The sequence below is a fragment of the Amia ocellicauda genome, chromosome 2, assembly GCF_036373705.1.
Source record: "Amia ocellicauda isolate fAmiCal2 chromosome 2, fAmiCal2.hap1, whole genome shotgun sequence".
NCBI lineage: Eukaryota > Metazoa > Chordata > Actinopteri > Amiiformes > Amiidae > Amia > Amia ocellicauda.
In genome coordinates this window covers 54415489-54487577 of record NC_089851.1, presented here as the reverse complement: position 1 = coordinate 54487577, position 72089 = coordinate 54415489, and the positions used below count along the sequence as shown (strand labels likewise).

Genomic DNA, 72089 nt, shown 5'->3' with positions numbered 1-72089 from the left:
TACAAATGAGTAAATTTTACTTGATTAATTTGTGAGAAAACATACAATAAAAAAGATTAAATTAAATTCATTGTGTGCCATAGACTAAATAATTTAGGAAATTTTACTTAATTTATTCGGGTAGATTTCGCAAAAAAACTAAACCTTAAAAAATATGTGTAATAATGTTACCATAATTTTTTAAAGTAGATTGCATGTAACATTTTTTACAGTGTACAATTCCAGCTTGTAAAAGCAATGTTTTTCATAAAGCGGGAAATATGTCCAATTACTAATATCAAGCGCCTCAATGAGCAGGTCCGTTTATTCGATTGTAGCTCGCACAGTAAACGTCTTATGTTCGCCCTTTCAATTATATTGAATAGAGCCAGCGATTCTGCACAGTTCAGTATACAACATGTCACCATAAGTTACGATTTCACTGAGAGAGAAGAGCACAAAATCGCCCCCGTGTTGCATCGTTAACTATTTAACCAGGAACTGATGCATGGATCCAGCCAATCTCAGTTTGAAATGATGTTCAGTTGAAAGCAATAATCCACCACTACAGATTCAGCAACATCACCGCTCTTGTACCACTGTTGATTTTCATGTATTTATTTTACATAATGTGTATTTATGTTTCATGTGAATCACATTTAATCCAATTTTTTAGTTTCACATTTGTTTTCTCTTGCTTCTCTTCAAGGTTTCTCTACATCTGAAATAATCCCTAATTTAAACACATCTCAATTTACACTATTTGTATTTGCAGACAGAAGTGTCTGTGTGTTTAAAATAATAGTTTCCACTCTAATACTGTTGCAAGTGACTGATAGTGTTTTGTTGTTACGATGTACATGCCCAAGATGGCCGCTTCATTTTTTTTTATCTCAGTGCTGTTTGTGGTATATGCTGCTACCAGTGGTGACAGTGTGTTATTGCAGGCTTAAAATTGAACAAAATGTACAGTAAGTCAAAATATTTTGTTCATTACTGCTATGTTTCTTCATGTAGGAATTGTCTTTTAGGATATGTGTAGAACACAGTCCAAAGATACTGTATACCAAAGCACACATCAGCCAGTATAAGGGTTTATGAGAAATCGAGGCATAATCCAAGATTGTTGCCACACTGTGTGACTTATCAATGCTTGGTAATACACATTTCAAGTACTAACATCAGAGTAGTAATGATGGTACTTTATGTCAAAGTGACAGGTGGCCCCGCCCCTACCCAGAAGCCCCATCGGCTGGGAAACCCGCCTTACCCAGAAGCCTCACGGGCCATGAAGCCCCTCCTTACCCAGAAGCCCAATGGGCCAGGAAGCTCCTCCTTACCCTGTACCCTTTGATCCTCTCCAGTCAGCCATCTTGTAAGAATACAGGTTTTACCCTTTGACCCTCTCCTGTCAGCCATCTTGTTTGGATGACCGTGATCTTGTTAGGATGGCAGCCATCTTGTTTGGATGACCTCCATCTTGTTAGGATGACAGGCATTTTGGAAAGGGCACAGGTCATCTTGACAAGTGTTCGCCGCCATCTCACCCTGATGGTGTATGTGTGTGTGTGTGTGTGTGTGTGTGTGTGTAATGTTTAAGAGTTTAAACTTATTATTATTTGTGTTAGGTTATGTTTTATGATTAGGTTTGGTACGATAAGTTGTTACCAAAATAAAATACATTAAAATAAGAAGAGAACAACAACATAAAGTTTTAATAAAAAAGTATTTTAAACTGTGTTTAGTGATGTGCATGTGATGATTTTAGGTTATATATTTTATGATTGTTTTTGGGGTGGTATAAAATAAAATAAATTAAATTAGAAAAAGAGAACAAAATAAAGTTTTGATCAAAAAAGTACTTACCCAGAGTGGAATTCCAACCCACACAGACATACATCTATTAGATCTTAAGTCCAATGCCTTAAGCACTCAGCCACCTGGGTGTTACTATTTGGTATAAGTTACTAAGTTGAAGGGTGTATTCATTAATCACGAGAAAATGAACCATGAAGAGAGATTAAAAGAGATCTATTATACGCCTAAAGAAGCCGGTCGTTTTGGAGGACTCGATACACTGCTGAGAAGTGCCAGAGCAAAGGGTGACCGTATAAAAAGAGAACATGTTTCACAATGGTTATCGGATCAATATACATACACAGTGCACAGACCAGCGCGGGTGAGGTTTAAGAGGAACTTGACACTGGTACAAGACATTGACTGGCAATGGCAGGCAGACCTGGTGGAAATGGGTCAGTTCTCAAAGTTCAACAACGGTATGAAATACATTCTAACCTGTATAGATGTGTTGTCCAAATACGCCTGGGCAGTACCATTAAAAAACAAAACGGGTCAGCAAGTGTGTGCCGCCTTTAAAAGAATATTCACCCAAGGGCGCGTTCCAAAGAAACTGCAGACAGATCAGGGGAAAGAATTCCTCAACCATGGTTTTCAAAGTCTTCTCAAGCAATACCAAATTGTACATTTTGTGACAAATAGTAAAGTGAAAGCCAGTGTGGTAGAGAGATTCAATAGGACTATAAAATCGAAAATGTGGAAGTACTTTAGAGCTGTTTCACAGTTACAATCACACATTCCATAGAACTGTCAAGGAACGACCAGTAGATGTCACCCATGACAATGCCCTGAGGGTGTGGAGGACTGTGTATGGGTCATTTGTAAAAAGCAAACCTTCAAAATTTAAGTTTAAAGAAGGTGATCATGTGAGGGTGTCGAGAATAAAAGGGAAATTTGAAAAGGGGTATGAGCAAACATTCACAGATGAAATATTCATAGTTAAAAAATGTGTGCCTGGATTAAGGCCTATTTACAAACTAAAAGATTATGCTGGTGACGACATAAAAGGTCAGTTTTACACCGAAGAGTTACAAAAGATAAACCCAAATGGTGACAGAGTCTATCGAATACAGAAAATTTTAGACTCCAGAGGCCGTGGCCGTGGTAAACAAGTTTTAGTCAAATGGCTGAGTTGGGGAGTTAAATTTAATAGTTGGATCAAAGCTTCAGAGGTGAAAGACATAGCCCCGGGGGTTGTGAGAGGATAAAAAATGAGTGAAAATGGATTTTACCTGACTTTTACCAGTAATGCCTCGGAGACACTATTTCCTAACAACAAGAGCTCCAACTTCACTGACCATCTAGCCAAATCCATCGATCTACCAGGTAAATGGGAGGTAGGGATGGTGGAGATGCACTACCCCATGACCATCAATACGTTTGACAGGAAACAGAGCTTTGAATTGCATTCTGAGACAACCGATACAAACTGGTATTATGAAATATCACAAGGCTACTATAAAAACATTGATGTATTGTTAACAGCCATGAATAATGCTGTCAAGGCCGTCCCCACATTGCCCAAGGTATACTTTCAATACAACTATATTAGAAGCGTGAGGCTTTTCAGGGATTCGACTTTATTGTTTTTTACCACGGGCCAGCTAGCACATGTCTTGGGGTTCATTCCCGAGAAGGGGGGGGGGGGGGGAATCGCCCCAGCCTGCGGATATTACAGCGGGTTTTAACCACATGTATGTTTATACCGATATAATTGAACACCAACTAGTGGGTGACATGTATGCCCCGCTTCTGCGCTGTATACCTAAAAAAGGGGAAGAAGGCAAGTTTGTTACGCTGTTATATGATAAGCCCCACTATGTCCCCCTGAGCATGGATGAATTCGACACCATCAGCACTGAAATAAAGACTGACCAGAACGGACATGTGACATTCGCATACGGCAAGGTGATAGTGAAGTTGCATTTCCAACCTGTTAGATACAACCACTTTTAAATCATGGTGATTATTAAAAACTATGGAGACCCGCACATGTATAGGAACTACTACAAGTATCAGGCGGGTAACGGCCTCCCCGGTTTCGCCGGGATGCCAGTACAATACGGTGCGGGGGTAGCTGGTAGCTATGCCTTTTCTGAGACGCGGATTAGAAATTGTCAAACCACACGTCAAATTGGCTGCCAGAAACATAGCTAAAGATGTGGTCGGGCAGGTTACAAGTGCGGTGGCCAGTAGAATTCATGCTCCGAAAGGTCAGGAGAGGCATTAAAAGGAAAAGAACGACACCACTGGGGCTCACAGGACCGCCGGCCCCTGTTAAAAGGACTATACAGAAGAAACACAATCATAAGAGAAACGGGGCTGGTAAGAAGAGGAGCTCCAGGCAACAACATCGCGGGGATATATTTTAAACATGGCTTTCGTTCACTGCAGTTCTGAGGAGTGCACCAAATCTGAACTGGACCTTTTTCAGCTGGTGCCCACACAGACCAGCATTGAGAAGAGTTTCTATGTGTAGGTGCCCCCCCTCACAGCGCTCTCTGACAATGCCCCACTGGAATTCTACATCACTGGAAACGGAGAGGACTATCTAGATCTGAACAACACGATCATCTACCTGACTTGTAAAATTACTAAGCATGATGGCACTGATCTGGCCCAGGATGATCGGGTGGGCCTGGTAAATTACCCCGTGGCCTCCCTTTTCAGCCAGGTCGACATCACAATCGGTGACAGACTTATTAGCCAGAGCAACAACTGTTATCCATACAGGGCTATAATAGAATCCATTCTCAACTACAGTGAAAGCACTTTGAACACATAGTACTCAGCAGGCCTTTTTGTCAAGGACACAGCCGGCCAGCATGAAGTAACCGCACTGAACGGGACAAACCTGGGGTTCAGAAATAGAGCGGCCTATACAGCAGGAAGCCGAAAACTAGAATTGTTGGGTTGTATTCATGCAGACATGTTTTTTCAAGACAAATTAGTGCTGAACGGCGTTGATATAAAAATTCAACTCACCCGTAACAGAGAAGCGTTCTGTCTCATGAGCAACGCTGAGGATTTCAAACTGTCGGTTCTCTCAGCAGCTGTGTTTGTGAAGAGGGTCCGGGTGGCCCCCGCTGTCAGGCTGGGTCATGCCGATGTGCTGCAGGTGGCTAATGCAAAATACCCTGTAGATCGGGTTCATATGAAAGTGTTCAGTCTGGCCAGAGGAAGCAGGGTCTGCAACCAGGAAAATGTGTTTCTGGGACAATTGGCTAAAATAATAGCAATTGGTTTTGTGGATAAACCCCTTCTACTTTAAACATTGTGATATTAATTTCCTGGCCCTGTAAGTAGATGGGGAGCAGATCCCTACTAAACCGCTACAACCGGATTTCGCAAATGATAACTTTAACCTGGTGGAAACAGCCGGAAAGCACCTCAAAGACAAGCCTCTGGTAGTGGACTGTAAGGAGTTTGCCAGAGGTTACACACTGTTTGCATTTAACCTCAGCCCGGATCAAGAGTGCACTGGGCACTATTCGCTCATAAAAACAGGGAACCTGAGAGCAGAAATTAGTTTTGCCCAGCCATTACCAACCACCGTGAACATGATAGTGTATGCTGTTTTTGACAACATTGTTGAAATTAACATTAATCATTATTAAGATAAGTCCTTTACGACTACAGTTGAAAAACGATTGCCTTGTGGCTTTCAATACTCTGGTCATGAATACGCAACAGATTGGGGCCATCATGACTAAGGACAGTTACACAACAGACTATTTTCTGGGTGTGTTTCCATCTGACAAGCTCCCCAAACGGTCAGGAGTCCACAGGCCGGCCTGTTTCGTCATCAACACACATCCGCATGACCGACCCGGGGAGCACTGGCTTGCTATCTATCTAGGAGGAGATGGGAAGGCCGAATTCTTTGATTCTTACGGATTCCCCCCCAATGCTCCTTTTTTCCCTAAATCAATCATGTGTTTTTTAAACACAAACTCAGTGTTAACAGTGTTAACTCCAGACAGTTGCAGGATGCTTTATCCACAACATGTGGAAACCACTGTGTGTATTTTTTACAACAGCGTTGTAAGGAGCTAGCTTAAAATCAGATATTGGATTTGTATTCTGAAGATTTAATTAGTAATGCAGTTTGTGAAAATTTATAACAGGAGAACGAGACCTATGTATCTGTTTAAGCTTCATGTAAATGAGAATTGTCAGATGTGTAACCGAATGCATGATTTTAGGATCTGTCATAATTGCTAAATCAGTCATGAACAGAAATAAACAATGTTAGAACAGTGTATGAATAACACTATAGACACTATAGAATGATAGAATAATGCTTGTGTGTATGTTTGTGTGTGTGCGTTTAAGCTTAATGACGTGGCATTCTCATATATGTAACGCCTGCTAACCTGATAATAAAATATTATATACACATGAATTATGTTTATATGTAGTTAATAAATCCATACATACAAACACCATAGTTTATCACGCGTTACATTTTTTATTCAGCACACACAAAAACCAAATAAACTAAAACAGTGAAACACCACTGATAATGTTCTTTGACATACAAACACAATAATAATAATAATAATAATAATAATAATACATTTTTTATTATCAGAATCACACAAGGATTTAACATTTTACAGATAACATCAATGTATGTATTTCTATAGCCTATATATAAACAAACAACAACCAAAATAATAATACAAAAAATAAAACCATGAGGACCCGCTTTACAGAGACAGCCATGGTAATTTCCCAAACAGCCGATGCTTTTTAGCTGGCTGGTCTCTTTGTGGTGTTTCGGGTGGGGCAGCCGCCCCCTCCATCGAAATATCAAAGTCTGGTTCAGGAGAAATAGGATTTCTCTGTATAGACATAGAACTGTTTCTAGTAGGTGTTGTTTTCAGTTTCTCCAACACCTCCCTGTTTATTCTGTTAGACAGTACCGAACCGGGGATGTTAATCTCCGCCATCGCCATCATAAAACTGCCCCAGCCTTTGGGGGCTCTTCCTGTGGCCAGCGTGTGCGGCTGTGTGACAGCCCTAACCAGATCAATCACATGAGACCCACGAACAGGGCCCCCCTTGTACACAAATTCCCCATTCTCATTCCAGCTAGCTATAGAATTGTTGGACACCATTTCGGCATTTTTATTTTGCCTTTGTGGGAAAGTGAAAAGTCAAAGTGGCTTTTTCAGATTCTGCCTGCCACGTCAGGGCCAAGTACCTCTGCAGCGCTTTGTCATATTCACCCAATTGAGAGCTTTGCAGAATATCTTTCATTTCACCATCCAATTTATATGTGGCTATTTTTCTGATGTCGTGTTCAACTGGAAAGTCCTCTTTAATTTGGCCCATCTGTTTCTGAGGTACTAGATACATTTTCTCAGTGAATTGCATTTTCATCTGGTCAGTAAGCCGGTAATGAGGGGAATGGCAATACTTAGCAAATTACTGATAACCCCCCCAGACTGATTCAATAGATTTCTCTTTCTCTTAACAGACACTGTCTTTTTACTAAGTGTTTTTATAATGTGGCCACTTTTCTTGAGTTTCTGAAATTGTTTAGCGCTCAAGCGGATGTTTCCTTTCAGTGTATTTAGAGCGATTTCTGACACGGCCTGTACCAGGTCGCTTCCAGCGGCGCACAGAATGGCCTTGTTGCGGCTTGGCTTTAACCAGCAGCTGCAGGAGAGCCAGTTTTCTCTTCATACGCAGTGACATACTGACAGCCAGAGTCACAGACAGCAAATGTGCTCAACGCTGGAAAACCAGCGGCTTTTACTTTCTTTGTTTTTTAAACACATAAACCACCGGGATGTCAGGGGGGAAAAGACCCGTCCTTAAACGGTATTCATCAGGGGTCTTTGACATGACATCGACAAATAAGTATCCAAAATACTTCTTGGTGGCATCTTCAAAAGCTTCCAAAAAATATTGAGATTTGCCTGGATACATCTGTCGAGCTAACGTTGTAATCTGTAATTTATCTCTCGGTCTTTTGCAGTGTTCTCATCTCAAAGTGCCAGTCACGTTTAACACGTACTATCCCCGGTTGCCGCAGTGCAATGTCTTTTATTTCACCATTTGCACCAGCCTACTTATCCGCATAGTCAAGTATCAAATCTTTTAGGCTATCGAAATTAATTTTCTCACTATTAGCCACGTTTAATGTGATACCCTTTACCTTGATACAGGCTTTCCCTCCTGAGAGCTTATATCCATAGGATTTAGGTGCTGTTGCAACAAACTCTGTAATGTGCTGATCCGGAGGCAGCTCACTTGTCAATTGACCCAGATAATCTCCTAACTTGGGGTCCCACTGTCCTGGCCTGCTTACATAAATGATTGAATCAGTGTCATAATACAAACAACGACCTTGTAATGAATCCAGAAGAGAGTACAGTTCTAACCTAGCATAGGCGGTGGTGAAACTGGCAATACAAATATTTACATTTGAAAGCTGTGTGTAGTGCTCTTTTCCCCGTTTCCAGGTGACACAGGCACATAAAATCATCGTCATCATCAATAAAATCACAAGACGGGACCTCGTGGTATGGGGCAAACACGTATTTAAATAATTCGTTGGGGTCTCTCACAATACTGGTGTTTTGTAAATCTGGTCGTTGTCCAAATTTTCCCCATAAAGAATTCAAAAACAGTTTTGAAATCTGTCTTTTGGCCGGATTCTTAGTAATGTTGTAATGGTCCAAGTGTACCCCCTCTCTGTCATGATACTCTCTGATGTAGTGTTCACGGTCTGTGTCATTTTTGCACCACTGGGGGTAGCCTGAAGCTTCTTGTTTGCCTTTTAAATGCGTTTTAATATATTCACTAAACAACGTGTTGGTCGAGTGCTTAAAGTGCCAGATCTCGTATATTTCTGCTATTCTGTAACCCTTATCTACAGCAGACAGCAGCTCTGGCATGCACCAGACACCGGTAAGCGCTCGCTGCTCGTCGCTGTGTGTGCAGGGGGGCCCTGCTGGGTGTCAGCGCACGTCCGACAGAGTGTAAAGAACAGTTTTTTACCAACTCTGGTCGGTAGCACAGGGAAAAACAACCTTCTAGGAGGGTAAACTTTGACTTTTGCGAGCCCAAAGTAATTTTGTAAATCTTCAAAGCCCTCGCATATTATATCCGGGTGACCAACGGGGTACAATTTGGTTTTATTTACAAACGGGTACAGACTGGTGAAATCATAGTAACGGAGTTCCTAGCCAGGTTTTGGTTGATAATACAGGGTCACTGCATTCGTCCACCCACCGAATAGAGACTCCCTGGGGTCTAAAGGCGCTGGTAACTGTGATTCGGAAATAAATGCCCTAACATCCTGGTCTTCATTCAGCATTGTCTTCCATTTGTGTTCCCACATCACTTTAACATCAAACCCTTGTAATTTTAAGAATTCGGTTTTATACATTGTCTTTTGATATAGCCAGCCGAATGTTGTTTTTGTCACACTGTTAACGTCATTTTCACTATAACAGGTATCGCAACCATGAAAAAAACATCCATGGTACTCAAAAGCAGTGTACACACCGTTTATTACTGCAAAACCATCTAGATAGTACGGGCCAAATTTATGCTCACCACCCAGCTTTAGTGCGTGTTGTATACTGATGTTGTCTGTGTGTTCAGTATACATGAGCCACTGAATAGCGGGGGTCGAGAACCGCTTTTTCTGGTTGTGATAATTGTCATGGACTAATGCTATGGTCTGCGGTCTGAGAAACATGTACCGGTACATGGTCATACACACAGAGGCTAATGTGATGTACTGAAACGGGTCAAGACTGACTTTAATCAGGTCTGAATCAGGGTCAGATGGACACTTCAGACGTATCTGCTCTGTCATACATAATATCTCGTTTCTAAATGTAGTACAAGCTTGTCTCAGTATGTCCACGTCCTGTCTACAATACCGCTTCAATTCATCGAGTTTGTGCTCATCGTACCATTCCTGAAACTGTGTTTTATCTGCACCCATCATGTAGTCTACCCCGTAAAATTGTTCAGCGGGTAAGGGTCCTACATAATTTTGGTTTGCGACCGTGTTAAAGAAGTGTGGGAAATGGCCTTTCTCACCCTCAAACCCCATTGCTTTTGGCATATTGCTCAGTTTCAGAGGCAAGAAATGTAATGAATCAATGAACCTGATGTTCAGAGCGGTCACTGTCATGCACATAATTTTACCTCCTTGTGTGATGAAGTGTGTAGCAACCTTTTCACGTATGAGCTCTCTAATGACCAAGTAGTTATCATAGCCTTTACCATTGTGTGAAATAAAAGTGTAGTTTTTAAAACACGTGTCAATGAAACATTTCACAAAGTCAGATAAGCAAGAATCCCCATAAAACTCCCATGTGCATTTGTTGTTTATGTGTGAGGCATAAACATAATTTGGGATGTGTGTCCTGTTTCTTGCATGCATTCAAAATCAAAGAAAATGTATTTTTCCGATTGTTTCGGGATGTTTATTACGCTCATGTAGCATACATGATTGTCAGGTGTCTGGATAACACTTTTACAGCACGGAAAGAGCTTTTCTTCGCAAGTGTGCATTATTGGGAGAAAAGTCCAGCACTCTGTACAGTAAAAGTGTTGAACACACTGAATCTCTTTGGTGGCAGCTTTAGCCTTGTGTCTCCTGAGACAGACACCACCTCTACAGAATATTTTACATACATCGCATCTGGTGATGGTCTCTTTAACCTCAAAACAGTGGGGGTCTAAACACGCTCTGCACAAATTCCGACACGTGTGACAATTTTTATGCCCATATACTGCGTGGCAATAATCACAGAAATAGTTAACACCTATAAATGTTCTGATGTTTAAAACCCCGTAGTAATGCTGTTTGTGAAGTAAAACAAACATCTGTGCATTCTTTCCCTTTCCACAGGCGGTACACACTGGTGGCAAAACATAAATTGTTACCTTGGTTTTTGAAATCAGTGAGGCATGCCCTTTTCTTGTCTATTATCTTGCAAAACAAAATACCTTTTATACGTCTCCGTACCCCACCTTGCATATTAGGATTTCGGTGTGACTTTGCAGTAAATTAGCTATGCTCTCTAGGAAATCTGTTTCATCCAGCTCCCCCAAATGTTGCCTCCTCTAACAGAAAGCATTATTTAATGACCCCGAGCTCAGTCTAAGCTGTACAAAATCATTAGGACCCACATTGTGTGATATTTCATTTAACAGCCCTTGCGCAGCACCAGTACGATTCTACCAGATCCAGATTCACAAACCTGAATTCTTCATAAAACTCCATTCCCCGGAACCTGTTAAGTTCCCGGTCATAGTGACGAATACGCTCCAAAAACACCCGAGGCGGGTCCCCGCCATCACCACCCTCAACCATTTGTTCAGCATTTTCATTATTCACCTCTAACATTGCTACATCACCACCCCCAATCTGATTATCATTATCATTCGCTTCTAATGCTTACCCATCAGACACGTGCAAATCTATATATTCCTGAATTTCCAAGTCTGGTTGGTTATTATTATCAGCTTCTAATGCTAATTCATCAGACACAATCAAATCAATATATTCCTGAATTTCCAAGTTTGCTGGGTGGTCATCAACCGCCACTGTGCTGTAATGGTGTCTGTGATCCTGCTAATTGTGACACATCCATTCTAGATTTAAGCCTACGCAGCATTCTTTTGGCTACATTAATATTCTTTATCAGTACTGCCGTGATACGTGCAGACCGAGTGTCTTTGTGTCTTACTTGTTTCATTATTTGTTAATTGCGGTTTTCACTCACAGTGTGACGATTCAGCAAACTCGATGTTATACCCTTTTTGTTTTACCACATTTGTCAAAACATGTATTTTTCTATGAGCTGTGTGTAAATCTTCTACCAGTTGCCAACAAATGTGACATATTTTACTAAACAACAGGGCCCTAGAATCATCAGAGGTCTGAATGCCTGTACAGGGTATTTGTTCACCTGACCTGTCTATCTCTTTATGCACACTCGGAGTGGGGTTAACTGTGCTATTTGTCTGCTTACCTCTTTTTACAGTAGCGGGCTGTCTTACTGCGTGCTTTTCTCTGAAACATGCACTCTACCTTCAAGATGGTTTAGTGACTTGTTAGAAAGTGTGGATGAGAAAGTAATGCAAATAGTTGAGAAGGTTATAAAAAACAAGGCTTATCAAGTGTTTTACAAACATAAATAAAATACTGTTTGTGTCTGCTCTGCTTTTCTGTGCAATAAGACATTATATTAATTCATATATTTTTTCAGAGAAAGAAACCCCCGGGGCCCCTGGAATTACGTTTACGTATGTTTGAGGAATCTATGTTTGAAGATGTCATCCTCACTCTAATAGCTCACAATTTTGGTGATTTGTATGATACTGGTAATTCTGATGTGAAATCGCTAGTTGCTGATGTTGAAAAAACAGTGGCGTCCCTCCCCAATGTGCTCAAGAGAATGCTGTATAAAGAGACACATCCTGGTGAATCTGCTTTTACATCTGTCCAAAAAGTTCTGCACAGTTCTTTTGGAAATACTATCCCTATCATGACCAAACCCAATTTCTACACTGTGCTAGACAGAATAGTGTCACTGCCCTGGCCAAAAAACAAGTAGAGGGAGTAGCTAGTGCAGTACAGTTCAGTTGTTTCTTCCTGGCTGCTGTAGGTGTTGGGGAAGCGGGATCATTGGTCACCCGAGTCAGTATCTAATCTCACTGTCTACATCTGACTTGATGCCTTGTTGTCATTTTTAGAGCTGTCACAATAAAATATTGACATTGAAATATATTTTACTGAGTCTCATATTTTGAATGTCTATACCTTTTCTTTCTCTTTTATTTTTCCAAAACTGTACCACCCCAAAAATAATCATAAAATATATAACCTAAAATCATCACACGCACATCACTAAACACAGTTTAAAATACTTTTTTATTAAAACTTTATGTTGTTGTTCTCTTTTTATTTTAATGTATTTTATTTTGCTAACAACTTATCATAACAAACCTAATCATAAAACATAACCTAACACAAATAATAATAAGTTTAAACTCTTAAACATTACACACACACACACATACACCATCAGGGTGAGATGGCAGTAAACACTTGTCAAGATGACCTGTGCCCTTTCCAAAATGCCTGTCATCCTAACAAGATGGAGGTCATCCAAACAAGATGGCTGTCATCCTAACAAGATTACGGTCATCCAAACAAGATGGCTGACAGGAGAGGGTCAAAGGGTAAAACCTGTATCCTAACAAGTTGGCTGACTGGAGAGGATCAAAGGGTACAGGGTAAGGAGGGGCTTCCTGGCCCGTGGGGCTTCTGGGTAAGGAGGGGCTTCCTGGCCCGTGGGGCTTCTGGGTAAGGCGGGGCTTCCCAGCCCATGGGGCTTCTGGGTAGGGGTGGGGCCACCTGACACTTTGACATAAAGTGCCATCATTACTACTCATAAGCGCAATATGTACAATATCTTTCCCGTTCCTGAGAAAACTATGTTTGAAAACTGTAATTTTTTGCCTGGACTACAATCAAGATGGCTACCAAACCATGTGACATTATGCCGCCATTTTGCGATCTAGTGACCATGCCATAGACCCCTACATCCATTCAAAGTCTGGTGACTTTTTAGACTGCGGTTCAAAAGTTATAGGCATTTGAACATATTCTGGTGGAAGAGAAGAAAAAATAAGTATAATAATAATAATAATGACCAGTGACCACCACATTGCTTATGGGATCAATTCTGTCAAGTAACAATCAGTCCAATACATTCTAACATAGTTCCATACTGCACCATATGCATTTATTTGCAACTTGACCATCTCTGAAATTTGATTGGCTCATGGCGGCCATTTTGTTTTCTCAATCAACTTGCCTTGAACAAATCTGATAGAGGAGCTAGCCAAGGTCACGTGTACAAAATTTCATATCAATCAGACCAACCATTTCGGAGATGAAGATCTTTGAAGATTCTTGGCCAATCCAATATGGCTGCCAAACAATATGACTTATTGACTTGTTTTGAACAAATCTGAATTTAGGCCATAACATAACATCACACACCAAGTTTCACATCTGTCCCGTCTGCGGTTTCGGAGAAGAAGATTTTTGTATATTTTCCAAAATGTGTCACTTAAGCCACTATGGCCACCAGACCATGTGACATATGGCCTCCATATTGAATATGGCATAGTACTACATAGCCATCTATCACTGTATGAAGTTTCATGAGTTTTCATCAAGCGTTGGTTTTTATAGGCTTTTGAAAAGATACTGCGGAAAAATAATAATCCTAACAATAACAATAGGGTTCCAGCAACTTCGTTGCTTGGCCCCCAACTTTTGAGGCTTCCAGGTGCTTGGAGTCGAGAAATGTATGGCTTCAGACTCATAAAAATATGAATCAGATGAAGACACATGTTGACAACAATTGTTGCTTAAAGGTTTTGGTAAGTAGAGTATTCAAGGTCAAGTTCCCCCTCTTGTGGTCTAATATTTTAAGGAACAAGCCATTTCAATCTCAATAAACCAACTACACTTATTTGATTGAAATGTATCAATTTAATTACATTAGTAGTACCATCAATACTTCTAATATCATAATATAGTAGTAAACAGTTTATTCTCTAAGTTTCATTTTGTGTACTTTAAAACACAATCTAACCATTTAAGTAGCTTTAGATTGCTGCTGCTCTCCATTTTTCCATTTACCTTCTCAAGCTTATTTAGTTGCATACCTGGTGTTTCATATAGTTATCACGTTGATTTCTGATGTATGCGTTATATATATTTACAGCTGGAAAAGCAAAGTATATCACTAAGGAGCAAATAGCTCCAATTAGTTTTTACTATTGCGCCTGACCGAGTATGTCCGTATGTCCGTATGTTGTCTTATGTTCAACTCTATAGAGCCAGCGATTAAATTATCCATTACAGAAATTATCCATTAGGACAAGGCACATCAGGAGGTCTGTGCAATAGGAACAGTCTGGACACCATTTTAAGTTCCGAACGGAATTAACGTCTTTACTATCTACATATTTATTTATTTATTTATACATTGTTGGTTTTTTTTTTTACATTTTGGCACAAATTATCCTCCATACTATCCATGACAAAATTAAAAATAAATACATGGAGAAAATAATAAATACATGAATTAATGTGGAAATAAATAGATGGATAAATAAACAGATTTTGAATTAAATACAATAATAAATAAATCTCCATGTATTTATTAGAACATGTATTTATTTATTTCAACATTTATTTATTATTTTCACTGCGAATTTGTTTTAAAGTTTAATTACAGTGAAAATAATCAATACATTAATACATAAATACATGTTCAAATGGACATTTTTTTATGTCAACACTACTACATTTATTCATTTATTTATGTAATGTGAAGCGATTCAAGTAATGAATAAACAATGTATTTGCTAAAATAAATTTTGCTTAAACTTTAAGGGGAACTGCACCACAATTTTATCTTAATTCTGTTATTTGTATAAATTGTTTTAAATATAGCAATGTCACAAATGTCTGAAGTGAAGATATATTTATTAATATGATTTTCTTAAGGAATAGGTGGCCATTTTCTCTCCACCAGACCCTCGGTAACAGTCTGTACTAGTATGTGTAAGACCTGTAGGCAATACAAAGTAAAAGCATAATAATAATGATGATATTATTTATAACTAGAATGCTAAAGTTCCATGAGAAACATTGTGGAAGTACAGTAAGCAGTATGTTTCAGTGTACATGTAATATATTAAGTACTATAGTACATCACAAGGTACTACAGTAAACTATAGTATACAACAGGGTAGTTCAATATTTGTCTAAGTACCGTAGGAGGCACTATAGTACATTACAAGATACTATAGTATATCACGTAACAAGAGTATACTATAGTATAACAGTGTACTATCGTATGTCACACATTATTCAGTATACCATAGTATAAAAGTTTAGTGTGGTATACAACAGTGTCCTACAGTATTTGTTGTACTACTGTAGTAAGTACTATAGTATAATTGTATTGTTTTATTGTCTATCTTAATTGTAGTTTTAATATTTAATTAACTATATTTTCTTGTAAAGAGCTTTGTGATACACTATGAAATTTCTATGGAATCCGAATGTGTTCAATTTCGTTGGATTTCATGAAATCCGAATGCATGAAATTGCATGATTTAATCAGGTGAATACAGATTAAATCGTGATGCAATTGCATGCTATATAAAGGGTGTTTAGGAGCGAGACTACATGGTGAAGTTTTGAGTTTTGAAAGAGAAAAGCAAGATCAAGAGTGTAAATATGTATAGGAATATTTAGTTATGGCAGCTTCTGCCATGCTGTACATTGGCAAAAAGAAGATGGCTTCACTCACATCTATGCAAGTGTACACTCAGCATTTGTTGCAGAAATTAATGAAAGCAATACTAGTTTCAGTACTGTACTTCGCAAAAACATATTTGCATATTTGTTCAAAACTTGTACTTTAATATTTTTGCGATATCTAACACTGATAGTCCTACATTGTTTCATGTGTGCATGTATTTAAACAAAACAAAAACAAACAAAAAACATCATTGTTCTCTTTTCTTTGCTAAAACTATTTTTGTTACATTGAATCAGGGGTATGCATACATCTGGAAGGCACACTATATGTAATGGTAAGTTACAACAACATAAATGACACAGTATATTATATATATATATATATATATATATATATATATATATATATATATATATATATATATATATATATATATAATCATCACAGTATAGTTCTTAAAAGATCATATATCAAGCAGATTTAAACAAATTAAAAATGTCTATTATAATGACTGGCTATTATACAGTACACACTAGAAGCACCGACATTTCAAACTACCTACAAGAGCCAAAACTATAGTATAATAATGATCAAATAAAAAACTTTATTTGCGTTTATGCAGCTAAAATGCTGTAGGCATATTTAATACATATATTTAGGAAAAGTCAGGAATTGGTATCCATAGTGTATTCAGGAACACATAGTAATTCAAATTAAATCAGTCAAACTGACCAGCCGTGCACTTCTAGAGTTAAATTATAAAGGCATATCATGCAAAAGATCACATCACGTGTACAGTATCAGCACACAATCTACAGGGTCACAAGCCGCTAATGGGAAACTAAACTTTGGATTCAAACTCGATTTGTAAGAAAATATTGAAGACAAGGAAAGGTTTTCTGTTTCATTTGCATGCAATGCTTTTCTTACAAGAGCAGTGTAGTTTACAGTATAATTTGTGAGCACCCATTTGCTGTAGCAATTATAATTTAGTTTGCTTATTATAATGATTTGGTGTTTTTTAAATATATATTCCTATATATATATATTTTACCATTAATGTTACAGCGTTGTTTTTATTTTAATAAGTGCCCGATTAATCAGCAATTGCCCATTGATTAACCGATCAAATATTTGAATGGACTGACAGCCTTAATATATATGTGTGTGTGTTATTGTAATGAAATGTATGGTTTGTATTATTATTAGCAACTGTACGCTATCCAAAACAGAGGTATGGAATATTTTGCTTTTGACAGCTTAAAAAGAAAAATATGTGAACAAAGACCAATCAAGGCTAACTTACCAGTATACAAAATAACATTTATAAATATAAATGTAAAACTTTTTGAAGAGCCGGTATTAATGTTTTGTATAAACTGTATAATGTTTTATATTAATGATTGAAAAACATGTCAACAGAGCCAATTGTATTAATTGTCAAGCAAGCAAATTTTAGCAAGGCTGTTCTGACACTCCCAGCATCTCCTTCAAGATTTCTGTGGCTAATCTGTGGCTGGAGAGGTCACCTCATCATTATTGATCAACAGTTGCTTTGAGAACTATGAGACCAGACCTCTGCCAGTAGATCAAAGGAAGCCATCTTGATATGTTTATTCATTTATTTACAGTAGTTTACAATTAAGATTAAACATAAATTAGTACATTTTGTGCACCCCCAATTCCTAATATGAGGGGCAAAGCTAACGAACTGAGCTTCCGTCCCTCAGTCCCAACAGCTTTCATATGATATTATTTTAATATAGTGATACAACATTTTGTGACATTCCTGTTTTGGATGCCCTATTTTTCAAGTTTGATTGTAATACATGAGTGTTATTAAAGTTTTAACTTAGAGTTACAGACTACATTTGCTGGGCACATCTAAAGACTAGCAAAAATTTATATTTGGATTTCGTTTTGTGAAAATTACTTCACGCTGGGGAATGATTTATTGCAGGATTTACATATGGTAAGAACAGTATAATTATTAATACTATGTATGTGTAACAACGGAGATAAAGTGCTCAGTTTAATTTATTTAAAAATGTGTTATGCTAATTTAGGTAAGGTAGCTGGGGTTTATTAGGGTGTGTGCAGGGGTTTTAGAGTTGGTGACCACGTGTGCGGAGCAACACCTGGAACTGTGTGAACTTCTTCTGGGCAAGAGGCGCTTAGTTTTTTCTTAGTTTTTTTAGTTTTTTTCTTCAATAAATCTAGCAGCAAGTAAGCAAACGATTTGTGGGCTACTTGTTTTCCCCCGCTGAAAATACTACATTGGCATCAGAAATGAGGATGGACACTTACGGCTCCTGGCCAGCAGACAGGGGAGGAGGGGGCGCAGGCCAGAGACTCCAGCTCTTCAGGCAGCCAAGCGTGAGCGGCAGAAAAACCGGCAGTGTGTACAGTGTCGGTCTGCTGTGTATCGCTGTTTCAATAATTAAATTATTATTATTATTTATCTCTTGGCAGACACCCTTATCCTTACAAAACAAAATAATAAATAATAATTCATAATAACCAATAAAATGCCCCCCCAATGCTACAGTATGTAAGTTACTATAAGTACATGTAAGTTATTGTTAACAGTAGTAAGCTACTAGTAGTAGTTTTTGAAAATAATCGAAACGTTAAACGATTTGAAAAAGGTGTTTAAGGAAAATAAGCTAAGGCTATTAGATAAGGATAATATAGGGAATTAATTGGCTGGTATGTATACTATGTTTCTACCAAAGTTGTAACAGGAGTTGGAATTTTGGGGGTAGAAGAAAAGCTGTAAAAATCCTCAGATTAAACTTAATGGATAATTATTTACTGAATATTGGCATATATCATTTGTTTGTACATTTTCTTATCTTGAAAATTATCAAAAAGAAATATAACAAACATTAGAATTAGAGTTACCCTGTGTTAGACTTGTGTCCTTAATTAGAGATAATTAGAGTTGCCTTGTGATAGACTGGTGTTGCTGCAGGGTTGGGCTTCGGAACACTTTAATTTTGTTAAAAAGTAAACAAAATTGGAAACATATATATACACACACATTTAATTGCATGTAATTAACTTAATTAAAAAAAAGTAAATTAAAAACTAAAACAGTAAAATACGTGTATACAAAAAAACAAATCAGTCTGTTACTATTTTTATATTATACATACTTATTTAAAATAACACATCATCCAATAGGCTTCTGGTTTGGAGCCAAACAATAGCACTAAATGCTACTCCTCATTGCTAATTGCAATAGATTGATTGCATTTTTTTTTTACTTTGGATAGTTATGTCTGCTACTACAGGGAGAAGCTGTTCGATCTCCTCCACAGTCTTCAATCCCATCTGCCGTAGAAGGTCCTCCACTGGGGCAAGCAATTGCTCCCCTTTCTCTGTGAACAGTAGGAAACCTTCTTCGGTGTCACAGAACCTCAGGATGGTTTTCTGTTTCTTTTCTGTTTTTTATGTTGACTCCTGAATGAGAATTAATTAGATGCTTTTCTGGTTTTACCCAATTTATCCTGATTTCTAAAGGAATTAACGGAATGTAAAAAAGATTTGGAGAGGTTGAGCTTGAGGTGGTGTGAGTGCATCCAGGCAGAGATAGCAGACAAGCAGGAAGAGATGCAAGAGGGGATGAGAATGTCGGAGGAGGGAAAAGACAGGAAGATCTGGGCATCATCTGTGTAAAAATGGTAAGAGAAACCATGGGATGCAATGAGGGGGCCCAGGGAGTGAGTGTAGAGAGAGGACAAGAGGGGACCCAGAATGGAGCCTTGGGTTACACCTGTGAGGAGAGGTTGGGGCGTGGATGAGGAACCTCGCCATGTCACTTGGTAGGTCCCGTCGCTGAGGTAGGAGTAGAACCAGGTGAGAGCAGTTCAGAGATTCCAAGGTCAGCGAGGCAGGAGAGGAGGATGGAGTGATCGACAGTGTCAAATTCTGCAGAGAGATTGAGGAGGATGAGGACTGAGGAGAAGAAGGCCACCCAAGCACAGCTGAGGGAGTCAGTGACTGTAATTACATAAAATCCATTACCAGTAAAAACATGGAATATGCATACCTTACAAAGGTTACAGATTTTATTTTTATCATTCTTGCCTCACAGAATTACAGACCAGTTGCAGCAGTGAAGTTGAAACTCAAGAACCTTCTTGTTTGTTTAGATTTGCACTCTTCTCACAGAACTGGTAACTGAAGTGCCCATAGGAAACCCACACAGAGGTAGATCATGTGAACTCCACACAGACAAGCCCCCAAGCCAGGACTCAAACCCCAGACCCCTGTACCGGTGAGGCAGCAGTGCTAACCACCATGCCACCACACTGCCAGGTCAATCAAGGTGTGGATGGAGGACCACCAGATCAAGACCCTGTTATGGCCAGCCCAATCTCCAGACCTGAACCCCATTGAAAACCTCTGGAATGTGATGGATGGAAGATGGATGGTCACAAGCCATCAATCAAAGCCGAGTTGCTTGAATTTGTGCGCCAGGAGTGGCATAAAGTCACCCAACAGCGATGTGAAAGACTGGTGGAGAGCATGCCAAGACGCATGAATGCTTTGATTGAAAATCACCAAATATTAATTTCTGAACACTTTGTAAGTTAAAACATTAGTATTATGTTGTTTAAAAATTAATATGAACTTATTTTCTTTGCATTATTTGAGGTCTGACAACACTGCATCTTTTTTGTAATTTTGTCCAGTTGTAAATTTCTGCAAATAAATGCTCTAAATGACAATATTTTTATTTGGAATTTGGGAAAAATGTTTTCAGCAGTTTATAGAATAAAACAAAAATGTTCATTTTACCAAAACATATACCTATAAATAGTAAAACCAGAGAAACTGATAATTGTGCACTGGTCTCTTAATTTTTTCCAGAGCTGTATACACCTTTATATGTGCTGCCATATCAAACATTTAACACTAAAGCATGTTGTGAATAAATGTTATGCTTTGGAATTTTAATATTGACATGAATAGACAATCCATGCAAGTAAACTCAAACACACAATAACAAGTGGTATTGTCACTGTTGTATCCCACACATCCCGCAATTCACAAGCTCCCCTGCAGAGGTCAGCATCACCGGAATTCTAAACCCTCACATTCCCCAGCAATCAGCCACTTAACATTCCTCGGCACCATGTGCACTTGTTCTATCATCCTCGAACTCCCATTGGACCAGCACCCTCCTTCACCGTCCTCTGCTCCTCTCTGCTACACATATAAACCCCTCTGTGACTTTAATTCACTGCTAAGTCTTGTATCCTTTTGTTATTGATTGTTTACAACCTCCACGTGTTCCTCCACCAATTCCCGTATTCTCCCTACCAGCCTGTTTGCCTGATCATTGACCCCCTGCTTGTCTTATCGACCAGGACTTGTGGATTTCCCTGGACATTACGGTTTGCCGGCATTGACCACAGCCTGTTTCTGACCACCTCTCACTCCGCACCTGGGTTCCCCGCCATGGCAGTCCTTCATTACAGGTATACAGTCCGGTCCATAAATATTTGGACAGACCCAATTGTCAATTTGGCTCTGTACACCATCACAATGGATTGGAAAGGAAACAATCAAGATGTGCTTTAAGTGTAGACTTTCATCTTTAATTGGAGGGTAGTTACATCCAAATCGGGTGAATGGTGTAGGAATTAAACCAATTTTTATGTGGTCCCCCCAATTTTAGGGGCTCAAAAGTATTTGGACAAACTAACATAATCATTAATTAAATTGTGAGTTTCAATACTTGGTTGTGATGCGGGACAGTGGCCTGTCCGAATGCCAAATATATTTGCACCATTGTTGCAGTAAGATTGTGTAACCCATGTATGAATTTAAGCTTTGTGTATTGCTCCGCAGAGGACAGGTGCAGTAGTTCTGTGTAGCTGATTTTTAGAAAAACCTTTTCATCCAAGGCTATAGAGAAAACAGAAGACAAAGGAGAAGTCTGTGATCAAGTTTGGTGTACATCATTGACGTCATCCAGTTGCCCAGCAACCAAAGGGAGTCATCTTGTATATGATAGCATGTTCTTTAGAAAAACCTTAGATGTGTCTTGCTGACTGACCATCTCCAGAGCACTTAGTTGTAGCTGAATAAACTATTTTGGTATTATTTCAGTTAAATCGGGTCCTGAGTATTCCTTGTCCGCCTGTTTATTGAGGGAGTAAAATTTCTCCCTATCAGTTGCAAATCCTTTGCAGTCAATGACTGCCTGAAGTCTGGAACCCATAGACATCACCAGATGCTGGGTTTCTTCCCTGGTGATGCTATGCCAGGCCTGCACTACAGCTGTCTTTAGATCCTGCTTGTTCTTGGGGTGTTTTGCCTTAGATATCAAAACAAACCAATCAGAGAGCAAAAACATTAGGTGTGGCCAAATCCACTAATAAGAACGTACTGGTGAGCGCAGGAACACCAAAAGGCCAGGAACACCACGGAAAACAACTGTGGTGGATGACAGAATTTTTTCCCTGGTGAGGAAAACCCCTTCACAACAGTTGGCTAGATCAAGAATACCCTCCAGGAGGTAGGCGTATCTGTGTCAATGTCAACAATCAAGAGAACACTTCACCAGAGTACATCTTGTGGTAAACCCTCTGTATTTAAACAGGAAATGGGAAGACCATATTAGAGTTTGGCAAAAAACATCTAAAGAACCCTGTACAGTTCTGGAACAACATCTTATGTACAGATGAGACAAAGATCAACTTGTACCAGAATGATGGGAAGAGAAGAGTATGGAGAAGGGAAGGAACTGCTCATGATCTGAAGCATACCACCTCATCTGTGAAACATGGTGAAGGTAGTGTTATGGTAAGGGCATGTATGGCTGTCAAGAGAACTGGTTGACTTTTGACAAAAGCAGCAGGATGAATTCTGAAATGTTTAGGGCTATGTTATCTGCTCAGATTCAGCCAAATGATTCAAAACTCATTTAACAGCACTTCACAGTGCAGATCAACAATAATGCGAAAGCAGGTAGAGGAAAGCAACCCCAAGAAGACTACCGTCACCAGCCACGAAACCAGACGGCTTCATGCCCTAGGGCTCGTTCAGGAGTTGAACACAGGACCTCTCGCACACTAAGTGAGAATCATACTCCTAGACCAACGGGCCAACTGAACAAGTGGCTTCACAAAGTTCTCCTCCTCAACAACACACTACATGTCGTCCTCCTCCTCCTCCTCCTCCTCCTCAACAACCACAACAAACTTGCATAATACACATTTGTTTTATAGAAAAACACACAGATGACAGTCTGATTTCCCTTCAGCTGCACAGGCAACAGCATCTGAGGTCAAAAGCCCTCTTGTGCAGAGGAGCCCAAAAGCTGGCTTTTGACAGAGAGCACACTGTTCAGTGACCACTTAATAAGTAGGACTAATCATTTCTTATTTTTTACAGAATAGGACACAGAAATAACTTATGATTACTTATTTGTTATCTACATTTTACTTTTCATAGTATTTCCAAACGTTTTTTATCGATGTATGAACAAACACAACCATTGAGACACACACTATTAGAGATTTTTCGTTTTATTTTCTTTATGAATGTAATGCAAAACAATATAGAGTAACAGTGACAAAAAGTGCCAGGGGTTTATGACAATACAGAAAGCACATTATAGAAAAGACCTGAAAAACACACAAGCACTACATCAGAGATACCACGCATTAAGTCCCTTCCCTGCGCTGTAGGCTCCATAGCGCTGCATCACTGCTGCCTCTCGCTAATCTCAAGATGGAGCTGGGGGTAGGTGTTCCATGGCCAGGCTGTCGTTCCCTCTGCCAAGTGTGTACAGGCCAAGATACCTCCATTACTTCAATCACTACATCTTCCGCTGACTTCTATAGGGGGCTGCGTGAACTACTGAAGTAATGCTGTAGAGATAAGTGTCCTTAAACTGGGAAATGGAAATAAAGATTAAGTAAGCATCACTCATTGAAGAAATGCATCACAGTGTCTCTGTCAGCCTGTACAGCAGCGCATGTTTGCTGTAGCCAACATTTATTCAGTGCCAAATTTCCTTGCACAAAGCCATAGCAGATTCTCAAGCCCTCCCATGTTGTTGATTATCTTGTATCCATGTATTAAGAATAATGGTAATGCTTTATTTTAAGTGTCCATTATAAACAATCTATTAACATGTTATGTTATTATTATATGATTAATTTTACAAATTATAAATATATTAGACATTTTTAAACTTTTTTGCTATAATATGTTTTAAGGTATTTAATAACATATTTAATAAAGGGTATAATAACATGACATTTGCACATCGATATCAATCTATTATCATTAACTGCCATGCCAGTTAATTGCTGCTATTATCCATCCATTTTTGAAACCAGTTATCCTGGCGAAGGTCGCCGAGCACTGATCCCGGCAGGCAAAGGGCACAAGGCAGGAATACACCCAGGACGGGACCCCAGTCCATCGCTGGGCAACACACACACACACACACACACACACGCAGACACACCCACATACAGGGCAATTTAGAGAAGCCAATTAACCTAACCCACATGTCTTTGGACGGTGGGAGGAAACCCACGTGGACACGGGGAGAACATGCAAACTACATAGTATAGCAAAAATGTTTAAATAAAAATGTCTAATATATTTATAATTTGTAATAATCATATAACAATAACATAATCAATAATTTGTTAATAGATTGTTTATAATGGACACTTGTTACCATAATAACTAATGTATGTTATCTATCTGTATGTAATGCTGTTGTCCTATAAGTCCTTACATTTGTAAACAGGGATTTTTGAAATAACCATTACTTATTTTGTGAAAAAACAGGGAAACAGAAATAAGGAATGAGTAACTATTACTTATTTCTTCATACTACTAGAATCAGAATTCACAGAAAAAGTAATAAACAAGAAAGATAAAAATAAATAACCATTACTTATTTAAAAAAAAAAAAAACAGGAACCAGAAATAAATAAGTAAACTTTACTTATTTTGCAGAAAAAAATAAAACAGTTTATTATTAATATATTGAGGAAACAATGAAAAAAATAACCATTACTTATTTTTTGAAAAATAAGGAATCTACTTCATAGAGGTTCTGAAATCAGCATACTTCTCATGGCAGGAAAGGAAACTGGAAGCCTTTTGACACATTTCTTGACTTTGATTGAAGATTTTCCAGTATTTTAATCAGACCTCCTGCCAGAATATATTCTGCAGTGGGTTTCAGAATGGGCTGCCAAAACTGCGTAATCTCCTCCACCAACCTTTCCTGGTTTTCCTTTGTTTGGTAAAACTGCATTTATGGAAGATACCCTTACAAAAATAAAATATTTAAAAATATATATTATTCTGAAATATGAAATGTATTTTAATGTATTAATATGTTTTATAAATGTGCATACCATTTTATAATATATGGTGAAAATATTCTTTTAAATATCAATTGCACTGTCACTTGATACAGAAATATGGTCAAATACACTATATTATACAATACAAATATTGCTTAATATAACTTAAGTATATTCAGAATTATATGTAAACTTGTTTTTAATATATCTATAATTATATGCAAATATACTGTAACATCTACACATGTATTTTATACTAAATATATAAAAATGCATACATATATGTCCCCTTATAATATACATTTAGTATACTGCTAAATACACAACAATCTCATATTGCATGTATTGTATACTGTGAATATATTAGACTGCAAAAATGTTGCATTCTAAATATACTGGTAGAATATATTTTGATAAACTTCCAAACACATGTATACATGAAGTGTAACTTAAAACATTGGGATACTTCAATACTTTAATAGATTTCACTTGGTACTCACTTGGTGTTTGACCCCCTTTTGCCTTCAGAACTGCCTTAATTCTACGTGGCATTGATTCAACAAGGTGCTGAAAGCATTCTTTAGAAATGTTGGCCCATATTGATAGGATAGCATCTTGCAGTTGATGGAGATTTGTGGGATGCACATCCAGGGCACGAAGCTCCCTTTCCACCACATCCCAAAGATGCTCTATTGGGTTGAGATCTGGTGACTGTGGGGGCCAGTTTAGTACAGTGAACTCATTGTCATGTTCAAGAAACCAATTTGAAATGATTCGACCTTTGTGACATGGTGCATTATCCTGCTGGAAGTAGCCATCAGAGGATGGGTACATGGTGGTCATAAAGGGATGGACATGGTCAGAAACAATGCTCAGGTAGGCCGTGGCATTTAAACGATGCCCAATTGGCACTAAGGGGCATAAAGTGTGCCAAGAAAACATCCCCCACACCATTACACCACCACCACCAGCCTGCACAGTGGTAACAAGGCATGATGGATCCATGTTCTCATTCTGTTTAGGGCATGTATTACAGATTCATTCAAAAAGGTCTCACTTTAGATTTGAGTAAACACTATTTACTTGTATCAGCGGTCATTCATTTGTCATTAATAGTTCTTCCAATTTCCGACCTTTTAGTTCCAGAGTCCAATGTTTTGGTACCAGCTAAAAAACAAAAAAAACAAATGTACATTAATTGGACAAATATGAAATATATAGTTACATGTAAAATATGGCCCAATATACAACGCTACAATTATTACAATTTACTTGCACTGTAATTACACGGTAACAAGAGTGAATTGACCAAGTAGTTTGTGTATAGTTAATTCAATTATTAAATACTAGTATGGATGATGTATGATTACAGAACGAGCTTACATACACTAAACAAGTAGTATGGCTTATTTACATGTAGTGTGTGTTTTTAACTTTACATATTCATGTAAAATGCTGCCAACCTTTGTGATGTTACCGATGACCTTAAACTCACCCCTTCTTAAAGTGTAACCACATGTGGTGATCAGGTGAGGGTCTGCCTCAAGCAGTTATGTGCTTGCCCAGGAGAACATGCAATATTGCCTATTAGCTTGGCTCGTTGGTCTAGGGGTATGATTCTTGCTGAGGGTGTGAGAGGCCCTGGGTTCAACTCCAGGACGAGCCCGCTTGGCCCCGCTTTGCATTCTCTGAAGCATTCGTTTGTTCTCTCTCGATGCTTGGCTTCTGGGCTCCTCTGCACCAGGGAGGTCTTTCAACCTCACATACTGTTGGCTGTGTAGCTGATGGGAAATCAGACTGTCATCTGTGTGTTTTGTTTTCTTTAAAGAAAATGTGTATTTTACAAGTTCGTTGTTGTTGTTGAGGAGGAGGAGGACATGTAGTGTGTTGTTGAGGAGGAGGAGGACGAAATGTGGTTTGCCGGCTTGTTATGGAGACCTTTGCTGAACGTGTACTCCTGAGCTGCACCAAAGGAGAGGCATTCTTTTCAGTTGTTTGCGGGCCTGCTGAACCATGCTCTCAGTGCTGTCTCACTGGGGATACGGTTACCGTTCTGGAAAGACACTTCAGCGCTACAGTCCATGCTATCAGTCAGTGAGCGTAGGTCTCCCGGTCTGCCCCAAAGCAGTTACGCGCTTGCCCAGCAGAAACTGCGACACCCTCCGTTAACTTGGCTCGTTGGTCTAGGGGTATGATTCTCGCTTAGGGTGCGAGAGGCCCTGGGTTCAACTCCAGGACGAGCCCACTTGGCCCCACTTTGCAGTCACCGAAGTGTTTGTTCGTTTGCTCTTGAAGGCTGGCTTCTGGGCTCCTCTGCACAAGGGAGGGCTATCGACCTCAGATACTGTTGCCTGTAAAGCTGATGGGAAATCAGACTGTCATCTGTGTGTTTTGTTTTCTTTAAAGAAAATGTGTTTTTTACAAGTTCGTTGTTGTTGTTGTTGTTGTTGTTGTTGAGGAGGAGGAGGAGGACATGTAGTGTGTTGTTGAGGAGGAGGAGGACGAAATGTGGTTTGCCGGCTTGTTATGGAGACCTTTGCTGAACGCGTACTCCTGAGCTGCACCAAAGGAGAGGCATTCTTTTCAGTTGTTTGCGGGCCTGCTGAACCATGCTCTCAGTGCTGTCTCACTGGGGATGGCGTTACCATTCTGGAAAGATACGTCAGCGCTACAGTCCATGCTATCAGTCAGTGAGCGTAGGTCTCCCGGTCTGCCCCAAAGCAGTTACGCGCTTGCCCAGCAGAAACTGCGACACGCTCCGTTAACTTGGCTCGTTGGTCTAGGGGTATGATTCTCGCTTAGGGTGCGAGAGGTCCCGGGTTCAACTCCCGGACGAGCCCGCTTGGCCCTGCTTTGCATTCTCTGAAGCATTCGTTTGTTCTCTCTCGATGCTTGGCTTCTGGGCTCCTCTGCACCAGGGAGGTCTTTCAACCTCAGATACTGTTGGCTGTGTAGCTGATGGGAAATCAGACTGTCATCTGTGTGTTTTGTTTTCTTTAAAGAAAATGTGTATTTTACAAGTTCGTTGTTGTTGTTGAGGAGGAGGAGGACATGTAGTGTGTTGTTGAGGAGGAGGAGGACGAAATGTGGTTTGCCGGCTTGTTATGGAGACCTTTGCTGAACGTGTACTCCTGAGCTGCACCAAAGGAGAGGCATTCTTTTCAGTTGTTTGCGGGCCTGCTGAACCATGCTCTCAGTGCTGTCTCACTGGGGATGGCGTTACCATTCTGGAAAGACACGTCAGCGCTACAGTCCATGCTATCAGTCAGTGAGCGTAGGTCTCCCGGTCTGCCCCAAAGCAGTTACGCGCTTGCCCAGCAGAAACTGTGACACTGTCAGATAACTTGGCTCGTTGGTCTAGGGGTATGATTCTCGCTTTGGGTGCGAGAGGTCCCGGGTTCAACTCCCGGACGAGCCCACTTGGCCCCACTTTGCAGTCACCGAAGTGTTTGTTCGTTTGCTCTTGAAGGCTGGCTTCTGGGCTCCTCTGCACAAGGGAGGGCTATCGACCTCAGATACTGTTGCCTGTAAAGCTGATGGGAAATCAGACTGTCATCTGTGTGTTTTGTTTTCTTTAAAGAAAATGTGTTTTTTACAAGTTCGTTGTTGTTGTTGTTGTTGTTGTTGAGGAGGAGGAGGAGGACATGTAGTGTGTTGTTGAGGAGGAGGAGGACGAAATGTGGTTTGCCGGCTTGTTATGGAGACCTTTGCTGAACGTGTACTCCTGAGCTGCACCAAAGGAGAGGCATTCTTTTCAGTTGTTTGCGGGCCTGCTGAACCATGCTCTCAGTGCTGTCTCACTGGGGATGGCGTTACCATTCTGGAAAGATACGTCAGCGCTACAGTCCATGCTATCAGTCAGTGAGCGTAGGTCTCCCGGTCTGCCCCAAAGCAGTTACGCGCTTGCCCAGCAGAAACTGCGACACGCTCCGTTAACTTGGCTCGTTGGTCTAGGGGTATGATTCTCGCTTAGGGTGCGAGAGGTCCCGGGTTCAACTCCCGGACGAGCCCGCTTGGCCCTGCTTTGCATTCTCTGAAGCATTCGTTTGTTCTCTCTCGATGCTTGGCTTCTGGGCTCCTCTGCACCAGGGAGGTCTTTCAACCTCAGATACTGTTGGCTGTGTAGCTGATGGGAAATCAGACTGTCATCTGTGTGTTTTGTTTTCTTTAAAGAAAATGTGTATTTTACAAGTTCGTTGTTGTTGTTGAGGAGGAGGAGGACATGTAGTGTGTTGTTGAGGAGGAGGAGGACGAAATGTGGTTTGCCGGCTTGTTATGGAGACCTTTGCTGAACGTGTACTCCTGAGCTGCACCAAAGGAGAGGCATTCTTTTCAGTTGTTTGCGGGCCTGCTGAACCATGCTCTCAGTGCTGTCTCACTGGGGATGGCGTTACCATTCTGGAAAGACACGTCAGCGCTACAGTCCATGCTATCAGTCAGTGAGCGTAGGTCTCCCGGTCTGCCCCAAAGCAGTTACGCGCTTGCCCAGCAGAAACTGTGACACTGTCAGATAACTTGGCTCGTTGGTCTAGGGGTATGATTCTCGCTTTGGGTGCGAGAGGTCCCGGGTTCAACTCCCGGACGAGCCCGCTTGGCCCTGCTTTGCAGTCACCGAAGTGTTTGTTCGTTTGCTCTTGAAGGCTGGCTTCTGGGCTCCTCTGCACAAGGGAGGGCTATCGACCTCAGATACTGTTGCCTGTAAAGCTGATGGGAAATCAGACTGTCATCTGTGTGTTTTGTTTTCTTTAAAGAAAATGTGTTTTTTACAAGTTCGTTGTTGTTGTTGTTGTTGTTGTTGAGGAGGAGGAGGAGGACATGTAGTGTGTTGTTGAGGAGGAGGAGGACGAAATGTGGTTTGCCGGCTTGTTATGGAGACCTTTGCTGAACGTGTACTCCTGAGCTGCACCAAAGGAGAGGCATTCTTTTCAGTTGTTTGCGGGCCTGCTGAACCATGCTCTCAGTGCTGTCTCACTGGGGATGGCGTTACCATTCTGGAAAGATACGTCAGCGCTACAGTCCATGCTATCAGTCAGTGAGCGTAGGTCTCCCGGTCTGCCCCAAAGCAGTTACGCGCTTGCCCAGCAGAAACTGCGACACGCTCCGTTAACTTGGCTCGTTGGTCTAGGGGTATGATTCTCGCTTAGGGTGCGAGAGGTCCCGGGTTCAACTCCCGGACGAGCCCGCTTGGCCCTGCTTTGCATTCTCTGAAGCATTCGTTTGTTCTCTCTCGATGCTTGGCTTCTGGGCTCCTCTGCACCAGGGAGGTCTTTCAACCTCAGATACTGTTGGCTGTGTAGCTGATGGGAAATCAGACTGTCATCTGTGTGTTTTGTTTTCTTTAAAGAAAATGTGTATTTTACAAGTTCGTTGTTGTTGTTGAGGAGGAGGAGGACATGTAGTGTGTTGTTGAGGAGGAGGAGGACGAAATGTGGTTTGCCGGCTTGTTATGGAGACCTTTGCTGAACGTGTACTCCTGAGCTGCACCAAAGGAGAGGCATTCTTTTCAGTTGTTTGCGGGCCTGCTGAACCATGCTCTCAGTGCTGTCTCACTGGGGATGGCGTTACCATTCTGGAAAGACACGTCAGCGCTACAGTCCATGCTATCAGTCAGTGAGCGTAGGTCTCCCGGTCTGCCCCAAAGCAGTTACGCGCTTGCCCAGCAGAAACTGCGACACCCTCCGTTAACTTGGCTCGTTGGTCTAGGGGTATGATTCTTGCTGAGGGTGTGAGAGGCCCTGGGTTCAACTCCAGGACGAGCCCACTTGGCCCCACTTTGCAGTCACCGAAGTGTTTGTTCGTTTGCTGTTGAAGGCTGGCTTCTGGGCTCCTCTGCACAAGGGAGGGCTATCGACCTCAGATACTGTTGCCTGTAAAGCTGATGGGAAATCAGACTGTCATCTGTGTGTTTTGTTTTCTTTAAAGAAAATGTGTTTTTTACAAGTTCGTTGTTGTTGTTGTTGTTGAGGAGGAGGAGGAGGACATGTAGTGTGTTGTTGAGGAGGAGGAGGACGAAATGTGGTTTGCCGGCTTGTTATGGAGACCTTTGCTGAACGTGTACTCCTGAGCTGCACCAAAGGAGAGGCATTCTTTTCAGTTGTTTGCGGGCCTGCTGAACCATGCTCTCAGTGCTGTCTCACTGGGGATACGGTTACCGTTCTGGAAAGACACTTCAGCGCTACAGTCCATGCTATCAGTCAGTGAGCGTAGGTCTCCCGGTCTGCCCCAAAGCAGTTACGCGCTTGCCCAGCAGAAACTGCGACACTCTCCGTTAACTTGGCTCGTTGGTCTAGGGGTATGATTCTTGCTGAGGGTGTGAGAGGCCCTGGGTTCAACTCCAGGACAAGCCCACTTGGCCCCACTTTGCAGTCACCGAAGTGTTTGTTCGTTTGCTCTTGAAGGCTGGCTTCTGGGCTCCTCTGCACAAGGGAGGGCTATCGACCTCAGATACTGTTGCCCGTATAGCTGATGGGAAGTCAGACTGTCATCTGTGTGTTTTGTTTTCTTTAAAGAAAATGTGTTTTTTACAAGTTCGTTGTTGTTGTTGTTGTTGTTGAGGAGGAGGTGGAGGACATGTAGTGTGTTGTTGAGGAGGAGGAGGACGAAATGTGGTTTGCCGGCTTGTTATGGAGACCTTTGCTGAACGTGTACTCCTGAGCTGCACCAAAGGAGAGGCATTCTTTTCAGTTGTTTGCGGGCCTGCTGAACCATGCTCTCAGTGCTGTCTCACTGGGGATGGCGTTACCATTCTGGAAAGACACGTCAGCGCTACAGTCCATGCTATCAGTCAGTGAGCGTAGGTCTCCCGGTCTGCCCCAAAGCAGTTACGCGCTTGCCCAGCAGAAACTGCGACACCCTCCGTTAACTTGGCTCGTTGGTCTAGGGGTATGATTCTTGCTGAGGGTGTGAGAGGCCCTGGGTTCAACTCCAGGACGAGCCCACTTGGCCCCACTTTGCAGTCACCGAAGTGTTTGTTCGTTTGCTGTTGAAGGCTGGCTTCTGGGCTCCTCTGCACAAGGGAGGGCTATCGACCTCAGATACTGTTGCCTGTAAAGCTGATGGGAAATCAGACTGTCATCTGTGTGTTTTGTTTTCTTTAAAGAAAATGTGTTTTTTACAAGTTCGTTGTTGTTGTTGTTGTTGAGGAGGAGGAGGAGGACATGTAGTGTGTTGTTGAGGAGGAGGAGGACGAAATGTGGTTTGCCGGCTTGTTATGGAGACCTTTGCTGAACGTGTACTCCTGAGCTGCACCAAAGGAGAGGCATTCTTTTCAGTTGTTTGCGGGCCTGCTGAACCATGCTCTCAGTGCTGTCTCACTGGGGATACGGTTACCGTTCTGGAAAGACACTTCAGCGCTACAGTCCATGCTATCAGTCAGTGAGCGTAGGTCTCCCGGTCTGCCCCAAAGCAGTTACGCGCTTGCCCAGCAGAAACTGCGACACTCTCCGTTAACTTGGCTCGTTGGTCTAGGGGTATGATTCTTGCTGAGGGTGTGAGAGGCCCTGGGTTCAACTCCAGGACAAGCCCACTTGGCCCCACTTTGCAGTCACCGAAGTGTTTGTTCGTTTGCTCTTGAAGGCTGGCTTCTGGGCTCCTCTGCACAAGGGAGGGCTATCGACCTCAGATACTGTTGCCCGTATAGCTGATGGGAAGTCAGACTGTCATCTGTGTGTTTTGTTTTCTTTAAAGAAAATGTGTTTTTTACAAGTTCGTTGTTGTTGTTGTTGTTGTTGAGGAGGAGGTGGAGGACATGTAGTGTGTTGTTGAGGAGGAGGAGGACGAAATGTGGTTTGCCGGCTTGTTATGGAGACCTTTGCTGAACGTGTACTCCTGAGCTGCACCAAAGGAGAGGCATTCTTTTCAGTTGTTTGCGGGCCTGCTGAACCATGCTCTCAGTGCTGTCTCACTGGGGATGGCGTTACCATTCTGGAAAGACACGTCAGCGCTACAGTCCATGCTATCAGTCAGTGAGCGTAGGTCTCCCGGTCTGCCCCAAAGCAGTTACGCGCTTGCCCAGCAGAAACTGCGACACCCTCCGTTAACTTGGCTCGTTGGTCTAGGGGTATGATTCTTGCTGAGGGTGTGAGAGGCCCTGGGTTCAACTCCAGGACGAGCCCACTTGGCCCCACTTTGCAGTCACCGAAGTGTTTGTTCGTTTGCTGTTGAAGGCTGGCTTCTGGGCTCCTCTGCACAAGGGAGGGCTATCGACCTCAGATACTGTTGCCTGTAAAGCTGATGGGAAATCAGACTGTCATCTGTGTGTTTTGTTTTCTTTAAAGAAAATGTGTTTTTTACAAGTTCGTTGTTGTTGTTGTTGTTGAGGAGGAGGAGGAGGACATGTAGTGTGTTGTTGAGGAGGAGGAGGACGAAATGTGGTTTGCCGGCTTGTTATGGAGACCTTTGCTGAACGTGTACTCCTGAGCTGCACCAAAGGAGAGGCATTCTTTTCAGTTGTTTGCGGGCCTGCTGAACCATGCTCTCAGTGCTGTCTCACTGGGGATACGGTTACCGTTCTGGAAAGACACTTCAGCGCTACAGTCCATGCTATCAGTCAGTGAGCGTAGGTCTCCCGGTCTGCCCCAAAGCAGTTACGCGCTTGCCCAGCAGAAACTGCGACACTCTCCGTTAACTTGGCTCGTTGGTCTAGGGGTATGATTCTTGCTGAGGGTGTGAGAGGCCCTGGGTTCAACTCCAGGACAAGCCCACTTGGCCCCACTTTGCAGTCACCGAAGTGTTTGTTCGTTTGCTCTTGAAGGCTGGCTTCTGGGCTCCTCTGCACAAGGGAGGGCTATCGACCTCAGATACTGTTGCCCGTATAGCTGATGGGAAGTCAGACTGTCATCTGTGTGTTTTGTTTTCTTTAAAGAAAATGTGTTTTTTACAAGTTCGTTGTTGTTGTTGTTGTTGTTGAGGAGGAGGTGGAGGACATGTAGTGTGTTGTTGAGGAGGAGGAGGACGAAATGTGGTTTGCCGGCTTGTTATGGAGACCTTTGCTGAACGTGTACTCCTGAGCTGCACCAAAGGAGAGGCATTCTTTTCAGTTGTTTGCGGGCCTGCTGAACCATGCTCTCAGTGCTGTCTCACTGGGGATGGCGTTACCATTCTGGAAAGATACGTCAGCGCTACAGTCCATGCTATCAGTCAGTGAGCGTAGGTCTCCCGGTCTGCCCCAAAGCAGTTACGCGCTTGCCCAGCAGAAACTGCGACACGCTCCGTTAACTTGGCTCGTTGGTCTAGGGGTATGATTCTCGCTTAGGGTGCGAGAGGTCCCGGGTTCAACTCCCGGACGAGCCCGCTTGGCCCTGCTTTGCATTCTCTGAAGCATTCGTTTGTTCTCTCTCGATGCTTGGCTTCTGGGCTCCTCTGCACCAGGGAGGTCTTTCAACCTCAGATACTGTTGGCTGTGTAGCTGATGGGAAATCAGACTGTCATCTGTGTGTTTTGTTTTCTTTAAAGAAAATGTGTATTTTACAAGTTCGTTGTTGTTGTTGAGGAGGAGGAGGACATGTAGTGTGTTGTTGAGGAGGAGGAGGACGAAATGTGGTTTGCCGGCTTGTTATGGAGACCTTTGCTGAACGTGTACTCCTGAGCTGCACCAAAGGAGAGGCATTCTTTTCAGTTGTTTGCGGGCCTGCTGAACCATGCTCTCAGTGCTGTCTCACTGGGGATGGCGTTACCATTCTGGAAAGACACGTCAGCGCTACAGTCCATGCTATCAGTCAGTGAGCGTAGGTCTCCCGGTCTGCCCCAAAGCAGTTACGCGCTTGCCCAGCAGAAACTGTGACACTGTCAGATAACTTGGCTCGTTGGTCTAGGGGTATGATTCTCGCTTTGGGTGCGAGAGGTCCCGGGTTCAACTCCCGGACGAGCCCGCTTGGCCCTGCTTTGCAGTCACCGAAGTGTTTGTTCGTTTGCTCTTGAAGGCTGGCTTCTGGGCTCCTCTGCACAAGGGAGGGCTATCGACCTCAGATACTGTTGCCTGTAAAGCTGATGGGAAATCAGACTGTCATCTGTGTGTTTTGTTTTCTTTAAAGAAAATGTGTTTTTTACAAGTTCGTTGTTGTTGTTGTTGTTGTTGAGGAGGAGGAGGAGGACATGTAGTGTGTTGTTGAGGAGGAGGAGGACGAAATGTGGTTTGCCGGCTTGTTATGGAGACCTTTGCTGAACGTGTACTCCTGAGCTGCACCAAAGGAGAGGCATTCTTTTCAGTTGTTTGCGGGCCTGCTGAACCATGCTCTCAGTGCTGTCTCACTGGGGATACGGTTACCGTTCTGGAAAGACACTTCAGCGCTACAGTCCATGCTATCAGTCAGTGAGCGTAGGTCTCCCGGTCTGCCCCAAAGCAGTTACGCGCTTGCCCAGCAGAAACTGCGACACTCTCCGTTAACTTGGCTCGTTGGTCTAGGGGTATGATTCTTGCTGAGGGTGTGAGAGGCCCTGGGTTCAACTCCAGGACAAGCCCACTTGGCCCCACTTTGCAGTCACCGAAGTGTTTGTTCGTTTGCTCTTGAAGGCTGGCTTCTGGGCTCCTCTGCACAAGGGAGGGCTATCGACCTCAGATACTGTTGCCCGTATAGCTGATGGGAAGTCAGACTGTCATCTGTGTGTTTTGTTTTCTTTAAAGAAAATGTGTTTTTTACAAGTTCGTTGTTGTTGTTGTTGTTGTTGAGGAGGAGGTGGAGGACATGTAGTGTGTTGTTGAGGAGGAGGAGGACGAAATGTGGTTTGCCGGCTTGTTATGGAGACCTTTGCTGAACGTGTACTCCTGAGCTGCACCAAAGGAGAGGCATTCTTTTCAGTTGTTTGCGGGCCTGCTGAACCATGCTCTCAGTGCTGTCTCACTGGGGATGGCGTTACCATTCTGGAAAGACACGTCAGCGCTACAGTCCATGCTATCAGTCAGTGAGCGTAGGTCTCCCGGTCTGCCCCAAAGCAGTTACGCGCTTGCCCAGCAGAAACTGCGACACCCTCCGTTAACTTGGCTCGTTGGTCTAGGGGTATGATTCTTGCTGAGGGTGTGAGAGGCCCTGGGTTCAACTCCAGGACGAGCCCACTTGGCCCCACTTTGCAGTCACCGAAGTGTTTGTTCGTTTGCTGTTGAAGGCTGGCTTCTGGGCTCCTCTGCACAAGGGAGGGCTATCGACCTCAGATACTGTTGCCTGTAAAGCTGATGGGAAATCAGACTGTCATCTGTGTGTTTTGTTTTCTTTAAAGAAAATGTGTTTTTTACAAGTTCGTTGTTGTTGTTGTTGTTGAGGAGGAGGAGGAGGACATGTAGTGTGTTGTTGAGGAGGAGGAGGACGAAATGTGGTTTGCCGGCTTGTTATGGAGACCTTTGCTGAACGTGTACTCCTGAGCTGCACCAAAGGAGAGGCATTCTTTTCAGTTGTTTGCGGGCCTGCTGAACCATGCTCTCAGTGCTGTCTCACTGGGGATGGCGTTACCATTCTGGAAAGATACGTCAGCGCTACAGTCCATGCTATCAGTCAGTGAGCGTAGGTCTCCCGGTCTGCCCCAAAGCAGTTACGCGCTTGCCCAGCAGAAACTGCGACACGCTCCGTTAACTTGGCTCGTTGGTCTAGGGGTATGATTCTCGCTTAGGGTGCGAGAGGTCCCGGGTTCAACTCCCGGACGAGCCCGCTTGGCCCTGCTTTGCATTCTCTGAAGCATTCGTTTGTTCTCTCTCGATGCTTGGCTTCTGGGCTCCTCTGCACCAGGGAGGTCTTTCAACCTCAGATACTGTTGGCTGTGTAGCTGATGGGAAATCAGACTGTCATCTGTGTGTTTTGTTTTCTTTAAAGAAAATGTGTATTTTACAAGTTCGTTGTTGTTGTTGAGGAGGAGGAGGACATGTAGTGTGTTGTTGAGGAGGAGGAGGACGAAATGTGGTTTGCCGGCTTGTTATGGAGACCTTTGCTGAACGTGTACTCCTGAGCTGCACCAAAGGAGAGGCATTCTTTTCAGTTGTTTGCGGGCCTGCTGAACCATGCTCTCAGTGCTGTCTCACTGGGGATGGCGTTACCATTCTGGAAAGACACGTCAGCGCTACAGTCCATGCTATCAGTCAGTGAGCGTAGGTCTCCCGGTCTGCCCCAAAGCAGTTACGCGCTTGCCCAGCAGAAACTGTGACACTGTCAGATAACTTGGCTCGTTGGTCTAGGGGTATGATTCTCGCTTTGGGTGCGAGAGGTCCCGGGTTCAACTCCCGGACGAGCCCGCTTGGCCCTGCTTTGCAGTCACCGAAGTGTTTGTTCGTTTGCTCTTGAAGGCTGGCTTCTGGGCTCCTCTGCACAAGGGAGGGCTATCGACCTCAGATACTGTTGCCTGTAAAGCTGATGGGAAATCAGACTGTCATCTGTGTGTTTTGTTTTCTTTAAAGAAAATGTGTTTTTTACAAGTTCGTTGTTGTTGTTGTTGTTGTTGAGGAGGAGGAGGAGGACATGTAGTGTGTTGTTGAGGAGGAGGAGGACGAAATGTGGTTTGCCGGCTTGTTATGGAGACCTTTGCTGAACGTGTACTCCTGAGCTGCACCAAAGGAGAGGCATTCTTTTCAGTTGTTTGCGGGCCTGCTGAACCATGCTCTCAGTGCTGTCTCACTGGGGATACGGTTACCGTTCTGGAAAGACACTTCAGCGCTACAGTCCATGCTATCAGTCAGTGAGCGTAGGTCTCCCGGTCTGCCCCAAAGCAGTTACGCGCTTGCCCAGCAGAAACTGCGACACTCTCCGTTAACTTGGCTCGTTGGTCTAGGGGTATGATTCTTGCTGAGGGTGTGAGAGGCCCTGGGTTCAACTCCAGGACAAGCCCACTTGGCCCCACTTTGCAGTCACCGAAGTGTTTGTTCGTTTGCTCTTGAAGGCTGGCTTCTGGGCTCCTCTGCACAAGGGAGGGCTATCGACCTCAGATACTGTTGCCCGTATAGCTGATGGGAAGTCAGACTGTCATCTGTGTGTTTTGTTTTCTTTAAAGAAAATGTGTTTTTTACAAGTTCGTTGTTGTTGTTGTTGTTGTTGAGGAGGAGGTGGAGGACATGTAGTGTGTTGTTGAGGAGGAGGAGGACGAAATGTGGTTTGCCGGCTTGTTATGGAGACCTTTGCTGAACGTGTACTCCTGAGCTGCACCAAAGGAGAGGCATTCTTTTCAGTTGTTTGCGGGCCTGCTGAACCATGCTCTCAGTGCTGTCTCACTGGGGATGGCGTTACCATTCTGGAAAGACACGTCAGCGCTACAGTCCATGCTATCAGTCAGTGAGCGTAGGTCTCCCGGTCTGCCCCAAAGCAGTTACGCGCTTGCCCAGCAGAAACTGCGACACCCTCCGTTAACTTGGCTCGTTGGTCTAGGGGTATGATTCTTGCTGAGGGTGTGAGAGGCCCTGGGTTCAACTCCAGGACGAGCCCACTTGGCCCCACTTTGCAGTCACCGAAGTGTTTGTTCGTTTGCTGTTGAAGGCTGGCTTCTGGGCTCCTCTGCACAAGGGAGGGCTATCGACCTCAGATACTGTTGCCTGTAAAGCTGATGGGAAATCAGACTGTCATCTGTGTGTTTTGTTTTCTTTAAAGAAAATGTGTTTTTTACAAGTTCGTTGTTGTTGTTGTTGTTGAGGAGGAGGAGGAGGACATGTAGTGTGTTGTTGAGGAGGAGGAGGACGAAATGTGGTTTGCCGGCTTGTTATGGAGACCTTTGCTGAACGTGTACTCCTGAGCTGCACCAAAGGAGAGGCATTCTTTTCAGTTGTTTGCGGGCCTGCTGAACCATGCTCTCAGTGCTGTCTCACTGGGGATGGCGTTACCATTCTGGAAAGATACGTCAGCGCTACAGTCCATGCTATCAGTCAGTGAGCGTAGGTCTCCCGGTCTGCCCCAAAGCAGTTACGCGCTTGCCCAGCAGAAACTGCGACACGCTCCGTTAACTTGGCTCGTTGGTCTAGGGGTATGATTCTCGCTTAGGGTGCGAGAGGTCCCGGGTTCAACTCCCGGACGAGCCTGCTTGGCCCTGCTTTGCATTCTCTGAAGCATTCGTTTGTTCTCTCTCGATGCTTGGCTTCTGGGCTCCTCTGCACCAGGGAGGTCTTTCAACCTCAGATACTGTTGGCTGTGTAGCTGATGGGAAATCAGACTGTCATCTGTGTGTTTTGTTTTCTTTAAAGAAAATGTGTATTTTACAAGTTCGTTGTTGTTGTTGAGGAGGAGGAGGACATGTAGTGTGTTGTTGAGGAGGAGGAGGACGAAATGTGGTTTGCCGGCTTGTTATGGAGACCTTTGCTGAACGTGTACTCCTGAGCTGCACCAAAGGAGAGGCATTCTTTTCAGTTGTTTGCGGGCCTGCTGAACCATGCTCTCAGTGCTGTCTCACTGGGGATGGCGTTACCATTCTGGAAAGACACGTCAGCGCTACAGTCCATGCTATCAGTCAGTGAGCGTAGGTCTCCCGGTCTGCCCCAAAGCAGTTACGCGCTTGCCCAGCAGAAACTGTGACACTGTCAGATAACTTGGCTCGTTGGTCTAGGGGTATGATTCTCGCTTTGGGTGCGAGAGGTCCCGGGTTCAACTCCCGGACGAGCCCGCTTGGCCCTGCTTTGCAGTCACCGAAGTGTTTGTTCGTTTGCTCTTGAAGGCTGGCTTCTGGGCTCCTCTGCACAAGGGAGGGCTATCGACCTCAGATACTGTTGCCTGTAAAGCTGATGGGAAATCAGACTGTCATCTGTGTGTTTTGTTTTCTTTAAAGAAAATGTGTTTTTTACAAGTTCGTTGTTGTTGTTGTTGTTGTTGAGGAGGAGGAGGAGGACATGTAGTGTGTTGTTGAGGAGGAGGAGGACGAAATGTGGTTTGCCGGCTTGTTATGGAGACCTTTGCTGAACGTGTACTCCTGAGCTGCACCAAAGGAGAGGCATTCTTTTCAGTTGTTTGCGGGCCTGCTGAACCATGCTCTCAGTGCTGTCTCACTGGGGATACGGTTACCGTTCTGGAAAGACACTTCAGCGCTACAGTCCATGCTATCAGTCAGTGAGCGTAGGTCTCCCGGTCTGCCCCAAAGCAGTTACGCGCTTGCCCAGCAGAAACTGCGACACTCTCCGTTAACTTGGCTCGTTGGTCTAGGGGTATGATTCTTGCTGAGGGTGTGAGAGGCCCTGGGTTCAACTCCAGGACAAGCCCACTTGGCCCCACTTTGCAGTCACCGAAGTGTTTGTTCGTTTGCTCTTGAAGGCTGGCTTCTGGGCTCCTCTGCACAAGGGAGGGCTATCGACCTCAGATACTGTTGCCCGTATAGCTGATGGGAAGTCAGACTGTCATCTGTGTGTTTTGTTTTCTTTAAAGAAAATGTGTTTTTTACAAGTTCGTTGTTGTTGTTGTTGTTGTTGAGGAGGAGGTGGAGGACATGTAGTGTGTTGTTGAGGAGGAGGAGGACGAAATGTGGTTTGCCGGCTTGTTATGGAGACCTTTGCTGAACGTGTACTCCTGAGCTGCACCAAAGGAGAGGCATTCTTTTCAGTTGTTTGCGGGCCTGCTGAACCATGCTCTCAGTGCTGTCTCACTGGGGATGGCGTTACCATTCTGGAAAGACACGTCAGCGCTACAGTCCATGCTATCAGTCAGTGAGCGTAGGTCTCCCGGTCTGCCCCAAAGCAGTTACGCGCTTGCCCAGCAGAAACTGCGACACCCTCCGTTAACTTGGCTCGTTGGTCTAGGGGTATGATTCTTGCTGAGGGTGTGAGAGGCCCTGGGTTCAACTCCAGGACGAGCCCACTTGGCCCCACTTTGCAGTCACCGAAGTGTTTGTTCGTTTGCTGTTGAAGGCTGGCTTCTGGGCTCCTCTGCACAAGGGAGGGCTATCGACCTCAGATACTGTTGCCTGTAAAGCTGATGGGAAATCAGACTGTCATCTGTGTGTTTTGTTTTCTTTAAAGAAAATGTGTTTTTTACAAGTTCGTTGTTGTTGTTGTTGTTGAGGAGGAGGAGGAGGACATGTAGTGTGTTGTTGAGGAGGAGGAGGACGAAATGTGGTTTGCCGGCTTGTTATGGAGACCTTTGCTGAACGTGTACTCCTGAGCTGCACCAAAGGAGAGGCATTCTTTTCAGTTGTTTGCGGGCCTGCTGAACCATGCTCTCAGTGCTGTCTCACTGGGGATGGCGTTACCATTCTGGAAAGATACGTCAGCGCTACAGTCCATGCTATCAGTCAGTGAGCGTAGGTCTCCCGGTCTGCCCCAAAGCAGTTACGCGCTTGCCCAGCAGAAACTGCGACACGCTCCGTTAACTTGGCTCGTTGGTCTAGGGGTATGATTCTCGCTTAGGGTGCGAGAGGTCCCGGGTTCAACTCCCGGACGAGCCCGCTTGGCCCTGCTTTGCATTCTCTGAAGCATTCGTTTGTTCTCTCTCGATGCTTGGCTTCTGGGCTCCTCTGCACCAGGGAGGTCTTTCAACCTCAGATACTGTTGGCTGTGTAGCTGATGGGAAATCAGACTGTCATCTGTGTGTTTTGTTTTCTTTAAAGAAAATGTGTATTTTACAAGTTCGTTGTTGTTGTTGAGGAGGAGGAGGACATGTAGTGTGTTGTTGAGGAGGAGGAGGACGAAATGTGGTTTGCCGGCTTGTTATGGAGACCTTTGCTGAACGTGTACTCCTGAGCTGCACCAAAGGAGAGGCATTCTTTTCAGTTGTTTGCGGGCCTGCTGAACCATGCTCTCAGTGCTGTCTCACTGGGGATGGCGTTACCATTCTGGAAAGACATGTCAGCGCTACAGTCCATGCTATCAGTCAGTGAGCGTAGGTCTCCCGGTCTGCCCCTAAAGCAGTTACGCGCTTGCCCAGCAGAAACTGCGACACCCTCCGTTAACTTGGCTCGTTGGTCTAGGGGTATGATTCTTGCTGAGGGTGTGAGAGGCCCTGGGTTGAACTCCAGGACGAGCCCACTTGGTCCCACTTTGCAGTCACCGAAGTGTTCGTTCGTTTGCTCTTGAAGGCTGGCTTCTGGGCTCCTCTGCACAAGGGAGGGCTATCGACCTCAGATACTGTTGCCTGTAAAGCTGATGGGAAATCAGACTGTCATCTGTGTGTTTTGTTTTCTTTAAAGAAAATGTGTATTTTACAAGTTCGTTGTTGTTGTTGAGGAGGAGGAGGACATGTAGTGTGTTGTTGAGGAGGAGGAGGACGAAATGTGGTTTGCCGGCTTGTTATGGAGACCTTTGCTGAACGTGTACTCCTGAGCTGCACCAAAGGAGAGGCATTCTTTTCAGTTGTTTGCGGGCCTGCTGAACCATGCTCTCAGTGCTGTCTCACTGGGGATGGCGTTACCATTCTGGAAAGACACGTCAGCGCTACAGTCCATGCTATCAGTCAGTGAGCGTAGGTCTCCCGGTCTGCCCCAAAGCAGTTACGCGCTTGCCCAGCAGAAACTGCGACAACCTACGTTAACTTGGCTCGTTGGTCTAGGGGTATGATTCTTGCTTAGGGTGCGAGAGGTCCCGGGTTCAACTCCCGGACGAGCCCCCTTGGCCCCGCTTTGCATTCTCTGAAGCATTCGTTTGTTCTGTCTCGATGCTTGGCTTCTGTGCTCCTCTGCACCAGGGAGGTCTTTCAACCTCAGATACTGTTGCCTGTATAGCTGATGGGAAATCAGACTGTCATCTGTGTGTTTTGTTTTCTTTAAAGAAAATGTGTATTTTACAAGTTCGTTGTTGTTGTTGTTGTTGTTGAGGAGGAGGAGGACATGTAGTGTGTTGTTGAGGAGGAGGAGGACGAAATGTGGTTTGCCGGCTTGTTATGGAGACCTTTGCTGAACGTGTACTCCTGAGCTGCACCAAAGGAGAGGTATGATTCTTGCTGAGGGTGTGAGAGGCCCTGGGTTCAACTCCAGGACGAGCCCACTTGGCCCCACTTTGCAGTCACCGAAGTGTTCGTTCGTTTGCTCTTGAAGGCTGGCTTCTGGGCTCCTCTGCACAAGGGAGGGCTATCGACCTCAGATACTGTTGCCTGTATAGCTGATGGGAAATCAGACTGTCATCTGTGTGTTTTGTTTTCTTTAAAGAAAATGTGTTTTTTACAAGTTTTTTACCCCTAATAATATAAATCAGATGAAAGCAAATTTTGACAAAATCGGAAGAGTTTTCATGTTGAAGTTCCCCCTCTTGTGGTCAAATATGTTGAAGTACAAGCCAGTATTAATCTCAAAAAGTCAACTACCCTGATTTGATTTCAATATATCATTTTTAATTAAATTAGTTTAATAATATAAATAGCTCTGGTATCATAATAAATGAGTAAACACTTTATTCTACAAGTCTCATTTGTGTACTTGTATAGCATAGAACTGCTGCAGCTTTTCAATTCGCAGTAATCATCCGAACCTCATTTAGTAGCTTAATTTCTGTTTCATTTGGTTGTCACATTGATTACCGATGTGCACGTTATATATAATTATGGCTTGTAAATGCAATGTTTTATACACTGTAAAAAATTTATCATGGGTCTAATTGTTTTTACGTAATAATTAAAAATAATGTGTACATTTTATTAATGAAATTGTGGTTTAGTGTTTGATACAAAATATTGAGAAGATTTCACTAATAGAACCAAGAGATACATTTTCCTCTTTTATTTAAGGACATTTCTGCAATTTTAAGGCTTAAGAGAATTAGTTCAATTTTAGTTGTCTCATGTCGATGCCTATTCTGACGAGCTGATGAGTTGAAACAGGTGTCTTAAATTAACAAAATCCAATATTCCACAAAAAGTGTGACAGGTAAAATGTCTTTCTCTCTAGAGATCAGTATGGATTGAAAGGTTTGTTTGATGTTGGCTTGAGAAAGAATAGCCAAAAGAGAGAGAGATAGATAGATAGATAGATAGATAGATAGATAGATAGAATTAGATAAGTGCTGATTGGCTCGCAAATAGAACCTTATAGTACGAAGTTTGAGTTCAACTTTGTAGACAGAACCTTTTTGTTTTCTAAATAAAAAGTCCAAAAATGTACACAACTTAAAAAAAAGTCACATAATGTAAATAAGTTGTCACAGAATAAGAATATGTGAATAACTCAATTTTGTCAAAAATGTCAGATAGAACCTTATAATTCCAAGGGGATGAACCTGAACAATACTTTTTTACAATTAAATTGTCTAAAACTACTGTGAAAATATTTAACACAAATAAGACTTTTGTCAGCCACTATATTAAGAAAGGTAACACTTTATTTTGGTGGTCCACTTTAGAAATTCTACTGAGTATAAGTAACTTTGCAACTACTTGTTAACGTAATCTATTAACCCTAACCTAACAGTTTACTTGCAGTCTACTAATACTCTAATGAGAGTAGTTACTTACAGTTAGTAGAATGTCTAAAGTGGACCATCGAAATAGTGTAACCAAAAAAAAAAAAGTAGGTTATATCTTTCAGTCCTCAAACCCAAAAGGCGTGATGTAAGGCAGAGTGTAATTTCATTTATATGTAACAGAGAGCAGCTAGTAAGAGCTGTGTGAGTAAACCTCACTCCACTTGGCCTCAAGAGGTGCCCCAGTGACTGATGCTAGAGGCTATGATCTTTAGCGTCCTTGTTAGTGCACCCACCTCCAATGCCGGTGAAGCTGGTTCGAATTCTGCTTGGAGCGGTGCAAGTAGGACCAGTTACATTTACAGATTGGGATCAACATCAGTGTTAAGGTGCAAAGCTTCAGTTGAAGCAACCCTTCGGATCCCAGTGAATCAGGCACCCCAGTGAGCGCTTCCAGTAACAGTTTAGACTCTCAGCAGGAGACAGGCCCGGGAAATAAAGTCACTGACACAATGTCAGTTTGTTTATCTTCGTTTATTGAAAGTTTCACACAGCCTTTTATACATCTACAAGCAATATTTCATAGGTGGTTCGGGGCAGTCCCGAACCTGAATGAAATTTTCTTTGCATATGTCCCAGGGCAGTTCCGAGACACAGGAAGAAATAATTGATAAGGTATTCTTTATAATTGGGAAAACAACTTTACCCCAACAATCAGAATAAGTAAACTGAAAATTAGAATTAATGTGGGGGCTGTTTTACATTCTGAATGCACTATATTCCTCATGTAAACATGGTTAATTTGCAGTTTTCCCCCCTACACTGGTGTCACCAAATGTATTTTTTTTCTTTACCCTGAATACACCCTCTGTCATTGGTGAAACTATATTTGAGCTTGTTATTTTGACAGTGTGTGCCGTCCACTGAAACATATTTTTTTGTTTTAGTGTTTACAAAGAAATTTAGAATTTTAAGCTGTTATAAGAAAAATGTTTCAAAATGTTTGTTTACAACCGTACACAAATAAACTTTATAATTATGGACAGATATATAATGATAGAGAGACAGACAAGATAAAAATACTTATTTAATGGTTGTTTTACAGTGCGACAATACAGATGTACAGCAAGATCTCCTGCCGCAAATAATGAAAATTGCCATCTGCAAGAGGGATGATCAGGAGGACGTCAGCATCATCTTGGAGGGGGTGCAAGTCATGGCTGGCTTGGAAAATCTGTCTAGAGCCTGTGCTGTTTTTCTTGGACTGACGTATGCACTAAACCTCACCTACTCGAAAGAACTGAGGCACACATTTGAGGCCTTTCAGAAGCTCTTCTTAGAACTGGATGTGTGCAAGTTTTCCCCCAAATTACTAACACTTAAAAACAAACTCATGTCTTAGATTGAGAGACAAAGCATTATTATCAAGTTCTGGTGGAAAAAAAACTGCACTGATTGAGCGTTTGATACTGTTCTACATGATTGTTGTTCATACAATCTTTTAGCTAGTATAAATGGTTTTATACATTTTGCTACAAGTTGTTATTTGTATGCACATGTTTTTGTGTAACAAAATGATGTTTCTCAATGACATGGGAAATGTAAACTTTTTTTTTTCATGTCTTAAAACTGCTGCTTACATTTTATATATATTTGTTATTTATGGTTACAGTCCAAAAAGACAATAAAAGCATGTTTGTCAACAAAAACTGCATTTTGTATTCATTATTATCTTAACTTGAAAAAGGCAGTACATTTTATAATTAAGTCATTTTAATTAATACAAATGAGTAAATTTTACTTGATTAATTTGTGAGAAAACATACAATAAAAAAGATTAAATTAAATTCATTGTGTGCCATAGACTAAATAATTTAGGAAATTTTACTTAATTTATTCGGGTAGATTTCGCAAAAAAACTAAACCTTAAAAAATATGTGTAATAATGTTACCATAATTTTTTAAAGTAGATTGCATGTAACATTTTTTACAGTGTACAATTCCAGCTTGTAAAAGCAATGTTTTTCATAAAGCGGGAAATATGTCCAATTACTAATATCAAGCGCCTCAATGAGCAGGTCCGTTTATTCGATTGTAGCTCGCACAGTAAACGTCTTATGTTCGCCCTTTCAATTATATTGAATAGAGCCAGCGATTCTGCACAGTTCAGTATACAACATGTCACCATAAGTTACGATTTCACTGAGAGAGAAGAGCACAAAATCGCCCCCGTGTTGCATCGTTAACTATTTAACCAGGAACTGATGCATGGATCCAGCCAATCTCAGTTTGAAATGATGTTCAGTTGAAAGCAATAATCCACCACTACAGATTCAGCAACATCACCGCTCTTGTACCACTGTTGATTTTCATGTATTTATTTTACATAATGTGTATTTATGTTTCATGTGAATCACATTTAATCCAATTTTTTAGTTTCACATTTGTTTTCTCTTGCTTCTCTTCAAGGTTTCTCTACATCTGAAATAATCCCTAATTTAAACACATCTCAATTTACACTATTTGTATTTGCAGACAGAAGTGTCTGTGTGTTTAAAATAATAGTTTCCACTCTAATACTGTTGCAAGTGACTGATAGTGTTTTGTTGTTACGATGTACATGCCCAAGATGGCCGCTTCATTTTTTTTTATCTCAGTGCTGTTTGTGGTATATGCTGCTACCAGTGGTGACAGTGTGTTATTGCAGGCTTAAAATTGAACAAAATGTACAGTAAGTCAAAATATTTTGTTCATTACTGCTATGTTTCTTCATGTAGGAATTGTCTTTTAGGATATGTGTAGAACACAGTCCAAAGATACTGTATACCAAAGCACACATCAGCCAGTATAAGGGTTTATGAGAAATCGAGGCATAATCCAAGATTGTTGCCACACTGTGTGACTTATCAATGCTTGGTAATACACATTTCAAGTACTAACATCAGAGTAGTAATGATGGTACTTTATGTCAAAGTGACAGGTGGCCCCGCCCCTACCCAGAAGCCCCATCGGCTGGGAAACCCGCCTTACCCAGAAGCCTCACGGGCCATGAAGCCCCTCCTTACCCAGAAGCCCAATGGGCCAGGAAGCTCCTCCTTACCCTGTACCCTTTGATCCTCTCCAGTCAGCCATCTTGTAAGAATACAGGTTTTACCCTTTGACCCTCTCCTGTCAGCCATCTTGTTTGGATGACCGTGATCTTGTTAGGATGGCAGCCATCTTGTTTGGATGACCTCCATCTTGTTAGGATGACAGGCATTTTGGAAAGGGCACAGGTCATCTTGACAAGTGTTCGCCGCCATCTCACCCTGATGGTGTATGTGTGTGTGTGTGTGTGTGTGTGTGTGTGTAATGTTTAAGAGTTTAAACTTATTATTATTTGTGTTAGGTTATGTTTTATGATTAGGTTTGGTACGATAAGTTGTTACCAAAATAAAATACATTAAAATAAGAAGAGAACAACAACATAAAGTTTTAATAAAAAAGTATTTTAAACTGTGTTTAGTGATGTGCATGTGATGATTTTAGGTTATATATTTTATGATTGTTTTTGGGGTGGTATAAAATAAAATAAATTAAATTAGAAAAAGAGAACAAAATAAAGTTTTGATCAAAAAAGTACTTACCCAGAGTGGAATTCCAACCCACACAGACATACATCTATTAGATCTTAAGTCCAATGCCTTAAGCACTCAGCCACCTGGGTGTTACTATTTGGTATAAGTTACTAAGTTGAAGGGTGTATTCATTAATCACGAGAAAATGAACCATGAAGAGAGATTAAAAGAGATCTATTATACGCCTAAAGAAGCCGGTCGTTTTGGAGGACTCGATACACTGCTGAGAAGTGCCAGAGCAAAGGGTGACCGTATAAAAAGAGAACATGTTTCACAATGGTTATCGGATCAATATACATACACAGTGCACAGACCAGCGCGGGTGAGGTTTAAGAGGAACTTGACACTGGTACAAGACATTGACTGGCAATGGCAGGCAGACCTGGTGGAAATGGGTCAGTTCTCAAAGTTCAACAACGGTATGAAATACATTCTAACCTGTATAGATGTGTTGTCCAAATACGCCTGGGCAGTACCATTAAAAAACAAAACGGGTCAGCAAGTGTGTGCCGCCTTTAAAAGAATATTCACCCAAGGGCGCGTTCCAAAGAAACTGCAGACAGATCAGGGGAAAGAATTCCTCAACCATGGTTTTCAAAGTCTTCTCAAGCAATACCAAATTGTACATTTTGTGACAAATAGTAAAGTGAAAGCCAGTGTGGTAGAGAGATTCAATAGGACTATAAAATCGAAAATGTGGAAGTACTTTAGAGCTGTTTCACAGTTACAATCACACATTCCATAGAACTGTCAAGGAACGACCAGTAGATGTCACCCATGACAATGCCCTGAGGGTGTGGAGGACTGTGTATGGGTCATTTGTAAAAAGCAAACCTTCAAAATTTAAGTTTAAAGAAGGTGATCATGTGAGGGTGTCGAGAATAAAAGGGAAATTTGAAAAGGGGTATGAGCAAACATTCACAGATGAAATATTCATAGTTAAAAAATGTGTGCCTGGATTAAGGCCTATTTACAAACTAAAAGATTATGCTGGTGACGACATAAAAGGTCAGTTTTACACCGAAGAGTTACAAAAGATAAACCCAAATGGTGACAGAGTCTATCGAATACAGAAAATTTTAGACTCCAGAGGCCGTGGCCGTGGTAAACAAGTTTTAGTCAAATGGCTGAGTTGGGGAGTTAAATTTAATAGTTGGATCAAAGCTTCAGAGGTGAAAGACATAGCCCCGGGGGTTGTGAGAGGATAAAAAATGAGTGAAAATGGATTTTACCTGACTTTTACCAGTAATGCCTCGGAGACACTATTTCCTAACAACAAGAGCTCCAACTTCACTGACCATCTAGCCAAATCCATCGATCTACCAGGTAAATGGGAGGTAGGGATGGTGGAGATGCACTACCCCATGACCATCAATACGTTTGACAGGAAACAGAGCTTTGAATTGCATTCTGAGACAACCGATACAAACTGGTATTATGAAATATCACAAGGCTACTATAAAAACATTGATGTATTGTTAACAGCCATGAATAATGCTGTCAAGGCCGTCCCCACATTGCCCAAGGTATACTTTCAATACAACTATATTAGAAGCGTGAGGCTTTTCAGGGATTCGACTTTATTGTTTTTTACCACGGGCCAGCTAGCACATGTCTTGGGGTTCATTCCCGAGAAGGGGGGGGGGGGGGGAATCGCCCCAGCCTGCGGATATTACAGCGGGTTTTAACCACATGTATGTTTATACCGATATAATTGAACACCAACTAGTGGGTGACATGTATGCCCCGCTTCTGCGCTGTATACCTAAAAAAGGGGAAGAAGGCAAGTTTGTTACGCTGTTATATGATAAGCCCCACTATGTCCCCCTGAGCATGGATGAATTCGACACCATCAGCACTGAAATAAAGACTGACCAGAACGGACATGTGACATTCGCATACGGCAAGGTGATAGTGAAGTTGCATTTCCAACCTGTTAGATACAACCACTTTTAAATCATGGTGATTATTAAAAACTATGGAGACCCGCACATGTATAGGAACTACTACAAGTATCAGGCGGGTAACGGCCTCCCCGGTTTCGCCGGGATGCCAGTACAATACGGTGCGGGGGTAGCTGGTAGCTATGCCTTTTCTGAGACGCGGATTAGAAATTGTCAAACCACACGTCAAATTGGCTGCCAGAAACATAGCTAAAGATGTGGTCGGGCAGGTTACAAGTGCGGTGGCCAGTAGAATTCATGCTCCGAAAGGTCAGGAGAGGCATTAAAAGGAAAAGAACGACACCACTGGGGCTCACAGGACCGCCGGCCCCTGTTAAAAGGACTATACAGAAGAAACACAATCATAAGAGAAACGGGGCTGGTAAGAAGAGGAGCTCCAGGCAACAACATCGCGGGGATATATTTTAAACATGGCTTTCGTTCACTGCAGTTCTGAGGAGTGCACCAAATCTGAACTGGACCTTTTTCAGCTGGTGCCCACACAGACCAGCATTGAGAAGAGTTTCTATGTGTAGGTGCCCCCCCTCACAGCGCTCTCTGACAATGCCCCACTGGAATTCTACATCACTGGAAACGGAGAGGACTATCTAGATCTGAACAACACGATCATCTACCTGACTTGTAAAATTACTAAGCATGATGGCACTGATCTGGCCCAGGATGATCGGGTGGGCCTGGTAAATTACCCCGTGGCCTCCCTTTTCAGCCAGGTCGACATCACAATCGGTGACAGACTTATTAGCCAGAGCAACAACTGTTATCCATACAGGGCTATAATAGAATCCATTCTCAACTACAGTGAAAGCACTTTGAACACATAGTACTCAGCAGGCCTTTTTGTCAAGGACACAGCCGGCCAGCATGAAGTAACCGCACTGAACGGGACAAACCTGGGGTTCAGAAATAGAGCGGCCTATACAGCAGGAAGCCGAAAACTAGAATTGTTGGGTTGTATTCATGCAGACATGTTTTTTCAAGACAAATTAGTGCTGAACGGCGTTGATATAAAAATTCAACTCACCCGTAACAGAGAAGCGTTCTGTCTCATGAGCAACGCTGAGGATTTCAAACTGTCGGTTCTCTCAGCAGCTGTGTTTGTGAAGAGGGTCCGGGTGGCCCCCGCTGTCAGGCTGGGTCATGCCGATGTGCTGCAGGTGGCTAATGCAAAATACCCTGTAGATCGGGTTCATATGAAAGTGTTCAGTCTGGCCAGAGGAAGCAGGGTCTGCAACCAGGAAAATGTGTTTCTGGGACAATTGGCTAAAATAATAGCAATTGGTTTTGTGGATAAACCCCTTCTACTTTAAACATTGTGATATTAATTTCCTGGCCCTGTAAGTAGATGGGGAGCAGATCCCTACTAAACCGCTACAACCGGATTTCGCAAATGATAACTTTAACCTGGTGGAAACAGCCGGAAAGCACCTCAAAGACAAGCCTCTGGTAGTGGACTGTAAGGAGTTTGCCAGAGGTTACACACTGTTTGCATTTAACCTCAGCCCGGATCAAGAGTGCACTGGGCACTATTCGCTCATAAAAACAGGGAACCTGAGAGCAGAAATTAGTTTTGCCCAGCCATTACCAACCACCGTGAACATGATAGTGTATGCTGTTTTTGACAACATTGTTGAAATTAACATTAATCATTATTAAGATAAGTCCTTTACGACTACAGTTGAAAAACGATTGCCTTGTGGCTTTCAATACTCTGGTCATGAATACGCAACAGATTGGGGCCATCATGACTAAGGACAGTTACACAACAGACTATTTTCTGGGTGTGTTTCCATCTGACAAGCTCCCCAAACGGTCAGGAGTCCACAGGCCGGCCTGTTTCGTCATCAACACACATCCGCATGACCGACCCGGGGAGCACTGGCTTGCTATCTATCTAGGAGGAGATGGGAAGGCCGAATTCTTTGATTCTTACGGATTCCCCCCCAATGCTCCTTTTTTCCCTAAATCAATCATGTGTTTTTTAAACACAAACTCAGTGTTAACAGTGTTAACTCCAGACAGTTGCAGGATGCTTTATCCACAACATGTGGAAACCACTGTGTGTATTTTTTACAACAGCGTTGTAAGGAGCTAGCTTAAAATCAGATATTGGATTTGTATTCTGAAGATTTAATTAGTAATGCAGTTTGTGAAAATTTATAACAGGAGAACGAGACCTATGTATCTGTTTAAGCTTCATGTAAATGAGAATTGTCAGATGTGTAACCGAATGCATGATTTTAGGATCTGTCATAATTGCTAAATCAGTCATGAACAGAAATAAACAATGTTAGAACAGTGTATGAATAACACTATAGACACTATAGAATGATAGAATAATGCTTGTGTGTATGTTTGTGTGTGTGCGTTTAAGCTTAATGACGTGGCATTCTCATATATGTAACGCCTGCTAACCTGATAATAAAATATTATATACACATGAATTATGTTTATATGTAGTTAATAAATCCATACATACAAACACCATAGTTTATCACGCGTTACATTTTTTATTCAGCACACACAAAAACCAAATAAACTAAAACAGTGAAACACCACTGATAATGTTCTTTGACATACAAACACAATAATAATAATAATAATAATAATAATAATACATTTTTTATTATCAGAATCACACAAGGATTTAACATTTTACAGATAACATCAATGTATGTATTTCTATAGCCTATATATAAACAAACAACAACCAAAATAATAATACAAAAAATAAAACCATGAGGACCCGCTTTACAGAGACAGCCATGGTAATTTCCCAAACAGCCGATGCTTTTTAGCTGGCTGGTCTCTTTGTGGTGTTTCGGGTGGGGCAGCCGCCCCCTCCATCGAAATATCAAAGTCTGGTTCAGGAGAAATAGGATTTCTCTGTATAGACATAGAACTGTTTCTAGTAGGTGTTGTTTTCAGTTTCTCCAACACCTCCCTGTTTATTCTGTTAGACAGTACCGAACCGGGGATGTTAATCTCCGCCATCGCCATCATAAAACTGCCCCAGCCTTTGGGGGCTCTTCCTGTGGCCAGCGTGTGCGGCTGTGTGACAGCCCTAACCAGATCAATCACATGAGACCCACGAACAGGGCCCCCCTTGTACACAAATTCCCCATTCTCATTCCAGCTAGCTATAGAATTGTTGGACACCATTTCGGCATTTTTATTTTGCCTTTGTGGGATAGCGTCTAAAATATAATCGAAAACAGGCTCTGTGTGCGGTTTTTCGGCCGGGGTATCGGTGTCAGGCATCTGCAAAGTCAAAGTGGCTTTTTCAGATTCTGCCTGCCACGTCAGGGCCAAGTACCTCTGCAGCGCTTTGTCATATTCACCCAATTGAGAGCTTTGCAGAATATCTTTCATTTCACCATCCAATTTATATGTGGCTATTTTTCTGATGTCGTGTTCAACTGGAAAGTCCTCTTTAATTTGGCCCATCTGTTTCTGAGGTACTAGATACATTTTCTCAGTGAATTGCATTTTCATCTGGTCAGTAAGCCGGTAATGAGGGGAATGGCAATACTTAGCAAATTACTGATAACCCCCCCAGACTGATTCAATAGATTTCTCTTTCTCTTAACAGACACTGTCTTTTTACTAAGTGTTTTTATAATGTGGCCACTTTTCTTGAGTTTCTGAAATTGTTTAGCGCTCAAGCGGATGTTTCCTTTCAGTGTATTTAGAGCGATTTCTGACACGGCCTGTACCAGGTCGCTTCCAGCGGCGCACAGAATGGCCTTGTTGCGGCTTGGCTTTAACCAGCAGCTGCAGGAGAGCCAGTTTTCTCTTCATACGCAGTGACATACTGACAGCCAGAGTCACAGACAGCAAATGTGCTCAACGCTGGAAAACCAGCGGCTTTTACTTTCTTTGTTTTTTAAACACATAAACCACCGGGATGTCAGGGGGGAAAAGACCCGTCCTTAAACGGTATTCATCAGGGGTCTTTGACATGACATCGACAAATAAGTATCCAAAATACTTCTTGGTGGCATCTTCAAAAGCTTCCAAAAAATATTGAGATTTGCCTGGATACATCTGTCGAGCTAACGTTGTAATCTGTAATTTATCTCTCGGTCTTTTGCAGTGTTCTCATCTCAAAGTGCCAGTCACGTTTAACACGTACTATCCCCGGTTGCCGCAGTGCAATGTCTTTTATTTCACCATTTGCACCAGCCTACTTATCCGCATAGTCAAGTATCAAATCTTTTAGGCTATCGAAATTAATTTTCTCACTATTAGCCACGTTTAATGTGATACCCTTTACCTTGATACAGGCTTTCCCTCCTGAGAGCTTATATCCATAGGATTTAGGTGCTGTTGCAACAAACTCTGTAATGTGCTGATCCGGAGGCAGCTCACTTGTCAATTGACCCAGATAATCTCCTAACTTGGGGTCCCACTGTCCTGGCCTGCTTACATAAATGATTGAATCAGTGTCATAATACAAACAACGACCTTGTAATGAATCCAGAAGAGAGTACAGTTCTAACCTAGCATAGGCGGTGGTGAAACTGGCAATACAAATATTTACATTTGAAAGCTGTGTGTAGTGCTCTTTTCCCCGTTTCCAGGTGACACAGGCACATAAAATCATCGTCATCATCAATAAAATCACAAGACGGGACCTCGTGGTATGGGGCAAACACGTATTTAAATAATTCGTTGGGGTCTCTCACAATACTGGTGTTTTGTAAATCTGGTCGTTGTCCAAATTTTCCCCATAAAGAATTCAAAAACAGTTTTGAAATCTGTCTTTTGGCCGGATTCTTAGTAATGTTGTAATGGTCCAAGTGTACCCCCTCTCTGTCATGATACTCTCTGATGTAGTGTTCACGGTCTGTGTCATTTTTGCACCACTGGGGGTAGCCTGAAGCTTCTTGTTTGCCTTTTAAATGCGTTTTAATATATTCACTAAACAACGTGTTGGTCGAGTGCTTAAAGTGCCAGATCTCGTATATTTCTGCTATTCTGTAACCCTTATCTACAGCAGACAGCAGCTCTGGCATGCACCAGACACCGGTAAGCGCTCGCTGCTCGTCGCTGTGTGTGCAGGGGGGCCCTGCTGGGTGTCAGCGCACGTCCGACAGAGTGTAAAGAACAGTTTTTTACCAACTCTGGTCGGTAGCACAGGGAAAAACAACCTTCTAGGAGGGTAAACTTTGACTTTTGCGAGCCCAAAGTAATTTTGTAAATCTTCAAAGCCCTCGCATATTATATCCGGGTGACCAACGGGGTACAATTTGGTTTTATTTACAAACGGGTACAGACTGGTGAAATCATAGTAACGGAGTTCCTAGCCAGGTTTTGGTTGATAATACAGGGTCACTGCATTCGTCCACCCACCGAATAGAGACTCCCTGGGGTCTAAAGGCGCTGGTAACTGTGATTCGGAAATAAATGCCCTAACATCCTGGTCTTCATTCAGCATTGTCTTCCATTTGTGTTCCCACATCACTTTAACATCAAACCCTTGTAATTTTAAGAATTCGGTTTTATACATTGTCTTTTGATATAGCCAGCCGAATGTTGTTTTTGTCACACTGTTAACGTCATTTTCACTATAACAGGTATCGCAACCATGAAAAAAACATCCATGGTACTCAAAAGCAGTGTACACACCGTTTATTACTGCAAAACCATCTAGATAGTACGGGCCAAATTTATGCTCACCACCCAGCTTTAGTGCGTGTTGTATACTGATGTTGTCTGTGTGTTCAGTATACATGAGCCACTGAATAGCGGGGGTCGAGAACCGCTTTTTCTGGTTGTGATAATTGTCATGGACTAATGCTATGGTCTGCGGTCTGAGAAACATGTACCGGTACATGGTCATACACACAGAGGCTAATGTGATGTACTGAAACGGGTCAAGACTGACTTTAATCAGGTCTGAATCAGGGTCAGATGGACACTTCAGACGTATCTGCTCTGTCATACATAATATCTCGTTTCTAAATGTAGTACAAGCTTGTCTCAGTATGTCCACGTCCTGTCTACAATACCGCTTCAATTCATCGAGTTTGTGCTCATCGTACCATTCCTGAAACTGTGTTTTATCTGCACCCATCATGTAGTCTACCCCGTAAAATTGTTCAGCGGGTAAGGGTCCTACATAATTTTGGTTTGCGACCGTGTTAAAGAAGTGTGGGAAATGGCCTTTCTCACCCTCAAACCCCATTGCTTTTGGCATATTGCTCAGTTTCAGAGGCAAGAAATGTAATGAATCAATGAACCTGATGTTCAGAGCGGTCACTGTCATGCACATAATTTTACCTCCTTGTGTGATGAAGTGTGTAGCAACCTTTTCACGTATGAGCTCTCTAATGACCAAGTAGTTATCATAGCCTTTACCATTGTGTGAAATAAAAGTGTAGTTTTTAAAACACGTGTCAATGAAACATTTCACAAAGTCAGATAAGCAAGAATCCCCATAAAACTCCCATGTGCATTTGTTGTTTATGTGTGAGGCATAAACATAATTTGGGATGTGTGTCCTGTTTCTTGCATGCATTCAAAATCAAAGAAAATGTATTTTTCCGATTGTTTGGGGATGTTTATTACGCTCATGTAGCATACATGATTGTCAGGTGTCTGGATAACACTTTTACAGCACGGAAAGAGCTTTTCTTCGCAAGTGTGCATTATTGGGAGAAAAGTCCAGCACTCTGTACAGTAAAAGTGTTGAACACACTGAATCTCTTTGGTGGCAGCTTTAGCCTTGTGTCTCCTGAGACAGACACCACCTCTACAGAATATTTTACATACATCGCATCTGGTGATGGTCTCTTTAACCTCAAAACAGTGGGGGTCTAAACACGCTCTGCACAAATTCCGACACGTGTGACAATTTTTATGCCCATATACTGCGTGGCAATAATCACAGAAATAGTTAACACCTATAAATGTTCTGATGTTTAAAACCCCGTAGTAATGCTGTTTGTGAAGTAAAACAAACATCTGTGCATTCTTTCCCTTTCCACAGGCGGTACACACTGGTGGCAAAACATAAATTGTTACCTTGGTTTTTGAAATCAGTGAGGCATGCCCTTTTCTTGTCTATTATCTTGCAAAACAAAATACCTTTTATACGTCTCCGTACCCCACCTTGCATATTAGGATTTCGGTGTGACTTTGCAGTAAATTAGCTATGCTCTCTAGGAAATCTGTTTCATCCAGCTCCCCCAAATGTTGCCTCCTCTAACAGAAAGCATTATTTAATGACCCCGAGCTCAGTCTAAGCTGTACAAAATCATTAGGACCCACATTGTGTGATATTTCATTTAACAGCCCTTGCGCAGCACCAGTACGATTCTACCAGATCCAGATTCACAAACCTGAATTCTTCATAAAACTCCATTCCCCGGAACCTGTTAAGTTCCCGGTCATAGTGACGAATACGCTCCAAAAACACCCGAGGCGGGTCCCCGCCATCACCACCCTCAACCATTTGTTCAGCATTTTCATTATTCACCTCTAACATTGCTACATCACCACCCCCAATCTGATTATCATTATCATTCGCTTCTAATGCTTACCCATCAGACACGTGCAAATCTATATATTCCTGAATTTCCAAGTCTGGTTGGTTATTATTATCAGCTTCTAATGCTAATTCATCAGACACAATCAAATCAATATATTCCTGAATTTCCAAGTTTGCTGGGTGGTCATCAACCGCCACTGTGCTGTAATGGTGTCTGTGATCCTGCTAATTGTGACACATCCATTCTAGATTTAAGCCTACGCAGCATTCTTTTGGCTACATTAATATTCTTTATCAGTACTGCCGTGATACGTGCAGACCGAGTGTCTTTGTGTCTTACTTGTTTCATTATTTGTTAATTGCGGTTTTCACTCACAGTGTGACGATTCAGCAAACTCGATGTTATACCCTTTTTGTTTTACCACATTTGTCAAAACATGTATTTTTCTATGAGCTGTGTGTAAATCTTCTACCAGTTGCCAACAAATGTGACATATTTTACTAAACAACAGGGCCCTAGAATCATCAGAGGTCTGAATGCCTGTACAGGGTATTTGTTCACCTGACCTGTCTATCTCTTTATGCACACTCGGAGTGGGGTTAACTGTGCTATTTGTCTGCTTACCTCTTTTTACAGTAGCGGGCTGTCTTACTGCGTGCTTTTCTCTGAAACATGCACTCTACCTTCAAGATGGTTTAGTGACTTGTTAGAAAGTGTGGATGAGAAAGTAATGCAAATAGTTGAGAAGGTTATAAAAAACAAGGCTTATCAAGTGTTTTACAAACATAAATAAAATACTGTTTGTGTCTGCTCTGCTTTTCTGTGCAATAAGACATTATATTAATTCATATATTTTTTCAGAGAAAGAAACCCCCGGGGCCCCTGGAATTACGTTTACGTATGTTTGAGGAATCTATGTTTGAAGATGTCATCCTCACTCTAATAGCTCACAATTTTGGTGATTTGTATGATACTGGTAATTCTGATGTGAAATCGCTAGTTGCTGATGTTGAAAAAACAGTGGCGTCCCTCCCCAATGTGCTCAAGAGAATGCTGTATAAAGAGACACATCCTGGTGAATCTGCTTTTACATCTGTCCAAAAAGTTCTGCACAGTTCTTTTGGAAATACTATCCCTATCATGACCAAACCCAATTTCTACACTGTGCTAGACAGAATAGTGTCACTGCCCTGGCCAAAAAACAAGTAGAGGGAGTAGCTAGTGCAGTACAGTTCAGTTGTTTCTTCCTGGCTGCTGTAGGTGTTGGGGAAGCGGGATCATTGGTCACCCGAGTCAGTATCTAATCTCACTGTCTACATCTGACTTGATGCCTTGTTGTCATTTTTAGAGCTGTCACAATAAAATATTGACATTGAAATATATTTTACTGAGTCTCATATTTTGAATGTCTATACCTTTTCTTTCTCTTTTATTTTTCCAAAACTGTACCACCCCAAAAATAATCATAAAATATATAACCTAAAATCATCACACGCACATCACTAAACACAGTTTAAAATACTTTTTTATTAAAACTTTATGTTGTTGTTCTCTTTTTATTTTAATGTATTTTATTTTGCTAACAACTTATCATAACAAACCTAATCATAAAACATAACCTAACACAAATAATAATAAGTTTAAACTCTTAAACATTACACACACACACACATACACCATCAGGGTGAGATGGCAGTAAACACTTGTCAAGATGACCTGTGCCCTTTCCAAAATGCCTGTCATCCTAACAAGATGGAGGTCATCCAAACAAGATGGCTGTCATCCTAACAAGATTACGGTCATCCAAACAAGATGGCTGACAGGAGAGGGTCAAAGGGTAAAACCTGTATCCTAACAAGTTGGCTGACTGGAGAGGATCAAAGGGTACAGGGTAAGGAGGGGCTTCCTGGCCCGTGGGGCTTCTGGGTAAGGAGGGGCTTCCTGGCCCGTGGGGCTTCTGGGTAAGGCGGGGCTTCCCAGCCCATGGGGCTTCTGGGTAGGGGTGGGGCCACCTGACACTTTGACATAAAGTGCCATCATTACTACTCATAAGCGCAATATGTACAATATCTTTCCCGTTCCTGAGAAAACTATGTTTGAAAACTGTAATTTTTTGCCTGGACTACAATCAAGATGGCTACCAAACCATGTGACATTATGCCGCCATTTTGCGATCTAGTGACCATGCCATAGACCCCTACATCCATTCAAAGTCTGGTGACTTTTTAGACTGCGGTTCAAAAGTTATAGGCATTTGAACATATTCTGGTGGAAGAGAAGAAAAAATAAGTATAATAATAATAATAATGACCAGTGACCACCACATTGCTTATGGGATCAATTCTGTCAAGTAACAATCAGTCCAATACATTCTAACATAGTTCCATACTGCACCATATGCATTTATTTGCAACTTGACCATCTCTGAAATTTGATTGGCTCATGGCGGCCATTTTGTTTTCTCAATCAACTTGCCTTGAACAAATCTGATAGAGGAGCTAGCCAAGGTCACGTGTACAAAATTTCATATCAATCAGACCAACCATTTCGGAGATGAAGATCTTTGAAGATTCTTGGCCAATCCAATATGGCTGCCAAACAATATGACTTATTGACTTGTTTTGAACAAATCTGAATTTAGGCCATAACATAACATCACACACCAAGTTTCACATCTGTCCCGTCTGCGGTTTCGGAGAAGAAGATTTTTGTATATTTTCCAAAATGTGTCACTTAAGCCACTATGGCCACCAGACCATGTGACATATGGCCTCCATATTGAATATGGCATAGTACTACATAGCCATCTATCACTGTATGAAGTTTCATGAGTTTTCATCAAGCGTTGGTTTTTATAGGCTTTTGAAAAGATACTGCGGAAAAATAATAATCCTAACAATAACAATAGGGTTCCAGCAACTTCGTTGCTTGGCCCCCAACTTTTGAGGCTTCCAGGTGCTTGGAGTCGAGAAATGTATGGCTTCAGACTCATAAAAATATGAATCAGATGAAGACACATGTTGACAACAATTGTTGCTTAAAGGTTTTGGTAAGTAGAGTATTCAAGGTCAAGTTCCCCCTCTTGTGGTCTAATATTTTAAGGAACAAGCCATTTCAATCTCAATAAACCAACTACACTTATTTGATTGAAATGTATCAATTTAATTACATTAGTAGTACCATCAATACTTCTAATATCATAATATAGTAGTAAACAGTTTATTCTCTAAGTTTCATTTTGTGTACTTTAAAACACAATCTAACCATTTAAGTAGCTTTAGATTGCTGCTGCTCTCCATTTTTCCATTTACCTTCTCAAGCTTATTTAGTTGCATACCTGGTGTTTCATATAGTTATCACGTTGATTTCTGATGTATGCGTTATATATATTTACAGCTGGAAAAGCAAAGTATATCACTAAGGAGCAAATAGCTCCAATTAGTTTTTACTATTGCGCCTGACCGAGTATGTCCGTATGTCCGTATGTTGTCTTATGTTCAACTCTATAGAGCCAGCGATTAAATTATCCATTACAGAAATTATCCATTAGGACAAGGCACATCAGGAGGTCTGTGCAATAGGAACAGTCTGGACACCATTTTAAGTTCTGAACGGAATTAACGTCTTTACTATCTACATATTTATTTATTTATTTATACATTGTTGGTTTTTTTTTTTACATTTTGGCACAAATTATCCTCCATACTATCCATGACAAAATTAAAAATAAATACATGGAGAAAATAATAAATACATGAATTAATGTGGAAATAAATAGATGGATAAATAAACAGATTTTGAATTAAATACAATAATAAATAAATCTCCATGTATTTATTAGAACATGTATTTATTTATTTCAACATTTATTTATTATTTTCACTGCGAATTTGTTTTAAAGTTTAATTACAGTGAAAATAATCAATACATTAATACATAAATACATGTTCAAATGGACATTTTTTTATGTCAACACTACTACATTTATTCATTTATTTATGTAATGTGAAGCGATTCAAGTAATGAATAAACAATGTATTTGCTAAAATAAATTTTGCTTAAACTTTAAGGGGAACTGCACCACAATTTTATCTTAATTCTGTTATTTGTATAAATTGTTTTAAATATAGCAATGTCACAAATGTCTGAAGTGAAGATATATTTATTAATATGATTTTCTTAAGGAATAGGTGGCCATTTTCTCTCCACCAGACCCTCGGTAACAGTCTGTACTAGTATGTGTAAGACCTGTAGGCAATACAAAGTAAAAGCATAATAATAATGATGATATTATTTATAACTAGAATGCTAAAGTTCCATGAGAAACATTGTGGAAGTACAGTAAGCAGTATGTTTCAGTGTACATGTAATATATTAAGTACTATAGTACATCACAAGGTACTACAGTAAACTATAGTATACAACAGGGTAGTTCAATATTTGTCTAAGTACCGTAGGAGGCACTATAGTACATTACAAGATACTATAGTATATCACGTAACAAGAGTATACTATAGTATAACAGTGTACTATCGTATGTCACACATTATTCAGTATACCATAGTATAAAAGTTTAGTGTGGTATACAACAGTGTCCTACAGTATTTGTTGTACTACTGTAGTAAGTACTATAGTATAATTGTATTGTTTTATTGTCTATCTTAATTGTAGTTTTAATATTTAATTAACTATATTTTCTTGTAAAGAGCTTTGTGATACACTATGAAATTTCTATGGAATCCGAATGTGTTCAATTTCGTTGGATTTCATGAAATCCGAATGCATGAAATTGCATGATTTAATCAGGTGAATACAGATTAAATCGTGATGCAATTGCATGCTATATAAAGGGTGTTTAGGAGCGAGACTACATGGTGAAGTTTTGAGTTTTGAAAGAGAAAAGCAAGATCAAGAGTGTAAATATGTATAGGAATATTTAGTTATGGCAGCTTCTGCCATGCTGTACATTGGCAAAAAGAAGATGGCTTCACTCACATCTATGCAAGTGTACACTCAGCATTTGTTGCAGAAATTAATGAAAGCAATACTAGTTTCAGTACTGTACTTCGCAAAAACATATTTGCATATTTGTTCAAAACTTGTACTTTAATATTTTTGCGATATCTAACACTGATAGTCCTACATTGTTTCATGTGTGCATGTATTTAAACAAAACAAAAACAAACAAAAAACATCATTGTTCTCTTTTCTTTGCTAAAACTATTTTTGTTACATTGAATCAGGGGTATGCATACATCTGGAAGGCACACTATATGTAATGGTAAGTTACAACAACATAAATGACACAGTATATTTATATATATATATATATATATATATATATATATATAATCATCACAGTATAGTTCTTAAAAGATCATATATCAAGCAGATTTAAACAAATTAAAAATGTCTATTATAATGACTGGCTATTATACAGTACACACTAGAAGCACCGACATTTCAAACTACCTACAAGAGCCAAAACTATAGTATAATAATGATCAAATAAAAAACTTTATTTGCGTTTATGCAGCTAAAATGCTGTAGGCATATTTAATACATATATTTAGGAAAAGTCAGGAATTGGTATCCATAGTGTATTCAGGAACACATAGTAATTCAAATTAAATCAGTCAAACTGACCAGCCGTGCACTTCTAGAGTTAAATTATAAAGGCATATCATGCAAAAGATCACATCACGTGTACAGTATCAGCACACAATCTACAGGGTCACAAGCCGCTAATGGGAAACTAAACTTTGGATTCAAACTCGATTTGTAAGAAAATATTGAAGACAAGGAAAGGTTTTCTGTTTCATTTGCATGCAATGCTTTTCTTACAAGAGCAGTGTAGTTTACAGTATAATTTGTGAGCACCCATTTGCTGTAGCAATTATAATTTAGTTTGCTTATTATAATGATTTGGTGTTTTTTAAATATATATTCCTATATATATATATTTTACCATTAATGTTACAGCGTTGTTTTTATTTTAATAAGTGCCCGATTAATCAGCAATTGCCCATTGATTAACCGATCAAATATTTGAATGGACTGACAGCCTTAATATATATGTGTGTGTGTTATTGTAATGAAATGTATGGTTTGTATTATTATTAGCAACTGTACGCTATCCAAAACAGAGGTATGGAATATTTTGCTTTTGACAGCTTAAAAAGAAAAATATGTGAACAAAGACCAATCAAGGCTAACTTACCAGTATACAAAATAACATTTATAAATATAAATGTAAAACTTTTTGAAGAGCCGGTATTAATGTTTTGTATAAACTGTATAATGTTTTATATTAATGATTGAAAAACATGTCAACAGAGCCAATTGTATTAATTGTCAAGCAAGCAAATTTTAGCAAGGCTGTTCTGACACTCCCAGCATCTCCTTCAAGATTTCTGTGGCTAATCTGTGGCTGGAGAGGTCACCTCATCATTATTGATCAACAGTTGCTTTGAGAACTATGAGACCAGACCTCTGCCAGTAGATCAAAGGAAGCCATCTTGATATGTTTATTCATTTATTTACAGTAGTTTACAATTAAGATTAAACATAAATTAGTACATTTTGTGCACCCCCAATTCCTAATATGAGGGGCAAAGCTAACGAACTGAGCTTCCGTCCCTCAGTCCCAACAGCTTTCATATGATATTATTTTAATATAGTGATACAACATTTTGTGACATTCCTGTTTTGGATGCCCTATTTTTCAAGTTTGATTGTAATACATGAGTGTTATTAAAGTTTTAACTTAGAGTTACAGACTACATTTGCTGGGCACATCTAAAGACTAGCAAAAATTTATATTTGGATTTCGTTTTGTGAAAATTACTTCACGCTGGGGAATGATTTATTGCAGGATTTACATATGGTAAGAACAGTATAATTATTAATACTATGTATGTGTAACAACGGAGATAAAGTGCTCAGTTTAATTTATTTAAAAATGTGTTATGCTAATTTAGGTAAGGTAGCTGGGGTTTATTAGGGTGTGTGCAGGGGTTTTAGAGTTGGTGACCACGTGTGCGGAGCAACACCTGGAACTGTGTGAACTTCTTCTGGGCAAGAGGCGCTTAGTTTTTTCTTAGTTTTTTTAGTTTTTTTCTTCAATAAATCTAGCAGCAAGTAAGCAAACGATTTGTGGGCTACTTGTTTTCCCCCGCTGAAAATACTACATTGGCATCAGAAATGAGGATGGACACTTACGGCTCCTGGCCAGCAGACAGGGGAGGAGGGGGCGCAGGCCAGAGACTCCAGCTCTTCAGGCAGCCAAGCGTGAGCGGCAGAAAAACCGGCAGTGTGTACAGTGTCGGTCTGCTGTGTATCGCTGTTTCAATAATTAAATTATTATTATTATTTATCTCTTGGCAGACACCCTTATCCTTACAAAACAAAATAATAAATAATAATTCATAATAACCAATAAAATGCCCCCCCAATGCTACAGTATGTAAGTTACTATAAGTACATGTAAGTTATTGTTAACAGTAGTAAGCTACTAGTAGTAGTTTTTGAAAATAATCGAAACGTTAAACGATTTGAAAAAGGTGTTTAAGGAAAATAAGCTAAGGCTATTAGATAAGGATAATATAGGGAATTAATTGGCTGGTATGTATACTATGTTTCTACCAAAGTTGTAACAGGAGTTGGAATTTTGGGGGTAGAAGAAAAGCTGTAAAAATCCTCAGATTAAACTTAATGGATAATTATTTACTGAATATTGGCATATATCATTTGTTTGTACATTTTCTTATCTTGAAAATTATCAAAAAGAAATATAACAAACATTAGAATTAGAGTTACCCTGTGTTAGACTTGTGTCCTTAATTAGAGATAATTAGAGTTGCCTTGTGATAGACTGGTGTTGCTGCAGGGTTGGGCTTCGGAACACTTTAATTTTGTTAAAAAGTAAACAAAATTGGAAACATATATATACACACACATTTAATTGCATGTAATTAACTTAATTAAAAAAAAGTAAATTAAAAACTAAAACAGTAAAATACGTGTATACAAAAAAACAAATCAGTCTGTTACTATTTTTATATTATACATACTTATTTAAAATAACACATCATCCAATAGGCTTCTGGTTTGGAGCCAAACAATAGCACTAAATGCTACTCCTCATTGCTAATTGCAATAGATTGATTGCATTTTTTTTTTACTTTGGATAGTTATGTCTGCTACTACAGGGAGAAGCTGTTCGATCTCCTCCACAGTCTTCAATCCCATCTGCCGTAGAAGGTCCTCCACTGGGGCAAGCAATTGCTCCCTTTTCTCTGTGAACAGTAGGAAACCTTCTTCGGTGTCACAGAACCTCAGGATGGTTTTCTGTTTCTTTTCTGTTTTTTATGTTGACTCCTGAATGAGAATTAATTAGATGCTTTTCTGGTTTTACCCAATTTATCCTGATTTCTAAAGGAATTAACGGAATGTAAAAAAGATTTGGAGAGGTTGAGCTTGAGGTGGTGTGAGTGCATCCAGGCAGAGATAGCAGACAAGCAGGAAGAGATGCAAGAGGGGATGAGAATGTCGGAGGAGGGAAAAGACAGGAAGATCTGGGCATCATCTGTGTAAAAATGGTAAGAGAAACCATGGGATGCAATGAGGGGGCCCAGGGAGTGAGTGTAGAGAGAGGACAAGAGGGGACCCAGAATGGAGCCTTGGGTTACACCTGTGAGGAGAGGTTGGGGCGTGGATGAGGAACCTCGCCATGTCACTTGGTAGGTCCCGTCGCTGAGGTAGGAGTAGAACCAGGTGAGAGCAGTTCAGAGATTCCAAGGTCAGCGAGGCAGGAGAGGAGGATGGAGTGATCGACAGTGTCAAATTCTGCAGAGAGATTGAGGAGGATGAGGACTGAGGAGAAGAAGGCCACCCAAGCACAGCTGAGGGAGTCAGTGACTGTAATTACATAAAATCCATTACCAGTAAAAACATGGAATATGCATACCTTACAAAGGTTACAGATTTTATTTTTATCATTCTTGCCTCACAGAATTACAGACCAGTTGCAGCAGTGAAGTTGAAACTCAAGAACCTTCTTGTTTGTTTAGATTTGCACTCTTCTCACAGAACTGGTAACTGAAGTGCCCATAGGAAACCCACACAGAGGTAGATCATGTGAACTCCACACAGACAAGCCCCCAAGCCAGGACTCAAACCCCAGACCCCTGTACCGGTGAGGCAGCAGTGCTAACCACCATGCCACCACACTGCCAGGTCAATCAAGGTGTGGATGGAGGACCACCAGATCAAGACCCTGTTATGGCCAGCCCAATCTCCAGACCTGAACCCCATTGAAAACCTCTGGAATGTGATGGATGGAAGATGGATGGTCACAAGCCATCAATCAAAGCCGAGTTGCTTGAATTTGTGCGCCAGGAGTGGCATAAAGTCACCCAACAGCGATGTGAAAGACTGGTGGAGAGCATGCCAAGACGCATGAATGCTTTGATTGAAAATCACCAAATATTAATTTCTGAACACTTTGTAAGTTAAAACATTAGTATTATGTTGTTTAAAAATTAATATGAACTTATTTTCTTTGCATTATTTGAGGTCTGACAACACTGCATCTTTTTTGTAATTTTGTCCAGTTGTAAATTTCTGCAAATAAATGCTCTAAATGACAATATTTTTATTTGGAATTTGGGAAAAATGTTTTCAGCAGTTTATAGAATAAAACAAAAATGTTCATTTTACCAAAACATATACCTATAAATAGTAAAACCAGAGAAACTGATAATTGTGCACTGGTCTCTTAATTTTTTCCAGAGCTGTATACACCTTTATATGTGCTGCCATATCAAACATTTAACACTAAAGCATGTTGTGAATAAATGTTATGCTTTGGAATTTTAATATTGACATGAATAGACAATCCATGCAAGTAAACTCAAACACACAATAACAAGTGGTATTGTCACTGTTGTATCCCACACATCCCGCAATTCACAAGCTCCCCTGCAGAGGTCAGCATCACCGGAATTCTAAACCCTCACATTCCCCAGCAATCAGCCACTTAACATTCCTCGGCACCATGTGCACTTGTTCTATCATCCTCGAACTCCCATTGGACCAGCACCCTCCTTCACCGTCCTCTGCTCCTCTCTGCTACACATATAAACCCCTCTGTGACTTTAATTCACTGCTAAGTCTTGTATCCTTTTGTTATTGATTGTTTACAACCTCCACGTGTTCCTCCACCAATTCCCGTATTCTCCCTACCAGCCTGTTTGCCTGATCATTGACCCCCTGCTTGTCTTATCGACCAGGACTTGTGGATTTCCCTGGACATTACGGTTTGCCGGCATTGACCACAGCCTGTTTCTGACCACCTCTCACTCCGCACCTGGGTTCCCCGCCATGGCAGTCCTTCGTTACAGGTATACAGTCCGGTCCATAAATATTTGGACAGACCCAATTGTCAATTTGGCTCTGTACACCATCACAATGGATTGGAAAGGAAACAATCAAGATGTGCTTTAAGTGTAGACTTTCATCTTTAATTGGAGGGTAGTTACATCCAAATCGGGTGAATGGTGTAGGAATTAAACCAATTTTTATGTGGTCCCCCCAATTTTAGGGGCTCAAAAGTATTTGGACAAACTAACATAATCATTAATTAAATTGTGAGTTTCAATACTTGGTTGTGATGCGGGACAGTGGCCTGTCCGAATGCCAAATATATTTGCACCATTGTTGCAGTAAGATTGTGTAACCCATGTATGAATTTAAGCTTTGTGTATTGCTCCGCAGAGGACAGGTGCAGTAGTTCTGTGTAGCTGATTTTTAGAAAAACATTTTCATCCAAGGCTATAGAGAAAACAGAAGACAAAGGAGAAGTCTGTGATCAAGTTTGGGGTACATCATTGACGTCATCCAGTTGCCCAGCAACCAAAGGGAGTCATCTTGTATATGATAGCATGTTCTTTAGAAAAACCTTAGATGTGTCTTGCTGACTGACCATCTCCAGAGCACTTAGTTGTAGCTGAATAAACTATTTTGGTATTATTTCAGTTAAATCGGGTCCTGAGTATTCCTTGTCCGCCTGTTTATTGAGGGAGTAAAATTTCTCCCTATCAGTTGCAAATCCTTTGCAGTCAATGACTGCCTGAAGTCTGGAACCCATAGACATCACCAGATGCTGGGTTTCTTCCCTGGTGATGCTATGCCAGGCCTGCACTACAGCTGTCTTTAGATCCTGCTTGTTCTTGGGGTGTTTTGCCTTAGATATCAAAACAAACCAATCAGAGAGCAAAAACATTAGGTGTGGCCAAATCCACTAATAAGAACGTACTGGTGAGCGCAGGAACACCAAAAGGCCAGGAACACCACGGAAAACAACTGTGGTGGATGACAGAATTTTTTCCCTGGTGAGGAAAACCCCTTCACAACAGTTGGCTAGATCAAGAATACCCTCCAGGAGGTAGGCGTATCTGTGTCAATGTCAACAATCAAGAGAACACTTCACCAGAGTACATCTTGTGGTAAACCCTCTGTATTTAAACAGGAAATGGGAAGACCATATTAGAGTTTGGCAAAAAACATCTAAAGAACCCTGTACAGTTCTGGAACAACATCTTATGTACAGATGAGACAAAGATCAACTTGTACCAGAATGATGGGAAGAGAAGAGTATGGAGAAGGGAAGGAACTGCTCATGATCTGAAGCATACCACCTCATCTGTGAAACATGGTGAAGGTAGTGTTATGGTAAGGGCATGTATGGCTGTCAAGAGAACTGGTTGACTTTTGACAAAAGCAGCAGGATGAATTCTGAAATGTTTAGGGCTATGTTATCTGCTCAGATTCAGCCAAATGATTCAAAACTCATTTAACAGCACTTCACAGTGCAGATCAACAATAATGCGAAAGCAGGTAGAGGAAAGCAACCCCAAGAAGACTACCGTCACCAGCCACGAAACCAGACGGCTTCATGCCCTAGGGCTCGTTCAGGAGTTGAACACAGGACCTCTCGCACACTAAGTGAGAATCATACTCCTAGACCAACGGGCCAACTGAACAAGTGGCTTCACAAAGTTCTCCTCCTCAACAACACACTACATGTCGTCCTCCTCCTCCTCCTCCTCCTCCTCAACAACCACAACAAACTTGCATAATACACATTTGTTTTATAGAAAAACACACAGATGACAGTCTGATTTCCCTTCAGCTGCACAGGCAACAGCATCTGAGGTCAAAAGCCCTCTTGTGCAGAGGAGCCCAAAAGCTGGCTTTTGACAGAGAGCACACTGTTCAGTGACCACTTAATAAGTAGGACTAATCATTTCTTATTTTTTACAGAATAGGACACAGAAATAACTTATGATTACTTATTTGTTATCTACATTTTACTTTTCATAGTATTTCCAAACGTTTTTTATCGATGTATGAACAAACACAACCATTGAGACACACACTATTAGAGATTTTTCGTTTTATTTTCTTTATGAATGTAATGCAAAACAATATAGAGTAACAGTGACAAAAAGTGCCAGGGGTTTATGACAATACAGAAAGCACATTATAGAAAAGACCTGAAAAACACACAAGCACTACATCAGAGATACCACGCATTAAGTCCCTTCCCTGCGCTGTAGGCTCCATAGCGCTGCATCACTGCTGCCTCTCGCTAATCTCAAGATGGAGCTGGGGGTAGGTGTTCCATGGCCAGGCTGTCGTTCCCTCTGCCAAGTGTGTACAGGCCAAGATACCTCCATTACTTCAATCACTACATCTTCCGCTGACTTCTATAGGGGGCTGCGTGAACTACTGAAGTAATGCTGTAGAGATAAGTGTCCTTAAACTGGGAAATGGAAATAAAGATTAAGTAAGCATCACTCATTGAAGAAATGCATCACAGTGTCTCTGTCAGCCTGTACAGCAGCGCATGTTTGCTGTAGCCAACATTTATTCAGTGCCAAATTTCCTTGCACAAAGCCATAGCAGATTCTCAAGCCCTCCCATGTTGTTGATTATCTTGTATCCATGTATTAAGAATAATGGTAATGCTTTATTTTAAGTGTCCATTATAAACAATCTATTAACATGTTATGTTATTATTATATGATTAATTTTACAAATTATAAATATATTAGACATTTTTAAACTTTTTTGCTATAATATGTTTTAAGGTATTTAATAACATATTTAATAAAGGGTATAATAACATGACATTTGCACATCGATATCAATCTATTATCATTAACTGCCATGCCAGTTAATTGCTGCTATTATCCATCCATTTTTGAAACCAGTTATCCTGGCGAAGGTCGCCGAGCACTGATCCCGGCAGGCAAAGGGCACAAGGCAGGAATACACCCAGGACGGGACCCCAGTCCATCGCTGGGCAACACACACACACACACACACACACACGCAGACACACCCACATACAGGGCAATTTAGAGAAGCCAATTAACCTAACCCACATGTCTTTGGACGGTGGGAGGAAACCCACGTGGACACGGGGAGAACATGCAAACTACATAGTATAGCAAAAATGTTTAAATAAAAATGTCTAATATATTTATAATTTGTAATAATCATATAACAATAACATAATCAATAATTTGTTAATAGATTGTTTATAATGGACACTTGTTACCATAATAACTAATGTATGTTATCTATCTGTATGTAATGCTGTTGTCCTATAAGTCCTTACATTTGTAAACAGGGATTTTTGAAATAACCATTACTTATTTTGTGAAAAAACAGGGAAACAGAAATAAGGAATGAGTAACTATTACTTATTTCTTCATACTACTAGAATCAGAATTCACAGAAAAAGTAATAAACAAGAAAGATAAAAATAAATAACCATTACTTATTTAAAAAAAAAAAAAACAGGAACCAGAAATAAATAAGTAAACTTTACTTATTTTGCAGAAAAAAATAAAACAGTTTATTATTAATATATTGAGGAAACAATGAAAAAAATAACCATTACTTATTTTTTGAAAAATAAGGAATCTACTTCATAGAGGTTCTGAAATCAGCATACTTCTCATGGCAGGAAAGGAAACTGGAAGCCTTTTGACACATTTCTTGACTTTGATTGAAGATTTTCCAGTATTTTAATCAGACCTCCTGCCAGAATATATTCTGCAGTGGGTTTCAGAATGGGCTGCCAAAACTGCGTAATCTCCTCCACCAACCTTTCCTGGTTTTCCTTTGTTTGGTAAAACTGCATTTATGGAA

General features: G+C 41.3%; 12 non-coding genes across 12 annotated transcripts; all 12 read left to right on the top strand.

The window, feature by feature from the left end:
• Positions 1-28293: 28293 nt before the first annotated feature.
• Positions 28294-28365, top strand: trnap-agg (transfer RNA proline (anticodon AGG)). Its single transcript has one exon. It is a non-coding gene; the product is annotated as a tRNA-Pro (tRNA).
• Positions 28366-28871: 506 nt separating this feature from the next.
• On the top strand, positions 28872-28943 carry trnap-ugg (transfer RNA proline (anticodon UGG)). The gene has a single exon. It is a non-coding gene; the product is annotated as a tRNA-Pro (tRNA).
• A 521-nt stretch (positions 28944-29464) lies between these two features.
• On the top strand, positions 29465-29536 carry trnap-agg (transfer RNA proline (anticodon AGG)). Its single transcript has one exon. It is a non-coding gene; the product is annotated as a tRNA-Pro (tRNA).
• A 506-nt stretch (positions 29537-30042) lies between these two features.
• trnap-ugg (transfer RNA proline (anticodon UGG)) lies at positions 30043-30114 on the top strand. Its single transcript has one exon. It is a non-coding gene; the product is annotated as a tRNA-Pro (tRNA).
• A 521-nt stretch (positions 30115-30635) lies between these two features.
• Positions 30636-30707, top strand: trnap-agg (transfer RNA proline (anticodon AGG)). Its single transcript has one exon. It is a non-coding gene; the product is annotated as a tRNA-Pro (tRNA).
• A 4037-nt stretch (positions 30708-34744) lies between these two features.
• trnap-agg (transfer RNA proline (anticodon AGG)) lies at positions 34745-34816 on the top strand. The gene has a single exon. It is a non-coding gene; the product is annotated as a tRNA-Pro (tRNA).
• Positions 34817-35322: 506 nt separating this feature from the next.
• On the top strand, positions 35323-35394 carry trnap-ugg (transfer RNA proline (anticodon UGG)). Its single transcript has one exon. It is a non-coding gene; the product is annotated as a tRNA-Pro (tRNA).
• Positions 35395-37089: 1695 nt separating this feature from the next.
• On the top strand, positions 37090-37161 carry trnap-agg (transfer RNA proline (anticodon AGG)). Its single transcript has one exon. It is a non-coding gene; the product is annotated as a tRNA-Pro (tRNA).
• Positions 37162-37667: 506 nt separating this feature from the next.
• Positions 37668-37739, top strand: trnap-ugg (transfer RNA proline (anticodon UGG)). The gene has a single exon. It is a non-coding gene; the product is annotated as a tRNA-Pro (tRNA).
• Positions 37740-39434: 1695 nt separating this feature from the next.
• On the top strand, positions 39435-39506 carry trnap-agg (transfer RNA proline (anticodon AGG)). The gene has a single exon. It is a non-coding gene; the product is annotated as a tRNA-Pro (tRNA).
• A 506-nt stretch (positions 39507-40012) lies between these two features.
• Positions 40013-40084, top strand: trnap-ugg (transfer RNA proline (anticodon UGG)). Its single transcript has one exon. It is a non-coding gene; the product is annotated as a tRNA-Pro (tRNA).
• A 1695-nt stretch (positions 40085-41779) lies between these two features.
• Positions 41780-41851, top strand: trnap-agg (transfer RNA proline (anticodon AGG)). The gene has a single exon. It is a non-coding gene; the product is annotated as a tRNA-Pro (tRNA).
• The last annotated feature ends 30238 nt before the right edge of the window (positions 41852-72089 follow it).